The sequence below is a fragment of the Malania oleifera genome, chromosome 4 (assembly GCF_029873635.1).
Source record: "Malania oleifera isolate guangnan ecotype guangnan chromosome 4, ASM2987363v1, whole genome shotgun sequence".
In the NCBI taxonomy this organism is placed as follows: domain Eukaryota; kingdom Viridiplantae; phylum Streptophyta; class Magnoliopsida; order Santalales; family Ximeniaceae; genus Malania; species Malania oleifera.
The window spans coordinates 15,893,522-15,965,610 of NC_080420.1; the positions used below are offsets into that span (position 1 = coordinate 15,893,522).

The 72,089-nt window shown below is 36.1% G+C and overlaps 1 protein-coding gene across 7 annotated transcripts; it reads right to left on the reverse strand.

The window, feature by feature from the left end:
• Positions 1-16,323: 16,323 nt before the first annotated feature.
• Positions 16,324-60,510, reverse strand: LOC131153148 (putative PAP-specific phosphatase, mitochondrial). 7 transcript variants are annotated; one of them, XR_009136166.1, is made up of 11 exons: positions 60,207-60,492; positions 60,000-60,101; positions 59,572-59,674; positions 57,921-58,132; positions 57,736-57,795; positions 48,528-48,919; positions 47,682-47,760; positions 47,546-47,596; positions 23,174-23,329; positions 18,242-18,427; positions 16,324-16,675 (listed from the first exon to the last, which is right to left on the reverse strand). XR_009136166.1 is itself a non-coding variant. In XM_058105247.1 (10 exons), exons 1-9 carry the CDS (start codon positions 60,387-60,389, stop codon positions 23,180-23,182), a joined length of 1,332 nt encoding a protein of 443 aa, XP_057961230.1. In that variant the 5' UTR covers positions 60,390-60,510; the 3' UTR covers positions 16,324-16,675; positions 23,174-23,179. The 7 variants fall into 7 exon arrangements, 5 of the variants coding, with proteins under 5 accessions (XP_057961230.1, XP_057961228.1, XP_057961225.1 ...); XR_009136167.1 differs by lacking the exon at positions 16,324-16,675 and adding an exon at positions 16,847-17,290; XM_058105247.1 differs by lacking the exon at positions 18,242-18,427 and having other exon boundaries at positions 60,207-60,510.
• Between the last annotated feature and the right edge of the window lie 11,579 nt (positions 60,511-72,089).

Here is a 72,089-nt window from a genome sequence, read left to right on the forward strand (position 1 = left end):
CCTCCCTTTGTAAACGACGCTGCAAAGCCACAACCGCTGCCGACGTCATCAAGCTCCGGATTCGACCCAACTTCCCCGTACACTGCTCCAAGAGCCAAGTCGATCACTCACATCCCCCAACTCTACAGACAAGGCTGCATCTTTGGTTGTCATTCCAGAAACTTCCAAGAGTATCACCGAAAACCCTTTCTGCTAAGGAGAGAGGGATCTAGCATCACAGTGAAAAGAAGGAACCTTCACCTTCTTTAAATTAATACCCATACAAGCCCCACCATTTTTTAATGGACCTAAGCTCTGACAAGCTACCTGAAGCTAGGCTCCAAGGGCACAACCGAGGCTTTGAGACTTGATTAAATTTTTTTTTTTTTTATTGTGCTTCAATTTTTGACTATTGTCCTTGCATCTTTTTTTTTTTTTTACATGACCACCACGTGCAAGATATAGATAGCTCTCTTTGACCGCTTCGAATCAATTTTCATCTCTTAGATTCTGTTAAATTGTTATTTGCTCTACATCGGTCAGTATTATCCATTTTTTATGGCGTCTTTAACTGATGTTGTTCGCCCTATAGAGATTGTTTTGAATGGCTCCAACTACAATGCATGGGCCCAAAAAATGTTCGTTTTTTTAATTTGTCTAAGATTATGGCGTTTTGTCACTGGAACAAAACAAAACCCACGAAAATTGACACAGAATCAACAGAGGAGTTTGATGAGGCTCTTGATGAATGGGAAAGTACTCACTGTAAGATCCTTTCCTGGTTTATTAATACATCCGTTCCTACTATTCAGAGTCTACTTCCTAAATTTCGTAATGCCAAACTTGCTTGGGATTTTTTGGCCAAACGATACAACTGTGGTAGTGATGCTGCTCTTGAGTTTCAGTTGGAAACTAGGCTTTCCCAGATGCGTCAGGAACCTGGACAATCAATTGCCGAGTTTCATGCTCAAGTTAGTGGCATTTTGGATCAGCTTTCTCAAGCTGACCTTGCTTTTTCTAATGAGCAGTCGATTAAACTTTTTGCTACATATCGGGATCGTCATCAGTTTATATACTTTATAATACATATACAGGATGAATTTAAGAAAACTCGAGCTTCTTTGTTACATCAATGTCCTCTTCCTACACTTGAGGTTGCTCTTGTGAAGCTCATTTCTGAGGAGACACGCCAACAAAATCATTAGGTTCATTTTACCGATATGGTTTTAACTACTGCTCCGTCTCGTTCCTCTACTCTGTCTACTCCTACAGCAACTGCTACATTTTCTAAACTGCGTCGTTTCAATGGCTAGTGCCACTATTGTAAGGAAGACGGTCACCGTATTTTTGATTGTCCTAAGAAGAAGACAAAGGATACTAGGGATTCTCTCAAGGTTAAGGCCTTTTACTCTTCCAAGCCTGTTGCTGCTGTGTCCACCAGCTCCTTAATTTCTGAACCATCTTCTGCACCTCCTTTGTCATCTCTTTCTGCAGCTGACCTTAAGGCAATTATCACCCAGGTTCAATCCCGCACTTTTACTTCCTTATCAGTCTTCACAGGAACCTCTACACCTTGGTTTATTGATTCTACTTGTTGCAATCATATGACCTCTAATTCCTCTTTAGTGACACATAAGCAGTCTTTAAATTATGTTCCCTTAATTTATACTACTGATGGTTCACATATGACTGTTAGTCATCTTGGTCATATTTCTACTCCTACTTTTTCTATACCAGATACATATGTTGTGCCTAACTTGTCTCTCAATCTCCTTTCTGTTGGTCAACTTGTTGAATGTGGTTTGATCTTAGCCTTTTCTCACAAAGGTTGTGATGTGCAGGATCTGAATACGGACTAGCTTGTTGGGACCGGGCATAAAGTTGGTCGCCTTTTCGAGCTCACATCTCTGTATTTGCCTCGTTCGTGTTCTCCTCCATCTCTTTCTACTGCAGTGTCTTCCAATGTTTGGCATTCTCGTCTTGGTCATACCTCATTGTCTCATGTTCAGTATTTAGCTTCTAGTGGTTGCTTAGGAAATGTTAAATTTGAACATTTTGATCATATGCCTTGTCAACTTGGGAAACATAAAGTTTTACCTTTTAATGAAAGTAATTCTTTGTCTTTTGCACCTTTTGATTTGGTTCATTCTGATATGTGGGGACCTGCTCCTGTCCTTACTAAGGCGGGTCTCGTTACTTTGTCATTTTTATCGATGATTACTCTCGGTATACATGGATTTATCTTTTGCATGATCGCACTGGGTTAATTAATGATTTTCATGACTTTAAGCAAATGATTAAAACTTAGTTTGTTCGCACCATTAAAGTCTTTAGATACGATAATGCCCTAGAATATACTTCTACCCCTTTCATTGAAGAACTTCGAGATTCCAACACCTTATCCCATCAATCGTGTCTATCCACATCCCAACAGAATGGTCGTGCCGAACGTAAGCATCGTCACATTCTTGACACTGTTCGCTCTCAACTCTTCTCTGGGTCCCTTCGAGAATCCTTTTGGGGTGAAGCTGCTCTTACCGTTATTTACACTATTAATAGGGTTCCAACCCCTACTTTTTCCAATAAATCTCCATATGAGGCTCTCTAAGGAAAGGTCCCTGATTATTCTCTTCTCAAAGTATTTGGTTGTACTTGCTTTGTTTTGCCTCCCCCTCATAAACATACGAAACTTGAACCTCGCTCTCATCTTTGTTGCTTTCTTGGTTATGGCATTGAACACAAGGGTTATCGGTGCTACGACCCCATAGCCAAGCGTCTTCGAGTCTCTCGGCATGTTCAGTTTTGGGAACACAAAATGTTCGCTAGCATCTCTCCATTTTCTTCCGATTGTCCCTCATACTCTCCCATTTTCACTGATCCTGCCATAGATCCCTCCCCCGCTTTCTCTTCTAATGTAGGTCATGACAGCTCATCAGGTGATCCCTCCACGTCTGCCACTCCCGAACCTGGACCGTCTGATGATCCTGTCGTCGCTTCCACTCCACCTGAGTCTACTAATTTGGATCTCTGTCATTCTAGTTGGGTAAGGGCACCTCCTACCTATCTTAGTGATCATCACTATTTTTCTACTATTGACTCCCTTCACAAGCCTCACAGTTATCGCGAAGCTTGTTCTGTTCCTGTTTGGCAGCAAGCTATGTCTGAAGAACTGGACGCACTTCTCAAAACTCATACTTGGGACCTGGTTGACCTGCCTCCTAGTAAGACTGTCGTTGGGAACAAATGGGTGTATAAACAGAAAACAAACTCTGACAGTTCTGAAGTAAGAAATAAAGCTCGTTTAGTGGCAAAGGGCTTTACTCGGGAATATGGCATTGATTATGAGAAGACATTTGCCCCTGTTGCTCATATTACCTCAATTCGCTTCCTTTTGGTTGTTGCCTCTACCCGACAATGGCCTTTATTTCAAATGGATGTCAAGAATGCCTTCTTACATGGTGATTTGGCTGAGGAGGTATATATGCAACCCCCTCCTGGGTATCCTCATTCTCCTGCTCAGGTTTGTCGTCTCCACCATGCTTTATATGCGCTTAAGCAAGCTCCCCGTGCTTGGTTTTCCAAGTTTAGCTCCATTGTTGCACAGCTTGGGTTTGCTTCTAGCCCCTATGATTCCTCCCTTTTTACCCGTCGCACTACTATTGGCATCATTCTTCTACTACTTTATGTTGACGATATGTGTCACACCCCAAACCTTGAAATGGGACCCGAGGGTGAAAATGTAACCTAACATATCCTTGTATCATATAAATCATCCACAGATACAATACAAAGGATGAGGATTCGACCCCGTGGGGTTCCCAAGCACCCTAAACATATCCAAACCCAATCACATACACAACAGAAAAGGTCATTCTATATATATACATATGCAATATCATACCAGAGTCTATACCAGAGCAAAGTCAGGCTCTATCATATAACGTACAGCTGGGTGCCCAACACATTCCAAAATGGCAACCCATCAAACAACAGTCCTACCACTTACCCAAGTGCTAACCGTAGTACACCGGCCACTACGCTCCCTACACCAGAACGCTAGTTCTGGTTACTCGAAGGACCTGTAAAAAAATGTACATACAATAGGGTGTGACGACACCAGATTGTATTGCTTGTTTTGTGAAAATACTGGAATTGGTTTTTGATTGTCCTGGGGGTCCAAAATATAACCTAACCTGCCCCTGTATCATACGAATCATCCACAGATACAGTACAAAGGATGAGGATCCGACCTCGTGGGGTTCCCAGGCACCCTAAACATATCCAAACCCAATCATATACGCAGAAGAAAAGGTCATTCTATATATATACATATGTAGTACCATACCAGAGTTTATGCTAGAGCAAAGTAAGGCTCTATCATACAACGTACAACTGGGTGCCCAACACATCACAAAATGGCAACCCATCAAAACACGGTCCTAGCACTTACCCAAGCGCTAACCGTAGTACATCGGCCACTACGCCCCCTACATCAGGACGCTAGTTTCGGTTACTCGAAGGACCTGTAAAAAAATGTACGTACAATAGGGGTGAGACACCTCTCAGTAAGGAAGAACACAGATTATATCGGTGTGTGGCTTTTGAGTGTTATCATGACATACTAACATGCATAGTTCAATAGTTAAAACAATCAAAAACCAATTCCAGTATTTTCAAAAAACAAGCAATATAATCTGGTGTCATCACACCCTTTGGCTCGAAGCTGGACTATCTGGTGGTATTTCACAACCTTTGGTAAAAACTGGCAATCTGGTGATATTTCACACCCTTAGGCCAACGCCGGCAGTCTGGTGATATTTCACACCCTTCGACAAACATCGGTACCCCTGATAACTTGGCATACCATCAGCGTTGAACCGGTGTAGATATGGTGTTCGCACACCCTTCGACTTGAAATCTGGCCAATCTAGTGGTATAGCACACTCTTCGATAAAAGATGAATTTTCAAACCTGGAACAATTCAGAACCCCATTCCTATTTCACCAAGATACAACATATGCATGCTCATATAACCAAACAACCCACACCTATTTGGTAATCTCAAATCACGGTTTTTCAAACACATACAGTTTAAACAAGTCAAGGCACGGTCATCCCTATAACACAATATAAATCAACATATACGTTTGGTTCCCAATAAAACCAGGGATGCAGCCCGTCGCCCCCTTTTTCCCAAAACTGTAATCATGAAAAACCCATAGTTTTCCCCATTAGATCCCCCCCCCCCAAATGAGTAGCCAAAACACACACAGGATCGTGAACCACAGTTCTACGGAGTCCTATTTCAAAAATAACCGATATAAACACAATTCCCCTTACCTTTTAAACGAATAGCCAATCTTGAACTCTGAGGTTCCTAAACAGCGAACCGAGTTCCAAAACCTACAATGAACAGTACAGAATATACTCACAATACTGTTCCTTACAAAACTACCGAATCAGAATTGAAAACTGAGCCTTACCTCGATTTTAAGCCGAAACCCAAAAATCTCTTAAACGAGATTCCAATTCGTAGAACTTGTAAAGAATCCTTCCACGATCCTCGTGGTAACTTCAGATTCACAATTCTAACGACGAACGGCAAATAAATCTAGAAAGATAGAGAGTAGGGAGAGTTCTAAAGAGAGAGAGAGAGAGAGAGATATTTGAAGTTTTCTTAGTTAAGAAGTAAAGAAATTCCTATTTATAGCCCCTTTGACCTGGGCACATTCGCCAACAAGATGATGTCCTTGTTGACGAGGCTCTATAGTCCTCTCATCGATGAGACAGAGGATTCGTCGACGAATCCTGATATCACCGGTTCCCGAAACTCCTCGACTTCTCCTCGTCAACGAGCCTTTAAACTTCGTCAATGAGAGATGCATGGCCTTCATCGACAAACTTTGGCTTCATCGATGAAGCCTATTTAAATACCAATTTTACCCCTCTCTTAATTATTTAAACCTATCTATCACGGTTTGGGTTCTTACAATATGATCTTTATTGGTGATGATACTTCTGGTATTCATGAGCTTAAGCAATTTTTGTGTCAACAATTTGAGATGAAAGACCTCGGTTCTCTTCACTACTTCCTTGGCTTAGAAGTGTCCCCTACCTCTTATGGCTACTCCTTGACCCAAGCCAAATATGCCTCTGATCTTCTCACACGTGCTGGTCTCACCGATTGTAAGATAACTAATAGTCCGCTAGAGCCCAACATCAAACTCCATCCTACTGATGGGGAGCTCATTCCCTATGTCACTCATTATCGACAGCTTGTTGGGAGCTTGATTTATCTCACTGTCACTAGACCAAACATTGCCTATGCAGTGCACCTTGTTAGCCAGTTTATGTCGGCTCCTCGTTCCGTTCACTATGCAGTTGTTTTTTGCATCTTACGATATGTAAAGGGCAACTTATTTCATGACCTTTTTTTTTTCCTCTCACTCATCCTTGACGTTACAAGTTTATTCAGATGCTGATTGGGAAGGGGACCCTACTGATCGTCGGGGTACCATTGGTTTTCTTTTTTTACTTGGTGACTCTCTTATCTCTTGGCAGAGCAAAAGGCAAACTGTTGTTACTTGCTCTAGCACTGAGGCTGAGTATCGGGCCCTCGCTGATACTACTTCTGAGCTTATTTGGCTTCATTGGCTTCTCCAAGATATGGGTGTTCCTCAGCCCTCGAGCACTCCGCTTTATTGTGACAATCATAGTGTTGTCCAAATCGCTCACAACGATGTCTTTCATGAACGCACCAAACATATCAAGATCGAATGTCATTTTGTGTGTCATCATCTTCAGAATGGGACACTTCGCCTCTTGTCAATTCCTTCAGCTAATCAGTTGGTTGATATCTTCACGAAAGCTCATCCACCTGGTCATCATCGTTCTTTAGTCTGCAAGCTCTAGATGACATCTTCGATACCATCTTGAATTTGAGGGGGGTGGTTAGCATATCTCTCATATATATCTCCCTAAAATACCCTTGTAGTATGCCTCCTTCCCCTATAAAAGGATGGCCTTGTACAATTTTATGTGTACAAAAAAGGATTATTAAAGTTTTTATTAATTTTAACAGCTAGAATAGGTAATTTGTGTAAATAGCTAGCCTTCCCATCAGAGGTATTGTATAGAAGTTCACCTTTCTTTAGGGGGAGAAAAAAACAATTAAATCAAATGAAATTAAAAACAACACAAAATACACTGTAGGACTTATGTGGAAGAAAATGTTTCACTATAAATCAAATAAGGATGACATAACCCTACCTTACTCATGTGGAAGAAAAAAATTGTTCAAATCCCATAAATATTAAGATGGCCAACTAGGGAAGAAAAACTTGGTGATTCTAGAGTCGAAAGCAGTCAAGATGGATTTGGTGAGGTTGAGTTATGATTCATATTGAGGGGGGTTATCCACTCGAAATTTGTTACAAATGGGAGGGCTCATGGGCTCGTAGGATTGATTCACGCCTAACTATACAGTATATCACATTTGAGTCAAGGTGTAATATAATTTTATTATCATATGAGAGTATTTTGGGGTTTTTATACGAGGTTATATATATCTTGTAGCCAAGGATTGAAGCCCTAAGACAATTTTATTTGATGATAGTGAAAATTGAGCAGAGACTCCGTGAACATAAGCATATTGTGGAACTACGTAAATTTATGTTCTTCTTCTTTATATTAATTTCTTATTTTTCGTATTTGCTATATGTGTGCGTGCACGCATAACCTTAGGGTTTGATTTCTCAACAGGTGATCTTTATTTAACAAAAATCACAAATTGAGTGACCTTAGAGAGAATGGAGTCTAGTATGTTAGTGTGGGTAATATATAACCTAATGTATTTCACTCGTGGCCACCAAAACCAATATTTTGATTTAGATATTTGATATAAGTTGTTTTTGCATGCTTGGAAGCGAGAATTTTCTTCATCAGATTTAAATTCGCATAGATTATTGATAAATTTTAATACAATTTTGTATTATATTTTAGTAGACATGCAAGGAATAACTATTTTTAAGTTTCGTACTATTGAAATGTTTATTCGTTTCCCATTTCATATCAGACAAAAAAAAAAAATTCTAAATGTTTGGGAATAAAGATTTTAGATTTTCAATTTGGATTTTTTTTTGTGGGCTTAAATTAAATATAATGCAAAAATTTTATTGAATTCCATCCAAATCTACACTAATTCCAAATTTAAGACACAAATTTTATTTTTATTTTTTTTTTAACAAAATCTCAAATTTATTGATAGTCCTCACTTATGGCGGAGGTTAACCATGGTTACAAGCAGGACACATAGGATTTACAAATAAATTAACAAAATCATCTTATGGCATCAAAACCAAAACTTAAAAAAAAAAAAAAAACATCCAGTACCATTATCCAATTAAAACAATCTAAACACGTCTATATGTAATCAAAAACAAACATAAACAAAATACCAGTAAAATGATGTCAATTACCTGCAAACATAAATCAAATGAAAACCAAATGATGACAATTAAAGACGAAGGCTTAGAATATTCGGCAGCACATCACTTACAAAATATTTTCTCATGTTGCCTCTCTCGCCTTGACGAGCCAAGAAATTCGCCACCTTATTACCTTCTCAAAATTCATACGCCCAAACACTACTTTATTGTATTTTGTCCTATTCCTTTATTGAAATAATTACTCTGCATTGAAATCAAATGTCTATATTAAACATCAAGTTAGGTTCGAGATCAGATTCATCCAAAGATTAAGATTAGTATAAGATAGTCTTGAAATTGATTTGTCTGGAGGCCAATGAGTGGTTGCAGAATGTGGAAAAGTGAAATAGAGTTTCGTGCTGATTGGCAGAGCAGAAGATAAATGTAGAAATAAGGAAACTAAGGCGATAAGCAATCTCACTTAACAATTAAATCAATGATGAAGCTGTTAATCAAAATTTGCAAGTCAACATTAAAACTATATATGCATTTTCATTCTAGAAAACTTAGTTTCTTTGTCTGGAGTAGGTAGCTAGGATTAGAGCTCCTCCACATATAATAGCTTGCTAGCTAGCTTGCTACCATTACAGCATCACAAGGTCAATGAAAAGAGTTCTCTTTTCTTGCACAACAACAGTTAAAAGTACAACTTTTCCACTTAATTAATTATCCATGGGTCAATTTCCCCATTATATTATATGTGAATGGAACATATAACTTAGATTAGTTGACGATTTAATCAACCCGTAAGGTTGATTTCGCGATCGAATGGTACCGACCCAAATGCTTAGGTCTTGTTTAGAATTTGAGAAATATAAAGAAAATGATTGAAAAGGAAAAACTATATTCAGAAATCAATATTTTTTATGTCGAATTATCAAAGAAAGTGAAAAAATAAATAAATAAGTATAATAAATTAGCTAGAATCTTACACATTACTGCTCTTAAAAATTTTATTGATATTAGAACAAAATTTTTTTATTTTTGAAAACTTGAGGGAAATCCGTAGAATTTTTAAATTTCAGGAAAAATCCTTAACTTTTTGTCAAGTCGGTAAGTGTTTTTTTCACGCAAAAAGATTATATCTAAACTTCGTAACTTTTTTTTTTTTTTTATAAAACAAAATGGGCAAAACTCAATAACACCTCAATGAAATTGATTTGAAAATAGAAAATATTAAGTAAATTATTTTCTAAATAATATTATTTAATTTAACAATTATGCATGCACATAAAACTAAATAAAAAATTATTAGTAACTCATTGACACACTGTGCCTGGGTGAAGAGGAAGCAAACAAGTATTCAAAATTGAAAATCATGTGGCAGGAAAAGCGTCTTTCTCATCAACCCTTCAACTAACAAACAAAAAATATGGTCAACTATTATTTTAATTATCCACTAGGATTTCAAGGCCCCATTTTTGTTATTATTAATATTATTATTTTTATAATTACATATATTTTACAAGCCCTGCTGTGCTTGCTTGTGTGCTCCTCCTACCTTTCTAAATTAGTAAATTTTGTTGCCACGTTGAGTAATCCCCTTTATAATTAATTATTTTTGAGAAAAGCAAACAATGCTGATCGAATATAATTTTATAAAGCTAGATAATTTAAATTAATGAGACGATGATCCACCACTAATGTCCCCATGCTCGGTATCGCGGGAACAGTTCGTACCCTAATATTAAAATTTTAATGCATGATTATCCCAAAAACATTAATAATTTATTATTACCGGGACGATTAATTAACACTGCTGATCGATACTGCATGCTATATAATTAAGATTAATATTTGATTAATGATGGAATGAATGACTGGCGTGAAAGGGGTAATTAATTAATCACGCGTAAAAAAATTAGGGTTTGCTTGTGCATGGGTTTACCCAAATGAGCAGAGGTTACGTGTTGGTGGATGCATGGCAGCAGATTTGGTAGATTATCCGATCGTTGTTAATTTCTGTTTGATAGCTCCAACAAACGTTGAAGTCCCCCGCCAAATATATAAATACAATTTAATTTTAAAAATTAGATAAATTAAAGTAAAAGAAAGTAATTTAATTAGCACTAAAAGTGTCATGCGACGAGTCGTTCAAACCCGTATGAAATTTAATTTTTCATAAGATTAAATTTGTATTTAAGTGAATATTCATTGGGGGAGAGGTGCTTTATTAGGCCTCGGAAATAGTCAAATAATTCACAATTTGACCCTCTCCATCTCCGTTATTATCAAATAATTCGTTCAAGCAAAGTAATTTGCACAGGGCTCACTTTTGCATATCCCATGTGAGATTTGCACTTTATGACCAACCTTAGGTTTTCAAATCTCAAGGATAAGAATAAGAATATAAATCCATATAACAACTTGTTTGAAATTTGGAAAAAGAAAACGGAAAATAGCAAAAATTTTATTTTATTTTATTTTTATATTCAATTATCATATTGGAATATTTTCATTCTTAATGTTAATTGATATAGAGAGAAAAAATATAGTAAAAAATAAATTTTCTTCTTATTTTCCTTTGCTTTCCTTTTTTTAAGTAAAATTCTTAATTCAAACTTACCTTAGAAAAGTTTTGTACATGAAATCTACTATTTTTTCTAAAATATAATAATAATAATAATAATAATAATAATAATAATAATGACATCTAAGATTTTTTAGACTGTTTATTAGGATAGTGAATTTACATTTCTATCCTTCTTCACTTAAATATCAAGATATTATCTCATAATGAAAAGTTGAAACTCGTAAATTAAAAAATTGAGAGCAATGAGATTTTTTCTTTTTTCTTTTTTTTTAAAAAAAAAAAAGACACCTCCCAAACTTTATTAGAAAACTCCTCACTTATGACGGAGAAATACCGTGATTCCAATCTTGAGACTTTGGGACATTAAAAACAAACACTAACACCCTAAAACAACCTTAACCAATATAATCAAAACCAATAAACTAATGACTAGCGACCAATCAAAAATTAAAATATTTAATAATAATACCCCAAATATTTAAGTAATTTTGCTTAAATATTTCACATTTATTTATTAGTGTGGTACGTCCGTACTTGATGGGGTCACCCTGAGGTAATATATACATATGAAATCCCCTAGGTCTTATCACAAGTCAAAGAACTCCTAGAACCTTCCTCTAATTAAAAATAAAAAATAAAAAATAAAAAAGCATGTGTTGTTTAATTAAATGCTTTTACTTGGATCCAACGGACGGCATGCGTTTGGGGAAGGCACGTGGAAGGATTTCAATGGATGGATGGATGGATGGATGGATGTTTTCCGGTAAGGCAATCAACTGGTGGGGAAGAGCCTGAGAACTGGATACGTGGCGACAGGAGACGGGCCTGAAACCCAAAGGGCCCCCACTGTTGTTTTCTTCCAGCTCACTAATTAAGTAAATTTATAATCATGCATGATTTGGCCAATCAGATTTCAACACTTCGACGATTGAAAGCATACGGTGTGGACTACCCAAATAAAGAGTGACAGGGAGACTAAAAATCTTCTCCATTACAAATTTAGACACTGTTTGGCAGTATAGATTTTGAAATTTGAAATTTGAAATTTAAATTTTCTATAAATATAAAATTTTAATATAATATATTTTATTCAAATTTAAATATGAATTTCATGCTCCAAACTTTGAGCGAGGAAATTTCATTATAAAAAGATTAAAATTGTCCAACTCAAATCAAAATTTACATGCGCAAGAAGAGAATTACCAAAACTTGAAATTGATAAAGAAGTAGAATAAGTTTATTACAATTCAAAAAGAAAGAAACAACGGAGGCGATGAGAGATTGTTTAATCTAAAAATTTTGTCAAGTTTAGACTATAATTTTTCCTTAAGAATTGAAACAAAATTTTTTAGTCAAAAAGACTCCAAAACTTGCTTGCCCAAAGTATTACTAAATGTTATTTAAAATTAATTAAGTAGTAATTATGTTTTTGGTACAAAGTTTGTCATTTATGCCATTGTTAATCTAGTGACAAGCTCAAGACATAAATTCCTTCACCCATCATTTAGTCAAGAGAAGATGGTTGTAGAAATATCTTCATTCTATGGATGTCCTTAAATTGATCTTCCAAAATTCTAGTCTTTGCAACGCGAGGAGCTTTTGAATGACTTGTTGCCATGAGTTATTCTTTACTACGAGAAAATTTTCGAAAAAGAAAACTAAAATTAGTTGCAGAAAGGTTAAGAGACTATGTTTCTGTAATATCGAATAAGGTTTAAGAGATGCATCTTTACAAAGTAAAGTTGGAAACATCTATTTGGGAGAAGATGAAATCTTGCCTCAATGAAAAATTTGTTCCCCTTAGATTTATCCCAAAGACAAGAAGTGTGTAACTAACTACATCCAAGTTCTACAAAGTAATAAAACTCAATGATGTTGAGCAATAATAGAACTCAATGATGCTAAGCAGGTAAAGAACAACTTCTCATAAGATATATCAATGTGTAGAGTTTATAATTTGAGATCGAGTTTGGGTACAATTTCTTGTGTAGGTCTAAACCGCCCACAAGTAGTTCGGGGGGCTTGGTTCGGTAAGGGTTCATTTGAACTCATTTATTATCTAAATGAGCAAATCCCAAATCCAATTTTTAGGCTTGATTTGTAAACGAATCAAATATGAGCACAACCAAACTCGACTTGTCAGCGGCTCGATAACTAGCTTGAATAGGCTTACTTATTAAGCTTGTTAAGGAATTCGATAATAAATTCGTTAATAGGTTTGTTAAGGTGGTCCATGTTGGGCTTTTGGAGAGCCTAGTTGCGTTAAATTTGGATGACGACCCGACCTTTCTTTAATGAGAAATTTCTATCCTAACGCTTAGTCTATGGAGCGAAGGATTGGGCCGTAAGGAACCCTGTGCGCAACATATAAAATAATTGGGTCCGTTTTGTAGCCCATTCGGAAACCTGTGCGCAGCATATAAAATGATTGTTTTTGGATGATTATGGTAAGCGGTCACACTTCGCGAGAAAGCAAGAGAGAGAGAGAGCATTGTACCGCCACACTCTCTGTATTTTTCTTCCTGATAATAGTGAAATCCCTACAACTGCGTGAACGTAGGCAAAATTGTCGATCCACGTAAATACTGTCTTGTGCGTGTGATTGATTTTTCTTTGGCATGTATTCTTTTTTTATTTTGTTTCTCACGGGTTTAGAGAATTTGTTGTTAATTCCCAACAGTCCAATCCCAAGAATCCAATACTAGCCCAATCACCTAAGGAGAAAGGCACAAATTTTGGCTCAAATAAAATAGGTGGATGAAACTATTATTATTAGGTAATTTATAAGTTTTCTGCTCAAGCCTGAGCATGAGCTCAAACCCAAGTCTGCAAATGAGCCGAGATCAAGCTCGAGCCTGAGCCAATAATTTTAATCTCGAGCCAAGCTTGAACCCAACTTTCTGAACTCGAACTGAGTCAAGCCCAAGCCGAGCCTGAGCTTGTTGAAGCTCGACTCAACCCGATTCGTTTGCAGTCCTATTCTTGTTGAATTATGCTTACTCATTACCCTTGAAGGAAAAAAGCAAAGTTGTTCAAATAGGGAGCAAAGAAATATATCAATGTTTGAGCTCTCTAACCCTCTTGAGGCCAAGACTTATCACGGTTGTCAATCCTAAAACTAAATGTCAACTTAGAGGTTCTCTACCAAAAGAGCAAACAAGTTAGCTCTTACAACTTGGTTGGCAAACATAACAACCATTCACCCAATTGCTGGCTGGTCACTTTACCAACAAATGTCTAAAGTAAAAGGTCAACCTATTTGAGGATCATGAGAACATCAACTTCAATAATGACTCCAATCAACCTATATTTGATAATGAAGAAGGCTCGGAACATGAGAGATCAAACCCGGGGAAGGTGAGAGCTTGGTAATTCAAAGAGCATCGATTTTGGCTTCACTTCAACATATTAATCATTCACTACAAATCTCATATCAAGTGTGCACCATTGTCATTCATGGTGGAAGTTAGTGAATATTGTTTCCCAAGAGATGGTTACAAAGCCTTTTGAAATTGTTTGTTTTTAAGAATGGTGTGAGGTAAGGTTTCTAAAAGATATCTTCTCTCATTTTCCACGAATAAAAATTATAGAGATGAAATTGGTGGAGTCATCCCCTCTGAATGTGGTGCAATACACTCCTAGAATGACCTTGGCAATATGATAAACATCTTAATTATTCATGATGCTCAGAGGAATTCCTATATATGCCTTTAAACTATGTGAAGTGCAAATTGTACTCTCACAAAGTATGCTGGAATCAATCACTCCCAAATCTTTCAAAGAGGAGGCAAATTATCTTCTTAGAAGTGATGTGATTAGAAGTAGCGTGATCCACAAAACCTAAACTTTCAATATTACCGGCTTCTCAAGCACAAACATATCATAGTTGGCAGCCTACAAACAGATCAGAATTGATCCCAGTTCCAATTTTTCTTTTAAAAATTAACTTTCAGTTCTAATTCAAATGCCACCAGAAAACAAAATGAGAAATCAAAATAACCATTATGTTCATTTTTTCATTCTGGTTTTAGTTTACACACACACTTGGAGGTTGAATGAGAGGGGGAAGGGGCCTTTTATACGAAAGCCTCCCACCCCACAATCCCATCACGTTAGGCGCATTTTGTTAAGAAGTCTTGACTATATAAGAATGAAATAGATTTCGATCTTGCGAAACACTTTTTATAACATAAAATCATAAGGGGTTACGAATCCCTATCCTCCCTCAGCTTTAGGGGTTATGACCAGAAAAAGCCTCTTCAACTATACTTGATATCAAACTATAAACTCAGTCATAAAATCTGCAATTTTCAAGGAGACAGATTCAGCTTTGGTCCTTTAGACCTTGGCCTAATTAAAGAAATCAAAATTTAAAATATTAAAAAAAAAAAAAAAAAGTTCGATTAATCCGCTCCAGCCAATTAAAAGAGCTGACGTTTTAAATTTTTTAAAACTAGTAAAGAAAATTAAGCCGAATAAATGAATTATCAGTTGTTTTCTGTATAATTATCAATTATCGGTTCAAAATTGGTTCAGACTGAAAAGCCAATTGGTATATTTCCATGTTCAATTAGAGTCAGAGCCAAGCCTATGTGAAAATAGGTGCAAATAATCCACTGGGGGCATCAAATATTGCTACTCAAGCTTCAAATAAAATCGGGAAGTTAAAACCTGTCCTACAGTCATCTAGGTGCATTTGTTTTAGCGACTAGGTTAGGCTGTGCACCCTTAGCGTATGGTGCAATGTAATTACACAAGTGCAGGATGGGCACACCAGCAATAGCCATGCAATCTCGATAACCCAAAAAAATTAATCACAAAAACAAAAGGTATTTGATTGCCCTTTGTTTTATAGTGACATTATTCTTTTCATTAAGGGCCAGTTAGACTCGCCCGGTTTGAATCAAGGATTTTGATTAGGGGGAAAAAAAAAACAACAAAAAAAAAATAAGACACTCGTTTTCCGTTATATTTTCCTCCTATAGCACATACTAATAAAAATGAAATTTTGTTTTAAAATAATTAAAAATTAAGAAAAATCAAATGTAAATGATTCGTAAAATCATATTTTTATTCATTGATTTGGCATATAACCAAACATGAAAAAGTGAATTCCTTCATATTTTCCTTTCCTTTTCTTAAGATTTTTCAAGTTCCAATAAGAGTATTTTGATCTTTTAAATGATTAGTCAAGTTTCATAAACTGCGATCCCAACAGGCAAGGAAAACTCTTCACAATCTAATATGATACTGTTTAGTCCAATCTAATCCGGAAAGCCCTTACCCTTAAGTAACTATCATTTTCTTATAATACAAATTGCAGGATTTCTGAATGTGGTTTCATATTTTAGCTGAATGAGCATAGTATTCTAGGCTGAAAACAGACAACTGTTTTCCATAAACAAATGGACCCATTTCAAAGTAATTGAACAGAAAATGACACTACACAGACCAACAATGGCTGAATGGCACTTCGAGAATTGTGAAGATAGTCAAATAAAAAGAACACGAGGGGGAAGAAGCACCTACCGTCAGAAAAATGGAATCAATAGTCTCCAGAATCTTGCTATGCAGTTTGCCATTTGTTACATGAACACAACCCCAAGGATATACGACCCTGCATTCAGCTTGATCTCCAGCAAAGATCAAATTGATGATTCCCTTTCCAGTCAGTAACCTGATTCAATGGAACTAGTCTCTTGAGCCTGATGATTTACATAATTACTGCAAATAATGAAAATTTTCCAAATATAATATATACATATCACTGATGAAGGTGCACTATAAAAACAACAACAAATCAAACCCGAGTCCCACTTGGTGGGGACTGATGAAAGTGCACTGAATATACTAAATAGAAACGGCATCTTTTATTCTCATTGACATAATGAACAAAAGGGAGAAAAGTGGGAATTCAAATTTATCTGTTTTTTCCATGTCTCACAAATTAAGCACAATGCACAACACACACATCTCCTACAGCATATCGTATAGTATGAAGGGGGTTGATGTATATAAATTTAACATTTGACTAAATCATGCCATGTATGGAAACAGATACAAATGTATGCATGCTCTTTTTTCAAATTTTGGATACCCTTGGCGCGATTGATGCTCCTCTGACACGATAAAGAGACTAGTTCGTGCCATGGCCCAAGGAGGGCATGGCATGCCAAAGAGTTCCAAGCAGATATCTGAAAACTGAAAAGTCGCCTGATAAAACTCGCCTTGTGAATCTGTACTCATCGCCCACACTATTGCACATATCTAACCAGCCAAAAATCACCATGATCTGGCCACAAGAAACAAATTGCAGTTCACAACACATGCACGCATGGACTTGACTTGCAAAATCATGACATAGAAGTTGGGAACTCTTCGGCAAAAAAAAAAAGTGAAGAATTTCTTGGTGTTTGCCAGTTGCAAGGCCAGCACTCCTAATTGTTTCAGAAGGCTTTATAAGGAGAGAGATGATACAAAAATTGAAGATTATATAATCAAATATCCATAGAAAGCAAGCCTTGCTGAACAAATCAGATTCACTTGCACGAACAAATACTTGGGTATACTGACTGTACCGTTTAGCTTTGGAGCCAGGATCCCTTACTAAGAAGACGACCCCAATATAGGAAAGATAACAATGACTAAGATTAAAAAATAATTAGTTAGGCTACATTTGGAACTCATAAAATATTAGGAAAAGAAAAGGAAAATATCAAAGAATCTACATTTTCATGTTTGGTTATCATGGAAAATGAGAAAGAAAATAAAAAATACACCAAATCTATAAACAAAAATTTGATTTTACACATTATTAATATTTATTTTTTTCTAATTTTTAGTCATATTAAAACAACCTTTCATTTTTGATAATATTTTATATAGAAGGAAAATGCAAGGGAAAATAGGTTTCCACATTTTCCTTTCCTTTCCTTTACCCAAACAACATCATTGATCCAAATGGACCATTAAGGAAATGTAAATTTGATTGCGAAAGTCAAAAGCTCCCATCACTCTAATATCTAATGAGACTTGTTAATGGGACTCCCAAGCTCAAAAAAAAAAGGCAATCCTCTACAGGACTTTTAGGTGCCCCATAGAAACCTTGAGGAGTCTAATAGATCCAGTCTTCAGAAAAACATATGGCTCTTTCACTCAGTTCTGTGGTCATCTCTCATTTCCTCCAACAAGCCACCATCAAGGGCTGTTATATACCTAATGCAATACTAAAGTTGGTGCTTACCAGCCCAGGCTGTCCACCAATCATGTTTCTCTATGAATTCTCTCTTCTTCTAACCTCTGATGCTTTCCACACCTCATTTTTAATTTAGTGCAGAAAGCTCGTCGGCATCCACACCCCAGGATACAACAGCCCTTTGATTGACGTGCACTCGCCGATCGAGAGATATGAGTAGTTTCAACCAATAACCTAGACATACAAATTGTAGAAAATACAGTGAACAGAAAGTATTCGAGAACACAAACTGTAGCAAATGCATATCGGAGAAAAAGGCAATGATCAGAACATAGTGATCAGAAAAATAATATGGTCAAAATCAAATAACAGTCATTCAAAAAACACAAAGAATCTCGATCCTATTTTTCAGTGGTCAAGTGAAATAAAAAACATGCAGAAAACTAAAGATCGAGACACAACAAAAAATAAAGAGACGGAAGTACATTTATAAAATTAGCTGCAAAATTAAAGAAATCAAATGCTAACTCCATTTAAGAATATCAACGGACAAGGAAAAAATCAAAATAGTAAAAAGTGAGTAGAAACTGTGCCCAAGCAGGGGAGGTCTCCCAAGATACGCTATGCACATGTGCGTCATGTTCAATTTAACATTTTCAGATCAAGGAGCGGAACCTCGTCCTGTGTGCACATGGGAAAGTCTTATGCTTACTTGTTGACAAACCCGAAGAAGAGTTCTCACATAAAAGGAGCTTTTAGCTCTTCTAAATAATTAATGTTGAACAAGTCATATAAAGGCTTTTGAACTACTTTAAGAAAACACCAACACCCACCACTTGTGTGTTCCATGGCTTTCAGCTATAATTAGCTAGGGTTCTTAATGGTTATATAGGAGGAAAAATGAAAATTAGGGTTGGTCAATAAGAATGAGGCTATGGTTATTTTGCTTGTAACATTGTTTTTGGGAGATCATGATAGGCCAAAGTGTTTGATAGTTATTGGGAAATTGAAGAGGGAAACAATGAATAGAGGGTCTGTTTAGTATCACTGTTAAAAATTATGAAAACGAAAAATGAAAAACAAAAACTAAAAAATGAAAACTGACAACTGGCAACCTTTTTTCTTAACATTTATAAAATTAAAACAAATTAAAAACTTAATTAAACAAATGCCCATTTTTGTCCTTGAATCAAGTAACAATTTAAAAATATTATTAAAATAATAAAAATCAAAAAAATACAAAATAAAAATGATATGACATTAAAACTATTATAATTATTTTATTTAATTGTTCTATTTTCAAAATTATTGTGCATGACAATTGACAAATACTAGTGTAAAAGATTTTATTATTATTTTAAAACTTCTTTTGAAATGTTATGGATATTTTTATTTTAATTATATTTAAATTCATAAAATCATTTTATTCTTATTTTAATTTAAAAGTATGCATAGAATGAATAATTTGATCCAAAAAAGTTAATTCTAGATACTGAAATGTCTAGCAACAATTTTCCAAAATAATTGAAAATCACAAAATCTGATTTTTAATTTTTCATAAACAAATAACAGAAATAGAAAATTGTCAATTTAACAAACATATTTTCATGATTTATTTCTTCACTATATAAAAATAGAAACAAAAAATAAAAAACATAAAATGATACCAAACAGGCCCCAAGTTGTTCATGTTTTTTTTTTTTTTTTTTTTTTTTATTAATAACATGTGTTATGGAGAGAGGCAAGGGGAACATGGGTTCTTTGAAATTGTCTATAGAATGTTGAATTATTAAACAAAACTATATTGAAAAAAATTCAATTTGAATAAAAAGATAGGTGAAAGAGGGATGGAAGTAAAACATAAGTGAATTGAGGGCAAGGAGAACATGGACTCTTTAAACTTGGCACAAGAAACACTTGTTATTAAGTTATGGAAAATCATTTTTATTTTTCATTTTCATTTTTCAAAAAATAACAATCAAAACAAAACAGGCTTTACATCCCTCATTCTTTTGAAATGTTATGGAATTTTTTATTTTAATTATATTTAAATTCATAAAATCATTTTATTCTTATTTTAATTTAAAAGTATGCATAGAATGAATAATTTGATCCAAAAAAGTTAATTCTAGATACTGAAATGTCTAGCAACAAGTTTCCAAAATAATTGAAAATCACAATCTGATTTTTAATTTTTCATAAATAGATAATAGAAATAGAAAATTGTCAATTTAACAAACATATTTTCATGATTTATTTCTTCACTATATAAAAATAGAAACAAAAAACAAAAAACATAAAATGATACCAAACAGGCCCCAAGTTGTTCATGCTTTTTTTTTTTTTTGTTTTTATTAATAACATGTGTTATGGAGAGAGGCAAGGGGAACATGGGCTCTTTGAAATTGTCTATAGAATGTTGAATTATTAAACAAAACTATATTGAAAAAAAATTCAATTTGAATAAAAAGATAGGTGAAAGAGGGATGGAAGTAAAACATAAGTGAATGAGGGCAAGGAGAATATGGACTCTTTAAACTTGGCACAAGAAACACTTGTCATTAAGTTATGGAAAGTCATTTTTATTTTTCATTTTCATTTTTCAAAAAATAACAAAATCAAAACAAAACAGGCTTTACATCCCTCAAGGTTTTTTGAAATACAACTAAATCCTCAATCTAAAAAAAATCAATGTATTAAAAATATAACAGAACAACAAATCAACAACCCAGAATATTTATGAATTGACTAATTGAACCTGGCCACATGATGACACCAACAAAAAATTGCTGCCTAATGTTGCAGCTAGTGCAGCCAAATTGCAAATTGTATACATGTGCACACACACACACACACACACATATATGTGTTTGTATATACGTATATATATATATATATATATATATATATATACATACAAATATACATGTATGTATATGTATATATGTATGTATCCTTCTTATGTGTAGCTTGATTATGTGACTTGATTGCAGAGCCGTCAAAATATGTGGGCATCCTTGCATATAGCCTAATGGTGTAGCTTGTCTATAGTAGTTTCGTGGGCGCCACAAGTCAAATGAGGTAGCTTTTCTTTCTTTCTTTTTTCAGCTCTTGGCTTTCTGCTTTTTACTCTCTTGGTACAAAAGAGGCATAGATTTCTGGCAATGGGTTACCAATTGCCTCTTGAGTCTAATTTTTTATCCCTTTGTTTGCAGATATGCATAACACAAGGGTCTTTTCGGTTCTCTATGTATTGGGATAAAGGAGATGGGTTGCTCACTTTCAGCTGGTGAAGCGGAATCATATCTCTCTCTCTCTCATACAGAGACACATAATTAGGGTAATATTCAAATCGAGTTGGATAAGCATAATAAAATACTCAAACTCCACTTGACTCGAAAATATTAAGCTTGAAATTCGACTCAAACTCAATCAATCTCAAAATTGTTAAACTCAAACTCGATTCAACTACAAGTTCTTAAAACTCGAACTTGACTCAATTATAAATTAACACTAAATACATGTATAAATATATATAATGTACATACAATATTAATATATTAAATATATTTATAAAATATATATTATGACTTATATAATATAAATATAATAAAATTAAAAATCTCGATTAAAATTAAAAATCAACTCGAATACTATTACTAATCTTACTCTACTCGTTAAAATAGCCAAATTAGGCATGTATTACAAAAATCTTACGTATATAAAAATGAAATATATTTGCTTTGTATGACACACCTTACCTTTTTGTGGCATAAAATCGTAAGGTCCCCATAAACTCTAACAGATGATACCTCATGCCTAAAGGTAGGAGAGTCCACCTTGTAAAAATCAAATCCCATTGCTAACGAGTCATGAAGGAAAAAAAAAACCCTCTTTAACTTGGGCGTTAACTTCATAACCAAAATATAAATTCAGTCATAAAATTTGCACTTTTTGAGGAGACTGATTCAGCTTTTATCCTTTAGACCTTGGTCTAATTAAAGAAAACAAATTTGAAAAAAGAAAAATGGTTCAATTGGACTTCAGCCAATTAAAAAGAGCTGACGTCTTAAACTTTTAAAAATTAATAAAAAAAAATTAAACAAACCAATGAAGTATCAGTTGTTTTTAATTATGGATTATCCATTCAAAATTGGTACTGAGAGTGAAAAACAAATTAGTACAGTTCCATGTTAAATAAGGGTCATAAATAAGTCTATGAGATAATATGTGTAAATGATCCGTAGGTATCTAATATTGTTCACTCTCGAACTTCAAATAAAATCAATAAGTTAAAACCATAGTCCACAGTCCTCCAGGGTGCATTTGTTTTAGGTTGGGCAAGACACCCTTGGCCAATGGTGCAACACAACCACACAAGTGTGGGACCAGACATACTAGCAATAGCTAGGAAACCTCAATAATCCATAATAATAATAATAATAATGTTGGATTGTCCTTTGTTGTGGCATTCTTCTTTTTATTAAGAATATTTTGGTCTTTTAAATGAGTAGTCTAGTTTTATAAGTTATGATCCAAACATGCAATTGGAGAACCATTGTTGTCAATCTAATCCAATACTATATAGTCCAATCTAATCCTTAAAGCCCCAGCCACACTAACAAAATTACCCTAAAGTAACCATTATTTTCCGATGATACAAACTGCGTGATGCTGGGCTGACAATAGAGAACATGAACAGTTTCCCATAAACGAAAGGGCACATTTCAAAGTAAATGAACAGAAAATGACACTACAAAACAAATATGGAAACTTATCGTTGTGTTTGGGATCATGGATTTCGGACTTGATTTTGGATTTGGGTGGATTTGAAAACTTTCCCATACAATTTTATATTACATTTTATCCAAATCCAAAACAATTCCAAATCCAAAAGCTCTCCAAACATAGGATAAGAGAATTTTGAAAATAATTACATAAAATTTTTATATAAAAAGAAACACAAGGAGCAAGAGTCACCTGCCATCAAACAACTGAGGAACTGGAACTAATAATCTCCAGAATCTTGCTATGCAGGTTGCCATTTGTCACAAGAACACCACCTGAAGGATAAATGACTCTGCGTTCAGCTTGATCTCCAGCAAGGTCAAGTAGACTCCCTTTCCAGTCGGTAACCTGATTCAATGGAACTAATCTCTTGACCCAGATGATTTACATAATTACAGGAAATAATTATTTGGAATATATACATAATCAATGATGAAGGTGCATTACAAAAATAACAGCAACAAATCAAGCTTCAAGTCCCACTAGGTGGGGACAGATGAAAGTGCATTGATTCTAATATCCTAAATAGAAGCAGCTCTACTCTCATTGACAAAATGAACAAAAGGAAGAAAAGTTGGAATTCTAATTTGTCCAATTTTTCTGTGTCTCACAAATTAAGCACAACACACAAGCTCACATCATAGTATGAAGAGGATGATGTATATGATTTTTTTTTTTTTTTTTTCTCGGTGGATAATGAATATAATCTTAACATTAAAATAAATCATGCAATGTATATAATTTTCTTTTTTTTTGCTTACTGAATGATTTATATAATCTTAACATTTAAATAAATCATGCAATGTATGGAAACAGTCACAAATGTATCCATGATTTTTTATTCTACTTTCTCCTATGCATGTCACACAACACGTTGGATACACCTTGGCTCGATTGATGCTCCTATGACATGGTAAAAAGACTAGTTCATGCCATGGCCCAAGGAGGGCTATATCATGCCAAAGAATTCCAAGCAGACACAAAGGGGTCTAAAAGTTGGAAAATCATTGCCTGATGTACCTTGCCATGTGAATCTGGACTCATCGCCCACACTACTGCACGTATCTAACCAGCTAAAAATCAATGTAATCTAACCACAAGAAACAAATTGCAGATCATGACACATGCATGCGGACCCCAAGCGCAAAATCATGACATAGAAGTCCAGAACTCTTTGGCAAAAAAGTAAAAGAGTTCCTTGGTGTTTGCCAGCTGCAAAGCGGGCACTCGCAATTGTTTCAGAATGCTTCGTACGGAGAGGGATGATGCAACAATTGAAGATTATATAATCAAATACCAATAGAAAACAAGTGTTGCTGAACAAATCAGATTCAAACAAATCCCCAGGTGTACAAAGTTACAGACTGTAGGGCACTCTTTAGCTTTGGAGGCAGGATCCCTTGCTAAGAAGAAGAGCCCTCTAAACCTAAAGAAAGATAGCAATGACTAAGATTGATAACAATTAGTCAAGGAAACGTAAATGGCAGCAAATGTCAGAAGATCACATCACTCTGACATCTAACCAGACTTGTTAATGGGACTCCCAAGCTCAAACAAAAGGCAATCCCCTACGGAAGTTTTAGGTGCCTTGTAGAAACCTCAAGGAGTCTAATTGATCCAGCCTTCATAAAAACAAATGGCTCTCTCATTCACTTCGGTGTCATCTCTCATTTCCTCCAGCAAGCCACCATCAAGGGCTCTCTTGTATGGCTAATGCAATACCAAGGTCGGTGCTCACCAGCTCAGGCCGTGCCACCAATTATGTTTCTCTGAGAATTCTCTATTCTAACCCTGATGCTGTCCACACCTCATTTTTAAGTTGAGTTGATGGCAATAATTAAAAAATAATTTTCAAGTTGTGATCCTGTTATGCCTATTAAAAAACCAACTCAGCCCACGTGATTTGTAGATATCAGTTGTAGTTTAGATCATCCAACACAAATTGGGATATAGACTTGCCACTAGTAATAGACATGGTTAATGCTACCTCAATAATGTTCAAACTTTAATTTATAAAGTGCTTCGATCATCATGTGTGAACATTCAAACTAAAAGTAATCATCTTTATGATCAATGCTGTCTTTTATAATTGTGCACACATTGAGGAAAAAATGTTCTGAATTCATATGAGTTTTCAAAGTTATAAAGAAACTTTAAAGGATCTAAGGCATGTCAAGATTTATGATTATGGATCGAGTGTATATCAGGACCTTTCAACTTCATAATGCTCCTTTTTGTTTCTTTACCTTTCTTTGAATTTCCATCCATCATCTAGAAAGACTGCATTTGCCAATTTCTTAGTGACAATAGTCTGGTTATGATATTGAACTAGAAGCCACAATAATATAATGGTTATTTGAACTCCATTAATAGAGGGAGCTTGAGCACCAAACAATTTCATCCACTTTTTTGACCCATTGTTGGGATACAATGTGGTTCCCCATTTGTCACAGGTCGAAAATTTACACCCAGTGACGAGCCATGTGGAACTAGCTAAAGCACTCTTATTTAACTAGTCCGCCAAAGATTACCATGGTTTACTAAAACAATATATTCACAGCAATTGAACGTAAAGTAAGCGAACAAAGTAAGCAATTCATGAAAACAAATGGCAAGCAAGCATAAACATTGAAGCAACTCAATTCATTAACAACACCTCCATAAGTAACATGTGTTTAGCAAGGGAGGCAAGTAAGTTAAACACGGTTAACAAATGCTAGTGAATTTTACAAGAGTAATGAACAATCACCCTCCCCAAAAGAGCTTTATAAGCTATTTTAGCTCTAGCAGTAGGAAACATCAAATTGTCCTAGGAGTCAAAACTTCCCTTTTACAATAACTCTTACAACTACTCAAAGCATAAAACGTATACTAGTACTTACATGATGGTAACCCATCCCATTAGGGGTGGCAAAACAGTTCAAAACCCAACGAGTGACCCGTGACCCGCCCGTCTAAACTGGGTTAGGGTTTAATACAAGTCAACCTATTTATAATCGAATCAACCCATACCCTACCTGTTTATTAAACGAATTAGTTGGGTTTAAGTCGGGTGCCTTGCGCCTTTGACTACTATGCTCCAAGTACCCCCTGCGCCTCAGTGTGCCTTGCGCCTCTAACTACTATGCTTCCAACAATTCATCAAGTTGTTTTCTTAACTCGACTAACTCTGGAGGCACCATCCAATATGCTTTAGCAAGCGGCTTTACTCCTAGGAACAACTCGATCGCATGCTCCACACCTAGTGGTAAAGGCAAGTGGTGAGGTAGCTTGTTTGGCATCACTCTTTATACTCATACAACATAGCTTGGATGGCAGTACTCACCTGCACTTGACCTATTTCTTCATCTACCACCAGCATGGCAAGATGTGTTTGTTCACCCCACCTGAATCCTTTCTTAAGTTGCATGGTAGAAAGGAACTTCTCATCATCTCCTTTTTTTGCAATGGCTTGCCCCATGCAAGGGTGGTCTCCATCAGACAAAAGGAATTAACAAAATATTTCAGCACCGCCTTAGTCTCCTTCAAGAATTCCCTTACAAGAATCACTTGGAAATCATCCAATGGCATAGCTATGAACTTCGCATGTCCTGCCCAGTCATAGTAACTTGCTTGGCCACTCTCAAAGTAGGCTAAGTTGTGGAGTTCACATACATCCTAAATCATTCTTTAAGAAAAATTATAGGTAGCCCGATATGGCAGCATCAACCATAGCATAGGTGCTCTTCCCATTAATCTGCAAGTCTACAAACAATAACCTTTTAACTTTGGTAACTTTCGTCTCTTTTGTCTGCTTCTCCAACACATTGACTAACTCCACTGCACCCATTCTTGGGGTTTCCTCCTCATCCTCATCATCTTACAATGCCCCCTCTGCAATGAGAGCTTGTAAGACACTAATTGATTATTTGTAAGGGCACTCAACAACTCTGTGAGGGTCTTGACATAAGAAGCATGTCATCTTACCATTACCATTGGGTGTGGAATGATCAAGATGATAAAACTTCTTTTGAAGTTGATGCCTTGGTGTCGGCTCCCTAACTTTTGGGTTTGCCCTTCTTGAAATACTTTCAATTGTTTCCACCCACGCCATTCTCTTAAGATATTGTGGAACTCTCTCCAACATAGTCAAGTGTTTTGTGGTAAGCTGTGTAGTAGGCAAGTCTTGAACTCTTTGTTGACAAAGTTCGGTGTTTTGTCCTTGCCTACGATTTCTTTCAACCCCTCTAAAAAATAAAACAACTAATCTTTCTTCAACAAGTCCCAGATATCCAAACATCAAAGCAAAAAATTGTTTCACATACCCCTTGATTGAAATATTATGCCTCAGATCACTTAGTTTATGTCAAGCATTGTACTCAACATTCTCAGGAAAGAACTAGTCCTTGAGCTCTCTCTCTCTCTCTAAGTCTACCCAACAATCAACTACACAATGTCTATTCTCAATTTCATCGTACTTAATAAGCCACAGTGGCTTAGCATCACCAACCAAGTACATTGTTGTAGTGGTTACTTTCACTTGTTCTAAGTCGGTCCTCATTGCACGAAAGCACTGCTCCATGTCAAATAAGTTCTCCAACTCAGCATCACGGGCACACCCAAACATTCTAGGTTCTTACAGCTTGGTTCCTCTATACTCCATAGCATTGGAGTTTCCTATAGCAAGAACCATCAAGTTCATTTTGACAGTCAGCTCTACAATTTGAGTCTGCAAAGTTTCTATCGTATGGTGGAAGTCCTCTGACATCTCCACATAGAACTTTGTTGATTTTCTTGTGATCCCTCCAAAGCATCAACACGTCCAGCAAGTTTGACCATCTCCATGGTCACATTGTTTGTTGTATCAACCTGCGTCTCTAGCGCTTCAATTCTCTTAATATTGGTTGGCATGGTCTTTTACCAATGCTTTACACAATCCTAAAATGAAATCAACTGAATTCATGTAGCAATTTACTAAGCTTTGATACCAACTACCACGGGTCGAATATCTCACACCTTGTGAAGGGTCATGCAGCATAAGCTAAAGCTCTCTTATTTAACTAGTCAGCCAAAAATTACCGCAGTTTACCACAAGATTACATTCACAAGAGTTGAATGTAAAGTAAGCAAAAGCAGTAAGCGATTCATGAAAACAAATGGCATGCAAGCAATAAGCATCAAAGCAACACAATTCATTAACACCTCCTCCATAAGCAACATAAGCAAGGGAAGCAAGTAGGCTGCACATGGTAAACAAATGCTAGTGAGTTTTACAAGACTAATGAATACTCACCCTCCCCTAAAGAGATTTATATGTTATGTTAGCTCTAACACTAAGAAACATCAATTGTTCAAGTCATACTCTCTTTTTACACTACGTTTTACAACTACTTGAAGCATAAAATCATACTAGTATTTACTTGATGGTAACCCATGTCATGCACACAAGACAAACAATCACAAGTGTTGAGATTTTGATTAAAATGAATGACCTAGCTCGAAGATAGGTTTGTCCCTCTATTTATAATACAAATTAAATACATTTTAATGGCAATAATACCCTTACTAACTCTTACTAATTAACATACAAACACACTTAATAATAATACTAAAAGACAAAAATAACCTCTAAAACTCTTCCCCCCCCCCCCCCCCCAAAAACCTGGAGCATAAATTTCATACGCTTCTAGCTTGTCACAAAAAAATTTAACACAAGCAGCCCCTAATGCTTTGGTAAACAAATCAGTAAGTTGCATATCAAACTTTACATAAGCAGTAGTAATGAGCTTCCGCACAAGTTTCTCTTAAAAAAAGTGGCAATCAACTCCAATGTGCTTCGTCTGCTTATGAAAGAACGAGTTGGAGGCAATATGAAGAGCAGCTTGATTGTCACACATCAACTTCATAGGCTGAAAATGCGAAATACACAATTTTTTCAACATGTTCTTCAACCAAACAAGTTCACAAGTAGTGTGAGCCACAACTCTATATTTTGATTCAACACTTGACCTAGCCACCATAGTTTGTTTCTTACTCTTCCAAGAATACAAATTACCACCAACTAATATACAATACTCGGTTGTGGATCTCCGGTCGAAAAGCGACCTAGCCCAATCTACATCTATATATCCATGGGTATAAGTGTGACCCTAATCACGATTTAAGAGACCTCTCTCGAGTGCACCTTTGAGATATCTCAAGATGCAAATTACTGTGTCCCAATGACTTGTCCTTGGAGAATCTAGAAATTGACTCACACACTTTTTGCAAAAGATATATCCAGCCGAGTGACTATGAGATTATTCAACTTTCCAACAAGTCTCTGATATTGTCCAGGATTAGGGAGCAAATCACCCATATCCGGCACTAACTTGTTGTTAGGATCCATGGGTGTATCTATCGGTTTAGATCCCAACAATCTAGTTTCATCCAACAGATCAAGAACATTCTTCCTTTGTGACAAAACACCTCCAGTACAAGATCTAGATACTTCATTACCCAAGAAGTATTTCAACAGTCCCAAATCTTTGGTTTGAAATTTAGTCTATATAAAATCTGAACGCCTTTATCATCATCCACTGTAATAACAATATCATCCACAAGAAGGATCCTAACCAATGAAGTATGACGATAAAACACAAAATGATCCACTGCACGCCATCGAAGACCAAACTCAAGTGCTACACCACCGAAACAACCAAACCATGCTTTGAGAGATTGGTTTAAACCATAGAAAGCCTTCTAGAGCCAACACACTAAGCCTCACTCCCCTTGAGCAACAAACCCCAGTGGTTGCTCCACATAAACTTCCTGCTCAAGGTCACAATGCAAAAAGGCATTCTTCACATCTAGTTGATGCAGAGAACAATGACAAGTCATAGCCAAGGAGATGAACAGACGTACTGATGTAAGTTTGGGAACCAAAGAAAAAGTATCAAAATAATCCAAACCATATACCTAAGTATATCCCTTAGCAACAAGACAGGCCTTTAGACGAGCCACAAAACTATCAAGGTTGACTTCATAGTGTAAACCCAGCGACAACCAACCATAGACTTATTAGGAGGAAGAGGTACCAAATCCCAAGTGTCATTGTCATGTAAAGCATTCATCTCTTCAACCATAGATTTCCTCCACCTAAAGTAGGCTAAGGCTTTCGAAACAGATTTAGGAAGAGAAGTAAATGATAGAGCAATATGTCAATAACAAAATAATAATAGGAGGCTGATAAGAAATCATAACAAACATAGTTGGAAATGGGATGTTGAGTACATGTGCATTTACCTTTCTGAACAACAATGGGAGGATCATCATCACAGAAAGCATGATCATTAGACAAGGAAACCAAAGGCGTGGTAGTAGAAGCTAGAGGGGACTCTCTTCCTTGGCGCCGCCACCGCGAATACACCTACAAATTAGGATGATCAAGACAATGAGAAGGACTCGAACTACATGGAGACTTAGATGGATGGTTGGGCAAGAACAACAAAGTAGAATCTGGAAGATTAGGCAAAGGAAGAGACTCACTGAGCTCAGAAGCGCTCAGGGACTGGGTACAGTGGTGTAGACTCAAAGAAGGTAACGTCGGCAAAAACAAAAAAGCAATGTAGCACAGGACTATAACAAAGATATCCCTTGTAAGTATATGAGTAGCTCAGAAAGAAACACTTTATAGCATGAGGATCCAACTTATCCACCCCAAGAGTTAGTTGATGAACAAAGGACACACACCTAAATATACGAGGGAGAGAGAATAAAGGTGAATTGAGAAAGAGAATGGAGTAGGGAATTTTACCACCAAGAACAGAAGAAGACATCCTGTTGATTAGATAATAAGAAGTATAGCATCACTCCAAAACACTTTAGGTACATGCATTTGATACAGTAAGGTGTGAGTGATTTCAAGAATGCCTATTTTTCCTCTCTGCAACCCCATTTTGTTGAGGAGTGTGGGCACGGGATGATTAATGGACAATACCAAATTGAGTCATATAAGTAGTGAACTATGCACTGAAATGCTCTTTAGCATTATCACTTCGAAGTATTCTAACTAGAAAACCAAAATGATTCTTTATTTCATAACAAAAGGCAAAAAATCCATGAAATAATTCGGAAGGAGGTTAAAAAGTATCAGAAATCCAACTTGGGCATAACTCTACTAAGACCCCAAAAATCATAATGAACTAACATAAAAGGACTTGCAACCCATTTATTGACTCAGGATGTGAAAGGGACACGATGGTGGTGCTTTCCCAACTAACAAGACTCACAATCAAGACTAGACACAGAACTCAAACTAGGAACAAGACATTTTAACTTTTCCAGTGAAGGATGACCAAGGCAACAATGAATTTGGAAAGGTGTGACGGCAGCGGTGGAGGCAGTAGGAGATAGCGGCTCAAAGTGGTAAGAGTCTTCCAGCTTCACGCCCTCCACCAACCGTCTTCCTTGTCTTCAAATCTTGAATAAACATAGCAGCTCAAAGTGATAAGATTCCCCCAGCTTCACACCCTCCGCCAATCATCTTCCTTGTCTTCAAATCCTGAATAACCACAGAATTAGGGAAGAATGTCACTGAACAATTCATGGATTTAGTAATCTTGCTAACAAAAATAAGATTGAAATGAAATTTGGGAATATACAACTAGAGGAAGAGAAATAGAAGAAGTGGGATTTATAGTCCCAATTCCCTTGACTGCAATGATGGATCCATCAGCAAGAGAACACAAGGTAAATTTGCAGGATATTGAAGAGTGGAGAAAAAGCTAGGTATACTTGTGATATGATCATTGGCAGCGAAGTCTATGACCCAAGGAGTAGGACGAGAAGTACTGGATGACAGGCATGCTGTGGGATTACCTATTTGGGCAAGAGATGCAATGGGAAAAGAAGCTTGTTGTGAGGCTTGATACTTCTAGAACTTGGAATACTCTTCCTCTAATATGGATATAGTACTTTGCCCCACCACTCAGCCTCAAAGGTGAGGAGTCGATGGTGGCTGCAAGAGCTGCCCCTAAAGGTGTGAAGTCAATGGTGATTGCATTGGCAGCACATGAAGGTGTACCATGGAGATCCCAACACTGCTCAATAGATCCATCCACAAGCACACTTGAGAGGAGTACATCTACTTCATTCATCTCTACCACCACAAGCACTCGAACCACCTCGATAACTATTGCAGATGTTTGGTAAAGAACTAAAATCACCTTGTGTAGCAAAGGCTGTCCTCTCAAAGTCAGATGCAACAGCAGGAGAATGCATGCTAAAGGAAACAAGAAGAACACAAGAATAAACATTGGCAAATAATGGCAAATCGACACTACTAAGTATCTGGGACCGGATTACCTCAAACTTGGGTCTCAAGCCCGCTAGAACACAAAAGACTATCATCTGCTCCCTCTGCTTCTGCATCTCACGGTTGCACGACGTTAAACTCCTCATGAATACGCTTCATCTCTCCAAAATAATCTACAATACTCCTATCTCCTTGTTGTAACTAAAAGTACTCATGGGATAAATCATACATACATGTAATGTTACTAGATTATAGAAGCTTGGCATAATCCCAAATCTCCTTGCACATATCTAGATGAATACACATCAGCACAATCTGTGGCTCCATTGAATTCCATAAGAGAGAAACAATCAAAGCATCTTCTTGAACCTATGCTTCTTTTCTCTTTTCATCAGAAGGATCATATTGAAGCCAGTGGTCAGATTTTCCTAGTCTTGCCAAATAAACCCGAACAACTTTAGACCATTGAACATAGTTCTTTCCATCCACCTTTTAAGTCGTTATCTGTGGCAACAATGTAGGAAACAAATTGTTGGGATTCATAGACTCCATCCCAACACTCACAAACCAGCAACCACACCAATGTCAAACAAGAAGAACAATCAAAACTAATCAAGACAATCACAAACTATGTAAAACACCAACACAACCACCGACAAGGTGAACGACTCACCAATTGATATAGCACTACCAGAACCTCACAATTGGATCGAACACTACGACTGCTCATAGAAACTCACAAAAAAGCCTCCACAAAGCCTGAAAAAAGATTAATGGAGTACTGAAAGTGCATGGTCGAAAAAGGTCGGATTTTTTTAGCGAAAAACAGGCCCAACAACTTGATAATACTGTCTAGAGAAAGAATTAGAACATGCTAGAGGAAAATAAAAAATAAAATAAAAAGGCGAACAAAAACTCACTCACGCGCTAACGTGTAGGGTCGGCACTACTGGCAATTGGCCAAGGCATGGTGGCACATGGGAGCTTTTCTGATGATGAAGTTTTGTGGGGTTAAGACTTCAGAGGGTTCTGTGTTTGGGCATATGGTTGGTTTTGTGAAATAATGAGGGTGGAGGTGGATGAGTGGATCTGAGAAGGACAGCGGCGGGAATGGCTTTTCTGGCGACGACTAGGAAGAATAGGGTTTAGGTTGGATCACGCACTGATACCATGTCGACATTATGATTAAAATGAATGACCTAACTTGAAGATAGGCCTCTCCCTCTATTTATAATACAAATTAAATACATTCTAATACCCTTACTAACTCTCACTAATTAACATACTAACACACTTAACAATAATAATACTAAAAGACATAAATAACCTTTAACAACAAACAAGTGTAATGCCTTGAACAAGCTCGACTAGTGACACCATCACATGCCTTCCTCTTTCCCATATTCTAGAATTGCTCTAAGAATGGAAAGAAGATTTTGGAAGCTTTTCAAATTCCCGTAGCTGGTAAATCGAAGATATAGAATCGACTAACAAGAGCAGTACAAAGAATTAAAAGTTAATGGCTCTATTTAAAAAATGGTTTAGATAATTCTTGTTTATTATAATATTTATTTTGCATTTGAGGTTGTTTCACTCTTTGGAGCTGTTATAAATGATCTTGTCTAATAAACCTCATGTTTGTTTTGGTTATTTCAAGGTTTCCTTCTTCTATTAGGTTTCCACAAAAGCATATTGTTTTTATTTTATTTTCCTTTTTTTCTCTTTTTCAGCTACAAATTTACTTCTCAAGTCAAACTAAAAAAAAAATTATTAATTGATATTATAACCCACAAATTATCTTAAGAAGTATTTATATTTCCTCAACATCATTTCTTTATTTTGACTATTTTTTTGACAATTTTTTATATCTTTTCTCTATACTCTTTCTATGCTGACCACTAGATTTAATAGCATAAGTTATAAATCGCCTTTTGTAAGCATTAGCCAAACATCCTAACCACTTAGTAATTAAAGATGTTTGGTGATTGGTAAAATAAATAAGCATACTATAACAGCCTTGGCACAACCCCACTAAAGTATTATTGTCCATTTTGGAATATTAAAGTTCATGGTTTTGCCCTAGAAAAGTGCTCACAATGTTGAAGCCTACCCCATCCTTATATGGCCAAATCTCCCAAAATACACGCCTAAAGTGGGATTGTGACAAGCCCTCTCTTCTGATCTCTGATGCCCTATCAGCGTGGCTTACACCTCAACAAGGGATTCACTCACATGGCATTAACCCAAGATGACTCTAATATAACACGAAAAGGTTTCAGCCCAACTCCAACAAGGTATTAACTAGTTTGGCCATTGAATCTTCATAGTTCTGCCCCATAAAAGGCTCCCCACCAGGTTGAAGCCTACTCCATCCTTATCTAGCCACTTGCCACGATCTCCATAGTACATTCTTAATATGGGATTATGACACAATGATAACCATGTGCACAAAAGTTGAGGATAAAGAACGAAAAGGCCTCAAATTCCCAAGCAAACCTAGGTGAGTAGTGCAGCATATTGATATATTTATGCCTTCATAGGGGCATAACTTTGCATGTGAGATCTAATATGTTGGCCTAACAAGGCTTAATCTCGTTTTGATAATGACAAACCAAGGCATCTAATTGTGCTAACAAGTGTATTTACAAGTATTATAGTTTAAAAGCACAATGAAAGATGATTATTGAAGAAGCCATGAAGAACACAAACAAATCAAAGACGGCTATTGAAGAAAAGCTTGGATGAAGATCAAGCTTAAGGACATGAAGACCTAGTTAGTTTATAGTGCGTATTGTAAACTAGGTTTTATATAACTTCTTCTCAATTGGTCTTTGTCTTGAAGCTCTTAGGATAACTACGTGGACTTAGATACCTATTTTCAATTCTTGGAAAATATTTTTACAAAGTCCATTCAAAAGGATAAAAATCAGTTTTGGAATCAAAAAGATGAAGGAATATTAAATTTCAACATGTTCGGGCGCCTGAGGCAAGTGCTCAGTCGACCGAAGGCAAAAGTCTAAACAAACTGGTCTAGCATCAAAGAGTTCGGACAACCGAACCAATGATTCAATCGACCGAATGGCAACTGGCATTATATAGTTCCAGATAGTGTTGGTTCAGGTGACCGAGCTTCAGGTTCAGTAGACCGAACGTGTTCGGGCGACCGAATGTAGAGTTCAGTTGACCGAAAGGCTACTGCCTATTTTGAAATTCAGATTTTAATTGGTTCGGGCGACCGAACTCCCAGTTCGGTAGACCGAAGCACACAATAAGTTTCCACAAACGGCCTAAAATCCTTCCAATTTTCAAAGATAATGTTACCAAAACTTGCACAAACGGTCATAATTCAAACCTAGCTATTTATAGCTAACCCTAATCGTGTTAAGGTAACGAAAATAAAGAGAGAACACATTGATTCATATTGAAAATCGTTGTTGTGCTCCGTTCTTGCTGAAAATATTTTTCTGGTTTATTCCTTCAAGTTCTAAGCTTTCAAAAACCCAAAAAACCGAGCATATCTCCTTGAGCTTCATAGCAAATATCCTTTGAGAATATTATAGTGCTTTATTGTGTACTAATCCAATCTGTTGAGAGAGTTCTCCTTTGTACAAAAATCAGTTCTTGATTTCCTTGTGTAAACTGACAGTTCTGGTTGTGAATCGTTGAAACAAAGGAAGGATTGTTTTCGCTTGAGAGGTAACTCCACCTAAGGAGAGAGGCGACTCTACCTAGTGAAGGAGTGGGGTTCTCCGCCCAAGCAAAGGAAAGAGGTAACTCCACCTACATAAAGGAGAGAGGCGACTCCACCTATTGAAGAAGGGTTTGTAAAAGGCATCTCCACCTACTAAAAGAGAGAGGTTTCTCCGCCTATTGAAGGAGGGATAGTAAAATCCTCATAGCGGGTTGCTTGAGGCAAGGACGTAGGCACGGTTGCCGAACCTTGTACAAATATGGTGTTCTCCTCTACCCTAACTCGTCCTTTTTTAAAGCATATTCATATTACACTGCTGTGGATGTTGTTAATATTGTCTAGTTAAGGATTTCATATTGATATTGATCTGCGGTGAATATTATTAATATTGTATAGTTAAGCATATTTATTTCAATATATATATCGACTGTGAATGCTAAGAATCCTCTTACTTTTATTGTGTTAAGTGGATTAATTGCTGGAATCATTGCAGCAACTCAGCTGTAGTTGAGCATATCTTTATTGATCAAAATCTGCTGTAGTTGAAGTGTTGAACATAAGTTTTGTTTGAAATTTGCTATGAACACTACTGTTTGTGAGGAGATAAATTATGTATTAAAATCTCAGCTTAAACTCTTTCGTATTTAGGAATATCTATATTGGTATAGTTGTTTCTTGAGAACACTTCTATGATTATTAAGAAGTTGGAGTACTTGGGAAAATCACAACATTTAAAATTGGTTAAGCCTCCACGCATAAAATTTTAAATACTCAATTCACCCCCCCCCCCCTCGGGATCATACCTCAACTTTCAATTGGAATCAGAGCTTAGGTTGCAATAAATCCTAATAAGTAGTTGCACAAAGATCTAAATAGAAAACCTAGGTGTGTCTCTATTTGGTGAAGGTCAATCCTCCTCAAGGCCTCCAATATTTTGCAGTGTTAACTGTTAACTACACCTTTTGGAAACTAAAGATGAGAATTTTTCTACAAGCCATGGATTGGAGGGCTTAAAGAGTTGTTGTTCAAGGAAATTACGTGCCTGCTAATTTCACTGAAAGTAAAGAAGTCCCTAAGGAAGAAAGTGAAATGAATGAAGCCATCATGAAGCTTATGCAAATAAATTCAAGTGCCATGAATGCACTTTATTGTTGCGTTAGATGCGAACGAGTTTAATAAGATAATGGGCTGCAAGAGTGCCAAAGAAATTTGGGAGAAGTTAGAAATAACTTATGAAGGAACCGTAGACGTTAGGGATAGTAGAATTGATATGCTCACTAGTGAGTATGAAGCTTTTAGAATGAACCCAAATGAATCCATATCTAGTATGTACACTAGGTTCACTCATATTATAAATTCCCTGAATGCTCTAGGAAAGAATTACCCTACCTATGAGATGATTAGGAAAACTCTTAAAGCACTCCCATCTATTTGGGAACCTAAGGTTACAGCCATAGCTGAGGGTAGAAATTTGAAGGCAATGACTCTAGACGAGCTTATAAGGTCACTTATCACGTATGAGATGGCTATTAACGAAAGAGCTAGTGAAAACCCTAAAGCCAAGAAATCCATCGCCCTTAAAGCTTCTAAGGAAAGCTTTAGTAATGAAGATGAAGAGGAGATGGATGTAAATGACATAGTCTTTATAACCAAGAAACTTGGAAAATTCCTTAATAAAAAATTTACAAGAAAATTCCGGGACTCCAAGATGGATAAAGAAGAGTCAAAAAGAAGAGAGTCTAAATTAGAACCGCCTACTTGCTACAACTGCAAGGAGATTGGACATGATAAACCAAAGTGTCCATTACTCAAAAAAAGAAGAAAAAGGCCATGAAGGTCACTACCTAGGACGATTCAAGCTCCGGTAGTTCAGGAAGTGAATCAAGCGACCCAGAGGTTGCTAACTTTTGCCTTATGGCATGGGACAACGATGAAGTACAGAGTTCCTCTTCGAACTCATTTAATGATACATGTAATGAATCTTGTGATGATTCATATGATGAATCAAATGAGGAAAGCATGTCATCTTATGAAGAACTACAAAGAGAATTATTTAAGATTCATAAGATTCTAGTGAAGATGACCAAACGATACACTTCATTGAAAAACGAGAATAAAGCCTTAGTGAAAGATTTAGAATCTCAAACTATTGTTGAAAAGGAAAAGGGCAAAAATTAAGAGGTTAGACAATAAGACTGAAAAAGTGACTAAAGAGCTAGAAGACCTAAGATCCCAAACTACTATTGAAAATGAGAAGGATCTGAAAATAACTAGCTTAGAAAATAAGGTTAATGACTATGCTAAGGTAATATATAACTTTACGAGTGGTAAAGATAACTTTAATAAGCTAGTAGGTTCACAAAAGATGACCTTAGACAAAGAAGGCATCGGATTCATTGGCAAAGAGAACAAGAAAAAGAACAATCTCTATATGGGATACTTCGCAAAAGAGTCAAAATTCTATGCTAGCACTTTGTCAAATGCTTATATTCACACTATGTGCTTCCTATGTAAAAAGAAGGGTCATATTAAATTTGATTGCCCGTTTAAAAGGAAAAGTGTGAAAACCAAATAGGTCCGGAGAGTCAAGGAAACATCTAATACTAACCCCTTACGACCCAAGGAAGAATGGTTACCAAAACAAACTACACAATCCTTAAAATAGACCTTCCTTAAATCTTAGGATTAGTCATCCCTTTAGGATTAAGATGATTCAATTATACCTAAATGATAAGGGTTAGTGATGCTTTAATAGTGTATAGAGCTTGAGATGTCCAATTCTAGTATATATATCTACTTTCCTAAAGACCTGAGAGAGCTAAGTCAATATGAGGAATTCAAACGAAAAATCTAATACATCCTCTTAACTGCGTTGAGTGGTAAATGCATGAAAGTATTGGCTATAGCTCAAGGGATAAGAGAGCATACTAGTTTCAGACTAAAAAGGAATTTGTCCTCACAAAAATCCAAAAGACATCATCACTCCAAAATACTCATTGTTTAAATGGTTAGAATTTGCTTATCATGCTTAATCCACAAGCATGAAAATATTAGGCTTATTTTTTATGAAATTCTATACTCCCTACTCCGCTCTCGACTTCTTATTTAACACTTGGTAAATCTCTACATAGGACAACTACTGGCTCTTCCCCTCAAATCATAAATAATTATTCTGCACCTTGGAACCTAGAAAATGTTTTGTGCAAATCAAAAATGGAATGAGTTGAGATAATTGGAAGTAAGTTCCTAATCCTATTGATCATATAAGTATTGGAACTAAGTGATTATGAAAATGGGATTGTTGGCCTCAACAAATCTACAATGGTTGCACAAGGATTCAATTAAGCTAAATTGGAAAACCATTCACACCTTAGCCAATAATAATATTGTTCTTGTTTGGCAAAATGGAGATCTTACATGGAAGTTTGCAAAATGAATGATTTTAGAGCAAAAAGGAGAAAAAATGGAGCAAATCAAGTTTATTATATGTTAGGAAAGGTGTTTAAAGAGATTTAGATCATTACCCTAAGTATTCCAAGCTAAAACAAAGAAATTGGAAAATCTCAAGACATTCGGGTGACCGAAGGGTGAAGGTCAGTCGACCGAACCTGTACTAAGCTGGTCGCTGAGAGTTTTTAGTGCTTCAGGCGACTAAAAGTACAACAGAGAGTCAACTGAATGCTTCAAGCGACTGAACAACTTATCCAATCGACCGAACCTGTACAGCCTCTATTAATTGAGTGTGCCAGATATTCACGCGACCGAACAGCAAGAATTTAAAATCTTAAACTCACAAAAAACCCTAACTTTCTGCCTCTTTAGTCCCCCGAACCACACTCCTCTCTCACCCAAGGTGCGAAACTCTCTCTTCAACCTCTCCAAGTTCAAATATTCCATCTAGATCACTCCTTTAGTCTTTAAATCTTGATCATCATCAAAAGTATTTAAAGAAAATCCACAGGTACAAACAAAACTAAAGGGATTAGACATTAGTTGTTTCCTCCTCGTGCCAAGAAACTCTATAACAAATATCTTTAGAATCAAGAGCCAATCTTTGGGGATTATTGAGTTATCGTTCATAGAACAATACTTTCCAAATATCTGTCGTCTCTTCACAAATATTGGTTGGGGAAAATTTCTGTTATATCAACCCAAGGGTCTATTTCCAAGCCTTGTGCGTCTTTTCTATGCCAATCTTGTTCAAGATGAGAGATTTTTACTATACTCATATTCTTGCAAAAACCTTCCGCTTTACTGATCAACCATTAGCCGAAATTTTTAAAATAGAGCGTGGAGAGTTTGAATGCCTAAGGTAGGAACCTCATGGATAATGGAACATGATTTTACTCTAGAAGAATTTTTACCACTTGTATTAAAGGAAGCTAGTAACTTCTTTGATCATCCTCCACTTTACAAGCAACTCTCTCTTGAAGCTAAAATCATCCATTTAATCCTAACGTACAATATTCTCCCTCATAGAGGATCTAGAGACCATGTGTCGTACCTCAACTACTTTATCCTCTGGTGTATTTATACTAGTAAGCGTCTTGATCTTCCTTCCCTAATTAATAAGTGGATGCTTGCCAAAGAGAGCTCTAAACAGGTAATCATGTCGTATGGAGGTGCTCTAAAGAGTCTAAACAGGGTCTTTAAGTCTCTTAACCTAAATCGCAACTCTTCTCTCTTTATTCCATGCAAATCCAATGATTTCTTCTCGTCTACTACGGTGAAACAAATGGGTTACATATTAGCTGGTATACATGGGTGGAATCCAAAACACCGTCTACCTCTGTTAGAAAATGTGCCTATGGAGGAGAATAGGGAATATGCCCATATGGATGATCCACAACGTGAAGAGCAAAATGATCTTGAGAGTGCTACACATGCACCTCCTGATTGGCATCAGGAGCTTCGTCGGCATTTTGATCTCAGGCTCGACACAATACAGCAGGACATCCATGCTAATTTTCAATCTTTTAACCAAAGACTTGAACGGCTTGAGAACAAACTGGATAATGCTTCCTCTTCTAAAGGGAAAGCACCCATGGAAGCAAGCTAAAGTGAAGAAGAGGACAAAGATGATGATGATGAGAATGAGAGCTCTTCCAGTGGAGATGCAGCTGATGAGGGAACGCTTATCTTTAGGGGGAGAGATTTTTGTAACTTATTGTACTTTGATTGTACTTGTTTTGTAATTAAAAAAAATAAAAATAAAAAATAAAAAACAGCTTGGTTGTGTATGATTCTCGATATTAATGTATATATGTTCTATTTGCAACCATTATGAGTTCTATATTGGATATGATGACTGTGTATGCATGTTGACTGCTAAATGTTGATTGTGACTTTCTGCTAATGATCATATCTTTGTGAACTGCATGTTGGTTGCTAGCAAACATTTGTTTGCTATTGCCGTGTATTTGCATGGTTGTACTACAATGCAAATTTTTTTGTTGAAATTCTTTTTGCTGATGTCCAAAGGAGGAGAATAATAACAAAATAAAATTTTTTATAAAATACCTTTTTGAAGATCGGGGAGAATAATAGCAAAATGCAATTTTTCATAAGATACCTTTTTGCATTTCAAGTAAAAAGGGGGAGAATTTTTTTTAAGAGAATTTAATCACAATTGAGCTTAAACGAATGTTTATACATTGATTATTTTTTATGTTTATGCATATTGTGAGGGGGGAGGCTTATCAAGGCTACCTCATTTTGCTCCTTGTTGATCATTATCAAAAAGGGAGAGATTGTTGGCCTAATAAGGCTTGATCTCATTCTGATAATGACAAACCAAGGCATCTAGTTGTGCTATCAAGTGTATTTACAGGTATTACAGTTCAAAAGCACAATGAAAGATGATTAATGAAGAAGCCATGAAGAACACAAGCAAATCAAAGACGGCTATTGAAGAAAAGCTTGGATGAAGATCAAGCTTAAGGATATGAAGACCTAGTTAGTTTATAATGTGCATTGTAAACTAGGCTTTATGTAAGTACTTCTCAATTGGTCTTTGTCTTGAAGCTCTTAGGATAATTACGTGGACATAGATACCTGTTTTCAATTCTTGGAAAATATTTTTAAAAAGTCCAAATGATATTTCAAAAGCATAAAAATCAGTTTTGGAATCAAAAAGATAAAGGAATATTGAATTTCAACATGTTCGGGCGCCTGAGGCAAGTGCTCAGTCGACCGAAGGCAAAAGTCTAAACAAACTGGTCTAGCATCAGAGAGTTCGGGCAACTGAACCAATGATTCAATCGACCGAATTGCTACTGGCATTATATAGTTCCAGATAGTGTTGGTTCAGGTGACCGAACTTCAGGTTCAGTAGACCGAACGTGTTCGGGCGACCGAATGTAGAGTTCAGTTGACCGAAAGGCTACTGCCTATTTTGAAATTTAGATTTTAATTGGTTCGGGCGACTGAACTCCCAGTTCGGTAGACCGAAGCACACAATAAGTTTCCGCAAACGGCCTAAAATCCTTCCAATTTTCAAAGATAATGTTACCAAAACTGGCATAAACGGTCATAATTCAAACCTAGCTATTTATAGCTAACCCTAATCGAGTTAGGGTAACAAAAATAAAGAGAGAAAACATTGATTCATATTGAAAATTGTTACTGTGCGCCATTCTTGCTGAAAATATTTTTCTAGTTTATTCCTTCAAGTCCTAAGCTATTAAAAACCCAAAAAACCGAGCATATCTCCTTGAGCTTCATAGCAAATATCCTTTGAGAATATTATAGTGCTTTATTGCGTACTAATCCACTCTGTTGAGAGAGTTCTCCTTTGTACAAAAATCAGTTCTTGATTTCCCTGTGTAAACTGACGGTTCTGGTTGTGAATCGTTGAAACAGAGGAAGGATTGTTTTCTCTTGAGAGGTAACTCCACCTAAGGAGAGAGGCGACTCTACCTAGTGAAGGAGTGGGGTTCTCCGCCCAAGCAAAGGAGAGAGGTAGCTTCACCTATGTAAAGGAGAAAGGTAGCTCCACCTATGTAAAGGAGAGAGGCGACTCCATCTATTGAAGGAGGGTTTGTAAAAGGCATCTCCACCTACTAAAAGACAGAGGTTTCTTCGCCTATTAAAGGAGGGATAGTAAAATCCTCATTGCGGGTTGCTTGAGGCATGGACGTAGGCACGGTTGCCGAACCTTGTAAAAAATCAGGTGTCACTCTTTCCCTTATCTCTTTTATTTTCAAAGCATACTTATCTTGAAATATATCTGCTGTGAATGTTGTGAATAGTTTACTTCGATCTGTGAATGCTGTGAGGGATTTGAACATCCTTATTGATTAACATTTGAAGTAGCAACTGAGATTGTATTGATCTAATATTGTGGGAATGTTATTGTAATTGGTATACATCTACTGGGAATGATATTGTAATTAATTTATCACTTATTCAAGTTATAATATAAAATATCTCTGGATTGAGCATATTGTGAGTGATATTGATTTGTTGTAAATATTGTTACTAGTGAGTAGTTGATCACTTGTTAAAATCAGTAAATAAAATACCTCAGAGTTAAAGATAACTACATTGATTGATTTAATTGTTGGAAATACTGTTGAAGTACTTGTAAAGATTATAATACAAAAAATTGAATAAGCTTCCGCGCATAAAATTTATAATACCCAATTCACCTCCCTCTTGGGATTACACCTTAACTTTCTTAATATGCAACCAGATACATAATTTCCATGAAAAAAGATAATTTAATATGCTCAAGGTTATCAGTAACATCAACCAAAGCTAATATGTCAATTTGTTTGACTTAGATGAGCAGATGAGCACTATCCTCAATCCAACCCCTCCCTCCCCACCCAACCCCCCACCCCCAAAAAAAAAAAAAACACATTCAAAAATCGTTAGAAACCATGCTTTAGTACTGCAAGCTGATCAATGGAACAAAGTTACTGGAATCATAGAACTTTCAAACGACTTGGCCATGAATAAGATGGACATCAATTACAACATTCTTGGTGGGGGAATGCAAGATGGGGTTTGCATGTTTTCCATAATAATAAAAATATATCCAAGTGATATTTTGAAGACAAAAAAATATTGCTTCACACAATGTCATTTCATTAACAAAATATAAATAATCAAACGAATTTACTTTTTTTATAATAAAAGAAAATATATAGAGGATGAGAATGTACAATTGAAATGAGGATACTAAATCATCAAAAAATATATATATAATAAATATTAAAAAAAACTCAAAAAATAAAAAAAAAATCGAAGCATAACAAAAAAATAAAAATAAAAAATTGCAATAATCACCCAAGAAATCTCCTCTTCAAACCCTTCCCACCATAGTTCACCAAACACTTCAATTTAGCTAATTCCCTCTGACCCTTCTTCACCTTGGATTTGCCACCATCAAGCCTAACTTCATTACTTCCTTGATCACATATCCTAAAGTACAAGTTAGCCAACAACCTCTGAGTATCAATATCTTTCTCAGAAATTATCTTGAATAAGAGTAGGATGAATTCCATCCTTAACCTTTTTATCATCTTTGTGAACCTCATCTTCAAAATAGATCAATACCTTATAAACCATCTAAGGAGGCAACAAGTAAAGTAGATACCCATGACAATCAATAGAAGAACTGGAGAAACGTCCACATTGTTCCCGAATATGGTCCAAAAGTAGACCTTTTTTACATTCAACTCACTACTCCCTATGTTGTCTTCATCCGACACAGCTCCCCATCTCTTACTTTCCTTACTCAACTTAGCCCTCTCAACCATTGGCTCTTCCACCATACTTAAATCACCTTCGGAATCCCTCTTTATAGTTTTATATGATTTCTCAATAGATAATTCTCGCTTTTCTTCATTAAACTTCCTCCCTTCAAGAATCATCTGCATGTTCTTTAGACGAGCATACACCTTAGGACTCCTCAAATTTTCTACATAGACTCTCCTTCTAGCTTGATCCCCCCAAAGCAAGGATGAACTCTTGATTTTCCAACTCACAAGAAATAAAATTCTTTCGAGTAAAACTCCCCCCCCCCCCCCCCCCCAACATTCCTTAAGCTCCCCCTAATGCCATTTTCCTCCAACCAAGGAGAAACATCAAACCTATCAGGCATTCAGGCCTTTCCCCTCTTTCCGGCTTCAATGCTTCACTTGGATTAGAGCATCCCTCATCATGACCACTTAAGCTTTTATTCAAAGAAGAGCACAAAGACGGAACACCTTGTACTTTATCCAAGGAATGAAGTTGTTCAACATGTTGCTGCTTAGAAGGACAATGAACCCTTGTATAATCCTAAATCATATGCAAGGTGATTCCCTTATGTTAAGGAGGCTATAGAGACTCTTGGACTTCCCTAGATAAGTTCCCCATCTGCTCTTCTTAGGCCTTCCGAGATGAGTGGCCCATCCACTGTCCTGTATAAACATACTGCCCAAGCCCACTTTTAAATTAAAAGTTTACTTTTGAACCTCTTTAACGAAAAATCCCAACAAAGAGTTTGATACACTTTTATTATTTTCGAAAAGTCGGCCCAAATCAATTATAATAGACAATAAGCAAGGCCTAGCCCACTCTCATTTCGTCAACCCATCTTCCACGCTAGAAACCCTAGTTGCCTCTATTTTTTTCCTCCAGTCATCCACCCGAGAAACCCTAACCACCTCTACTTTGGACTGCTTAACCAACACCATCACCTTCAACTCCATTGATTGTGCTTGAGACACTACATCTTGCGACCTTCCCCCACAGCGAGCACAAACCTTTTCCTACAAATTCGTCAAGATCAAACTACCTTCACCATCGCCTACAATTTCAGCAACAACCGACTCCAAAAGCAATTTCTATAGGGCTTCTTACTATCTGCTCCATTCAAGCCTAATCAACATGAACTCCCCCAAGTAATAAAAGCTTCCCCAAATCGAGACCACCCTTCCCCTTTCAGCCCTTCAAGAACAAAAATGGAGTACTTACCCCTCCATCCATGTCCTAGTTCCATGAAATTCCCTGCCCTAGTTATGTGAATCGCCATCTAGTAATCGACATAACCAGCCCTAAACCTTCAAAATCCCTTCCCCAACTTACCAGTGAGAGGCAAGAATCCCTGAGAAAACCATAAGGCAGCTCGTGCAGAGAGATGAACCCACCAATTGCACTTTTGGTTCTTCTCAAGACTGAACAAAGCTCGACCTTCCCTACCTTATCCAACCTCAAATCGAAGGACTTTCCCTTGATCTGAATGGAGAGAACCCCCACCATTATGCCATACTAGAAACATGAAAACATTCAAACAAGAAAATTGCGATGGAAGGGCAAAATCGCAAGAGAGAGAAACATCGCTCTATGCGGGCTAGACTTACAACTATACACATACACACATCAAATGAATTTACTTTAAATATATAAATCTAAATTCAAAAAAAAAAAAAATGGAACATAAGAACCTTGAACTTCAAATGAATCTCAGATAGGGAGAATCCTCATTTCCCATGGGAAAATGTGAAGGAATAAGGATAGTTTTCCTTCACGGGGATGAGAACGTAGAAAGGTGGAACCTACCCTACTCCAACCCATTACCATCCCTAAATTATTAATTGAAAATGAGTTGATTATGAAAAAATTCTAAATTATGAAAACCATTGATGACAATTGTGAGATGTCTCAAGTTGTTTTGAAATTATCATAATAAAAATATTTGAGAAGCATCTATCATTTTTCAATTCTGATAAAATAAAAAAAGAGGCATCCCGACTTTGAAGGGTAGGTGAGGATCGTCATAATGTATGCAACCTTACCCCTGTGTTTTACGCAAAGACATTGCTTCCTTAAACTCAAGCCCGTGACCAACCAATCACACAAAGGAGCAACCTTATTGTTGATCCAAGGCCCGCCCTCAATTCTTATAGTAAAAACATTTAACATATATCCTGTATATTTTTATTTTGTAATGATTGCAACCAAAATATTTTTACTTCAAAATTATTTTTGTCTTTTTGGTTTTAATTACTCAGTTTTGTAGTTAAATATTTTAAAGTAGTGCATAATTATAATTAATGTTTTTTTTTTTTTAAAATAATATTACAAACAAAAACACTTGATACACAAGAGATTGCCCCCCTTTGGTCAAAAGTCACATCTTAGCCACCCCCACTAACAATAAGTACAAGGAGATAATTTTGCATGTGAATTTCAAAACGTAAATGATTAAGTGGAAGATATATGGTTCCCATGCCTGCACAAGATTATCCACAACACCAACCGAAGCTTACTCTCAATTTGTTAAGCAAGGTGAGTGCTATTCCTCAACTTGAACATCATTACATCAGTATCAATGCAGGTAAAGTCACTAGTATAGTTATTGTTGCCAGTTTAATAAAGTAAAAGTTAATTTTTATAACATGATAAAATATAGAAACTATTTAAAATTACCCTCATGTAGAAAAATTATTGAAGAAATAAATCACTACGCAACCTTCTCAATACAAAATTAATGCAATCATTAATTTTATTCACAATTACAGAAACAACTATGTTCCTCACGTGTGCTAGTCTGCTACCAACACTAGTTTTACAAAAAGCATCAAAAAAGACTATGGAGAAAGCATACCTTTCCCCCTGCTTCATACACACATATCATTCCAACAGCATGATCCCAAGCCTATGTTGCAAATGAATTGGACCATCAAGTCATGCTACAGAAAATTTGCCACTTGGTGACTGCTATACATATACAAGTGTCATACCTTGATAATTGTTTGAATTTTTGCTTGAAGGATGAATACAGATGCCCTTCCTGAAGCCACCATTAAGTACTTGCACAAACTGCATATATGAGGAAATTGTAACAGACAAGTTGTATAAAAAAATATTAATCATGAAAAAGAAGCAATAATTTTTGGACTGATATAAGCAAATGCTGATTGGCACGAAAAGTTAATAAAACACTATGCAGCACACTATTGAAAGCACTATCAGATTGGAAGAATCACTAGAGATGTGAACTTGCTGAACACAATGACAGGTCCCCAAAAGAATGGCTTGTATCATAGATGGAACAAAAAAGGGCTATTGGCATGTGTGCTCAGCATTTTAGGAAATGTACAATGACAAAGCTCAATGCTATGGGTGACTCCAAAAATTGATAGAAAAAGAGATTTAAGATGGCAAAGAGAAGCTCAAAACAGAGAGTTCGGCATGGAGAGGAGATGCCAATTTGAGATGTGCTGGTCCTAAAATAAAAATTGGAAGGGCTTAAAAGCCTCTGCTAATTTACCAATGATGCTTAAGGAAGGCACATGGATTTGAGAATAATTAGAACGCAGGCCATAGTTCTGGTTCCCATAATTTTCAGAATTGAAAACATATGGGTAATCCCAAATGTGTGTGCAAGAAAGAGAGAGAATTATTCTACCTCAAGAAGGGCAAAAAAATTACTAATGGGATGAGTAACTGATGATGAATAAACTAGTAAAAACTTTCTAAAATTTACAATTTAACTAAGTTTTAATCCTATGTCACTAGCAACCAAAATTTTGTCTGGAAGCAAATAAAGATGGGAATTTACTATGGTTAATGGATTAGGAATGAACCTTCCACAACATGTAGGCAAAAGAAGAATTTCTCTCTCCCCAATAATATCAGCATTAGTTGTTGAGTTGAATACTGCTGACAATGGCAACAACTCCCACACCTGACTATCTGGAATGCAAAAACGGGCCTGATGAACTAAGCGACAGCCATCAACAAAGCATCTGGTCCAAGAATCATGCACTCTGCTTGTTGCATCTACCATATATGATAACTTCCTCATCCATGTTCCACAACCAACATGAGCAATCATAATGATCCCTGGTGATCCAGATGGAATGGCCTCACATTTGAGGACGTCAGTGACAGATTTGTTAGAAAAATCTTGCTGAAAATTGGGGCAGCCCATTACACCTAACACAATTTCCCCTTCAATGATGAGAGCCAAACCCACCTGAATTTTTCAATAAAACAAAGGACGTCAAAAAAGACTATATAACTAAGTACATTCCAAAGATATAGAATCTAAGTTTATCTTTGAGAAATACTTGGAACATTTTTATGAGAGAGGATGATATTCATTCTCTTTTTGACCCAAAACAAGCAACCAAGTTTTTCTCATTCATTAACAGTTTCGATAGGACAGTCATACGTGAGACATAAATGACACTAACACAAAGAAATGAGAGTACCTTATATTCTGCACTTGTTACAGCTCATTGAAGCATAGCTAAGGAAATGAATAACCTTACATATAGATATAGTTAGGACTTAGGAGAGAACATGTGATGTAGGACAAGAAGCAAGACCATGGATAGATCCTTGTTGGAGAATAATTCAGAAGAATTGGGTCAAAGAATTCTTGAGTTTAATCAATGAGAAACATTGCTTTGCACATTTACCTCATTCTTTGATCCTAATTAGTGTGAATTAGATTCTATCCAAAAAAAATATATATATTGTGAATGACAACCCTTCCTTTCCAGCCATTAAAGAAAAGGTAATCTGGCAAGAGGAGGTGGTTAACGAAGCTACTATCACAATTGTAGAACCACTATTATAGGGGCCTGAGCCCCACTCAATTAAGGTAGTTGACAAAGCTACTATTGAGAATAAAGAACCACTGCATTGGCATCATGCCGAGTAAATTTACCAACTACAACTCAATGAGCTTTTCCATCATACAGTCTTGGGTCATTTCAAAGCTGACAAATTGCCTCAGTCTCCCTCAAGCATGGTTATTATCTGAGTTCATTATTTGGATTTTTAAAATTCATTGTCAGAATTCTTCCTAATTGAAAACGATGCACAGGGAAAATCAAGATTTATTTTACTTTCCAAGATTATATCTTTAAGATTCTAGGCTATTATCACACAGGAAAGTGGTAGCCTATATTTAGTTTTATCAGTTTAGTTTCCTTATCATCTGAGCATTGTAAGCCTATAAAAGGCCCCCATATTTTAGTTTTTAGGGAGATTAAAATTGAGAATTAAAGTCGTCAGACCTTCATCCTGCATCACAAGGTCAAGCCTGGAGTATGCTTGACACTTTCTGCAACTTTAATTAATCATGTAGAACAAGAATAGGTTTTGTACTCAGATAACAAATATTCAATTAGGGTCTAATAAGTATGTAGTACTGGAGATTTCAATTTATATAAAGATTACAACCGCGTGTACTTGTGTAGTTTGCAGTATTGGGTGGCTTAGAGCCAATCAATGTTTTAAAAGGCATAAGCGTAAGGCGAGGCGTTTTAACCCTCAAAAGGCGAGGCTTAAGCCTTAAGGCGTTGGGGCGTAAGCCTTTTGAGATTTTTTTTTTTTAAGATAAAAATTTGTTAAATAAATTATATATATTTAAAATAAAGTAAAAATTAAGAAAATCACAATTATAAATGTAAAAAATAAAAACTAGATGTACTTTGCAAAATACTTGTTGGCCATTCAAAAATTGCTAACTTGAATACATGACATAAATCATGACAAGAGATAGCTATATCATTACAAAGTTCAAACTATTTTCATGACTTCAGATACAAGTCCAGTTATTTTGGATAGGTTGAGGTTCAAGAGTTTTAGAAATAAACTCATATTATGACATTCCTTTTGTACAAACATGTAGTTAAAATTTTTTAACTTGAAAATCACACACCCAAAATTCTTAAGCTTCAACTAAAAAGGTGCAAAAGGCGTGCCTTTTGCAAAAATGCGTAAGCCTCAGCATGTAATGCATTAGCCTTTTTGGAATTTGGTATTTTAGATTGAGCCTCAACGCGTTTTAAGCATGCCTTGCCTTCGATTGAGCCTTTAAAACACTGAAGCCAATCGATAATCTAAGTATAAGCTATGAGCACTGAGCACACACTACGTGTCTGCTCCATGTCCTCTAAATTTAAAGGTTTTAAGGAGATAACAAGGGATCTGAGATCATGATGAGTTATAGTTAGTTCTTTAATCAATATAAATTGACTAATTACCAATTAGTTGATAATTTTATCTCATTCTAAACTAGTAGAATAAGGACATTTTAGGAAGCTGTTCCCTCTTGCCTTGGTAGCAGAGACGACATGGGTAGATAATGGCAGGGCATTTTGTAATATTCTCCAAAAAGACAGCCTCTATTATCTTTCCTCCAAGCAGTAGTTCAAGGTATAGCTGGCACTGTGCCAGATTTTCAGTGATAATTACATGTGATCGATTTTCCAAGATTTTGAGCATAGGCCGTAGGATAGCTTATGGAGGACCACAAATGGACAACTTTTTAGATGCTTAAATTGTGGCAATAGCTTAAGAAAGTAGGATTATTATTCTAGTTTGGAAACTTCTGGTTATTTTAAAAGTTCAGTTAATTTAGGGTTATTTTGTGCATTTTAAGTACTCTGGTTTATTTCACAATTATTTGTCTTAGTTGTAATGTTGGGTGTATAAGTACTTTCTTAGTGTATTGTTTTAGATACTAGACAGTCTTCACATTGGAATTTAGAATTTTGGATTCATTTTCCCTCATGCAGCCCTCTCCCTGTTCACCTTCTTCCTTCTTCTTCCTCCTCCCTTAGTCCCTTCTTTCTCTTCTCCACTTCCTCTTTTCCTGTGTGTTTCTGTTTCCGTTCTGCCCTGCATCATTTTCCGTTCTTCTTCTTCTTCTTCTCTCTCACCCCCTTAATTCTCTCTCTTGGTTTCTGTTGCTGCTATTGTCCTACATCAATACTTGTGTCCTTCATAGGGGTGAGGGATTACTAATTTTGGCTAGCTGGAAAAGGGTTTATCTGACCAAGTGAGGTAGATACATTGGGATTTTCTTTGGGCAGCACAGAAGATGGAAAATTAACCAAGTCAACGGAAATAAAGTGTGTGGTCCAGCTAAAGGTGTCCTAGGGCTGAGGCATTTAACCAAGTGTCACGGACCCCCAAATAAGACTCAATTAAGGGTCGCGCAGCACTCGTCAGAGGCTCTCCCCCAACAGAGTCAGCCGATAATTACACGTTCAAGCCTGCAAACATGAGCACCAAATAAGTCTCGAAAGCCACTCGTGACCATGAAAGTATTAATACAAACTACAATAGATCATGAAGGCAAGAGACATTCATACTCAATGATAAATAGGACTACTTATTTTATTTAATTAAGAGGACAACCATACAAGCCATAACACAAGTAATTTGATATCCATTATAAATCCCTAGAGAATACATGCAAAGCCATCTCTCCTCCACACTTAACCCACATCACATTGTCAACCCCTAACATCCTTCCCCTCTTATTTTATCGACATCCTCGTCGATTTGCTGTAAGGAGTCTTTAGTCTTCGGGTTCTATTGTTGCTGTCTTAAAGTTCATGAAAATCTTGAATCTTCTGTGTGGCATGCTTGAAGTTTTCTGTCTTCTCCCAACTATTGTTGTTGGCGACCTTTGTTGTTGATGACTTGTCTACAAGGATCTTCTCTACATCTTTGGTAGTCTTCATTCTTTGGTGAAGATGTATGCTCTGGGACTCTTTCCTCTGTACGACTCATCCACTGTGTGAGGTAACTGTAGTTGCTATCCTGTAACATGCTGAAAAGGATTTTTGATGGTTGTTGAGCTCTTCCGAGCATTGAAACAAAATTGAGCCACATCAAGTACTTGCACCCAATTCTTCAAATAGTCATTGACGAAATGGCACAAGTACTCTTCTAGTACCCCGTGGAATCTCTTCGTTTGTTCGTCTGCCTGTGGATCATAGCTTGAAGAGATGTCAAGCTGTGGCCAAAGGATTCTAAAAAGTTTTGTCCAAAAGTTGTTGGTGAATCTTTAGTCTCGATTGCTGACAATATCTTGGGGAACAACTTAATACTTCACAACATTCTTGAAGAATAGTCATGTCATCTCCTCTATCGAACACTATTTCGGTGTGGGTATAAACGTACCATATTTCAAACCCTATCTATAACCAAAAGTATAAACCCTGCATCTCAAAGGGTTTCATGATGTTCGAAAAAGCAAGTATCAGATCTCTCATTATAGCATCCTTCAAATCATCAAAGGCTCCCTAGCTCTTCTTTGTCCAGTTCCACCCTTGACCCTTCTTCAATAGTTTTGTCAAAGGAGCAGTTCTCCTCAAGTACACTGCTACGAACTTCCTGTAACAAATGGCAAGCCCAAAAAAGGATCTTCCATTTTTGAATTGCTCTCATTTTCTCCATATCCATCCTGATATGACCTTGCTCAATCACATGACCAATGAATTTGATGCTTCGCTGTGCAAAAAATCACTTCTCTTTCTACCCATCCAACACAACTTGGATGGTCGTAGGCACCAGCTCTTGGTCTACTTCTTCCTTTACCCCCATCGTGGCAAGATACCTTTGTTCACCCCTTCTCAATCCTTTCTTAAGTTACATGGCTGAAAGGAACTTCTCATCGTCTCCTTTCCTTGCAACGGTTTGCACCATGCAAGGGTGATCTCCCATCAAACACAAGGAACTAGCAAAATGCATCAGCACTGCCTTAGTTTCCCTCAAGAATTCCATTTTTTTTTTTCCTTTCTTGCATGGATCATCTGTAGCATTTACCCTGCCTACCCTTTGGCACTTGGTGTGCCAACCTGCCTACCTTTCCCGGGCGCTTGGCGTGGCACCCTACAACCCTTTTGGGTGCTTGGCATAAACCATTACCCCTTTCTCCTCAAGACTAACTTACCAGAGTGTGCAGCATTCACCCTGCCAACCCTTTAGCGCTTGGCGTGACACCCTGCCTACCCTTCCCGGGCACTTGGCATGGCACCCTCTACCTACTAACCTAAGCACTCAATGTGAACCATTACCCTTTCTCTGCGTTGTTAACTTACTAGAGCGTGCAGCGTTCACCCTACCTACCCTTTTGGCGCTTGTCATGACACCCTATCTACCCCTCCTGGGCGCTTGGCATAACACCCTGCCTACTCTCCTGGGCACTTAGCGTGAACCATTACTTTTTCTCTGCCATGTTAACTTACCAAAGCGTGCAGTGTTCATCCTGCCTACCTTTTCAGCGCTTGACGTGAACCATTACCCTTTCTCTGTAGTCTGGTGGAAGTCCTCCAACCACTCCACCATCAAATTGTCATGGTCATCACCCCTTGTCTGCACAGTTTTTCGTGAATTGGTAGGTCTTCACCCGATTTCCACCATGTGGGCCATCAAAAGTGAGCGAGAGAATTGGTTGTTAACCTATCACCATCTCAAAAGGATTTTATTAGTTGCAAAATATTTAGGTTTTGATACCTTAATTTGAGACCCCTTATTGGTATCGGTTATCGACCTTCGAGACATCTATGCCATCACGTCTAACTTAGCACTCATCATTTGCAAGTTGTTCTCAAGCTAGTTCGTTATGTTCCAAAGCTCACCCACCTATTTGAACTCCCCTTTCAGGGTGTTAGTGGATTCTTTGACATTCTCTGCAAGCAAACAAAAATTTCCAATTAACTCCAGTAGGGAGGCCTCAAGCTCTATTGACTTTCCCCCTTGGGATGTAAAGGATGGCATCATGCCCTTTATGTGTTTCAGCCTATTCTCAAAGGCTTCCCATTGCTCAATGCTCCTCTGAAAGACCTCAAGCTCTATTGGTCTTTTCTCCATGGATTTTATATGCGGAATGAATTTCTCAAGTTCCATAATTCTATTCTCAAGCTTAGATACACTATAGAGGTTTCCTCTGGTGTTTTCTCTAGCGGCCAAGCTTTGTTGGCACGCCTTTCTCTTTTGACAATTCCGTCACAAACCCTTGGAGTTCAAAGGACTTCGTCTCCAAGGTTTCGAGCTTTTTCACTCTTGCCTCAAGCGCTTCAACGCGCTCTGTCTTTACAGACTTTGAAGTTCTCATTTTACCACTCATAGTGCTCGCACACACTGTGCTCTGATACCAACTACCACGGACCCCCAAATAAGACTCAATTAATGGCTGCGCAACACTCGTTAGAGGTTCTCCCCCAACAGTGTCAGCTGATAATTACATGTTCAAGCCTGCAAACATGAGCACCAAATAAGTCTCGAAAGCCACTTGTGACCCTTAAAGTATTAATACAATCAATAATAGATCATGAAGGCAAGACACATTCATACTCAATGATAAATAGGACTACTTATTTTATTTAATTAAGAGAACAACCATACAAGCCATAACACGAGTAATTTGATATCCATTATAAATCACTAGAGAATACATGCAAAGCCAGCTATCCTTCCCATTTAACCCACATTACATTGTCACCCCCTAACACTGAGCTTAATTAAGCTCCAAGTTTTGTAGCTTTCGAGATTCAGAGTTGAAAATAAGGGATTATGGAAGAATGTAATTAAAAATTTTGGGTTGATATATGAGGGGTGACTTTCTAAATCTGTTATATGGAATTGATATATGGAAATGAATCACGAAAGGGGGATTGCAATTCTCAAAATTCATAGGATTTGAAGTTGGCAACATCAACCAAATAAGATTTTGGTTGGATGTGTAATGTGGGATTGAGATTTTGGACTTTGGAATATGCTTATCCAGCTTTGTTTAACATCATCACCAATAAATTTGAAAGGTTCACGATGAACTATTTAGAGGGGAAGAGGGAGCTATGTGCAACTTCAACATTAGAAGAGCAGCAAAGGAGTGGGAAATGATGCGGTGACTCTTATGGGGGAATCTCAAACTCAAGCAAATAGGTAAAGATATAATGAAACACAAGGGAGGCAAGAAATTCTTTTTTTTTTTTTCACTGTCAAATCCTTTTGCAGCTTCTTCAGTGAAAGATTAGACTCCAAATTCCCTTGGAAGGCTGTACAAAGAACAGGATTCCCAAGAAAGTTTGCTTCTTGGCTTGGGAAACAACTTGGGAGCTATGAGGGCTCATCTGGGCAGCAGTCCAAAGTTTAACAGGTAACGTCAAGTACTATTACTATAATTTCAGGGAGCTGGGAAGCTAGTAACACTAAAATCGGCACATCTGAAAAGGCATTTGTTAAAAGTAAGCATTAAGCATTGAATGCTGAACCCAGTGCTAAATCTGTGAACCAGAATTAGAAGTAAGTGAACAGCTGAACACTGAATAGTTTAAGTTCTTTAGTAAAAGACTGAATATGAAAATATTTTTTACTATTTTAATCCCTTAAACATTTTGATAGAACTTTAAAAAATAAATAGGCGGAAAAGGATTCATATAGCCGACCCCACTTAGTGGGACTAAGGCTTGGTTTTGTTGTTGTTGTTTAAAAATAAATAATAGAAAAATATAAAATTGTTCATCTATAAATAAATAAAAAATGCATCTAATTTTTTCATCTTCAAATAAACAAAAAAAAAAAAAGTACATTTTATGTATTGCAGGAAAAAAAAAACTGAAATATAGTGAAAATAAAACAGAAATTATAGAGAAAAATGATTTCCTAGATCATCAAGAAAAAATAAACAATAACATTGGAGGAACCTAAAATATCAAGCGAATGTTCAGCCCATCCCCAAGAAAATTTCAGCATTATAGTCAGAACATTGATCATCATCGTCATCGTCGTCTTCATCATCATCTTCTTCTTCTTCTTCAAACTCAGATTCCCAGAAACAATTACAGAAAAATTATGTAAAATTGACAAAATTACATGTCTAGCTGAACTGGTCCAGATCTAGAGTGAGGAGCTGAACTGGCATCTTTCGGGGTTTGGATCTCTAATGAGATTGACAGAGGTGTTTTTGTGTCTCCAAAAGTACCAGAAGCTTGGTTGTTAATGGCCGAATCATTTAAACTCTTCTACTAGTCTTCATTGAAGCAAAGCAACAACATTATACGACTTGGTCAGATCTGCTCTCCATCCTCGAGGGAGAAGGTTCACCTGACAGTGTCTTCGAGAGAGAACCAAAGGGAGATGAAGGAAGAGTGAGGAGAGATGGTCGTGCTGTCTTGGATGGTATTACGCATCATTCCTACTGCTGCCCTAATAAAAGGGAATAATAAGGAATTTAGATGTACAGCCAAACAACTGTCTCTTAATTTAAAACCCATTCAGTGAACTGATTCTGTTTACAGTCCATTCAGCAAAAACAAACACCCCCTAAGTGTGGAAAATGGCCCCTCTCTGCCTGTTCTGGTGCAGCTGGCAGGAGCACAATGAAAGGGTTTTTGGAGGGAAGGAATTCTCTATACAGAAATTAAAGATCCAATGATGTATACCCTTTTTGGCTGGAACTCTGGAAGTTTTACACCAATGCTCAGAGAATGTCTATAGGAGCTCTAGCATTACCTTCTAGTACATGCATTGACACCCCTTGGTACCCAACACTACACACATCACTCATATACGCACACACGCGCACACTTAAATTTTTCATACTCGAAAATGGCTGCTCTGTGCCTGTTCGGGTGCATCTGGCACATGCACAATGAAAGGGCTTTTGAGGGGAAGGAATTCTCCATACAGAAATTACAAAGTTACAATGATGTGTAACCTTTTTTGTTAGAACTCTGGAAATTTTACACCAAAGCTCAGAGAATGGATATACTTTTTGCTCTTTTGAGCTCTTGCCTTTTTGGACATGGGTTGGCACCCTTTGGTGCCCAACAAAGCACACTTCCTTTACTTATATACACATGAGCGCGCGCACACACACTTAAATTTGTCATTTTGAAGGCAAGCCAATAGTATCCACATTCTACAAACCAAACTGCACCTAACTTGGCAGTTATCTACACCACTAAAGGCCAAGCAACCTTCTCAACTCATGTCAACAAGCAAGTGAACTAGAGGGAGGTGAAATAATCAAGAACATACCACATATAAAGCCTCGCTACCTTTTAGAAACCCTCTTGTGCCATCGATTGGATCCAGTACCTAAATATTTTTGTGAAGTTAATAAATATAAACAAATTCTAAACCAAATATGAGGCTTAGTGAAAAAAAAAATACTTAAGTTTGAATTCATTAAGTTATGGGGACAACAGCTTACTTAGACCCACCCAGTACGTCGCCGGTTTAGATTCAAAAGAAAATGCACCCTTCCCTCCTCTGTCAATGGCATCCAATACATCAGAATGGGTGAATGATTCATCCTCAAAGCTTACTTTATTGCTTACCGCATGTACCACAAAATCAGCCAGATTATTAGAACGTAGGAATGCAGAGTCCTCTTCAGCGACAAGGGGAATAGAAGGAAACAGTTTATGAAGCTCTGTTGACACAAGGAAATCAAAGCAAAACAAGTAAGATTGCAGTTCCCTGTGGTTGGTTCTCTAGAAGAGATATTGTTTGGGCAAATTTGTTGCATTTGATGATGGCTAAACAAGTAACACTTTTTTTTTCTTTTCACTAACAAATTATTGGAGGAGCAATTTTTTAGGAATGATATGGGAAAAGTTTAGAGGTGCCCCTTGAATTGTAAAAGGATTTTAAGGGGCTAGGGTAGGAAATGGCCCACTTGTTAGAGAGATGGTCATTGGAGTGACTCTTCTTTTTGAACTTTTACCCTGAAAACCTCACTAATTCTAGTTAAACAAATAATACGAACAAGAATAGAAAGATTGATATAAGCTTGTGCAAGATGCAATGCAAGTGTTATTCCACCGCAGCAACACAATGAATTTTGCATAAATCCAACTGGGCCAAGGTTTAACAGTAGATGCTATCACAAAGACAATTAACTAAAAAATGTCAAAGATATTTGACAAGGATATAGCACAGCAATTTAGATTCTTAAAGGTGACATTTGGTGCTGTATTGTGGCAACAGTTTCACCTAATTGTAATCAGGCACTTTCAGGTTTAGATTAATCATTGTAGATGCTTGTCCATGTTCCTTTTCTAACTAAAGGAAACTTTCCTATGCTTGTAATGCTATTAGGGGCCACATAAAAAGATTTCATATTTACTGGTTAAGTGTCCATAAATCTTTTGTTCTACTTTAGCAAATGATTGTTCAATATCTACCTCTATAATTTTGATTCCAACAACTAAAAAATGTTTAGGATGAATTGCTTTAACAACCCTAAACATGAATCAGTTGCAACAGCCATTGCTAAAGTTCTAGTTGGAGCATATAACCACTCCAAAACTATTGAATTGGTATGAATAGTATTTATATCTTTTAATTAGTCATCCAGTTGAACTTTTTATCTACCTGTATTTCTCATGTGATTTTCTTTCTCCATTTATTTTTTGTGCCATTACAATAATAAGAAACAAGAAGATTCTAAACATATCAAATTGACAGTCATTTTAAGTGAGAAATTTAGCCAATTGGCTTCAGAAGCAAGATTCAGCCAAATTTTTTCACCTAGCTAGCAGCATAACCCATTCATTTTTCCTGAAAATTGTTTAAATATAAGCCAAATTTAGATAGCAGTGGTCTTATTTGCTTTCATCCAGCAGTATAGGGTAGTTGTATGCTCCAATTGAAATTTGAGGAATGACTTTGCAATTGGCCCCTCAATTTGGGCAGGTAAAAAGCAATCAACCCAATTGTTATAATGGGCGTGGATATTTCAAATTAAAAACCAAAGAAATGCTGTAAGGGAAGCAGTAAAGTTATCATCTACTATCCCAGATTTGATCAAGTGCAAGTACATTTAGCATAATAACATTTTGTAACTGCGGCTAATTAACTAAAAATTACCCAAACTGACTAGAGCCTGCACCCCGAAATCAGCAACTGTTACGGGAGTTTGGTCGTTCTTTTCAAGAACCCGTCCATCAGTAGAAAATAAGGACGATTTAACCTGACAATAGATAATGACCACGAAAATCAGAATAGCTAAATACCTCGAACAAAAGAGACAAATTTTGGTCTGTTTGATTGCTGAGAAAATGTGGGCGAAAATAAAATTTTGAATTTTCAACTAATGCCGTCTCGGCTTTCAAAAATTAAATTTATTAAAAAAAATTCTCAACAGAGCCAATTAGTGGTACTACGCTCAGTTGATTCCGCACGCCAACAACAACAACAGCGATTCAAGAATTTAATTTACCGTTTTTTTTTATTTTCTTCCGTCACATTTTCACATCAACCAAAACAAGCATATAGAAAAATTCAGCAGAAATTACATCGACGCAAAGGTGACAAGCTCTCTCGACAATGTCCACAGCTGCTTGGAGCTCTATGTGATACTTCGCATTCTGCTGCGAAAATGGGAGGCTGGAGCTCACCTGAAAGTCCAGCAGGAAGATAGAGAAACGTCACGGAAACCCTAGATCTCGGAAATGAAGAAAATGTTGGGCACGAGGATGAAGAATCGGGTGCAGAGACCTTACTGTGAAGGATCGTCTAGAATGGTTGCGAAGAGAGGGGGAGAGACTATGGTGGTAAGCAAATCGGACGATGGGAAATGGAGAGGCAGAGTGGAGGACGGCCACGGGGGTAATGATGGTTTTCTGGATAGGAGAAGCCGTGGCCGAGAAGCTTTGAAGTTTGAACGGCGGATATTGCAGGGTCATGGCGGAGCTCCGAGACGGAGCAGCTCACAGTCCGCAGTTCACAGTTTGCTGCAGGTTGCTCGCTGCTCAGTGCAAGCTTCTTTCGGGCTGTCGGAGTCGCAGCGATGAACTAACGGCGCGTGGCTTATGTTGAGAGAATCTTCCTCTCTCATATTGCCACGTGGATTTTTAGCATTTTTAAATTTAGAATTAAATTAGAGAAATATATTAACATTTTTAAACAACCAATCATATTTTTGTACTTTAAATAATTTTAAGTATTTTAAGAAATGTTTGAATTATTATTTTTGATTCAAAATAATTTATAATATAAAATAATTTCTAATCATATTAAAATACAATTCTCCTTTAATGATTGCCATTCTTTTCAATCAATAAAATTATTTCAAATAATTTAATACTATAGAAAAATAGCAGAAATTATTAAGTAAATTTCAGTTATTTCGACAAGCTATTGTCAGAAATTTTAATATTTAGAAACAGATTTTTGGATTAAATTATTCATTTTATTTATTTTTAAATTAAAATTAAACAATCATATATGAACTTAAATATAAATAAAATAAAAATATACATAAATTTCAAAAAAAAAACAAATTACAAAATACTTTTACTATTTGTCAGTTGTCATGTTTAAACAAATTTTTATTGTAAAGTAAAATTTGAAAGTAGAATAATTAAGTAAAAGAATTATAATAATTTTTTTATTATAATAATTTTTTAATGTGCATTGACTGTAATTTTATTATTTTAATCATATTTTTATAATATTTTGGTTTAAAGATGCAAATGAGAATTTTTTAATTATACTTTTAATTTATATTAGTTTTATAAATGTTAATCAAATAAGTTGTTGATTTCTAGTTTTTAATTTCTAATTCTGATTTTTGGTTTTTGTTTTTCTAATTTTCATTATTTTAATTTTTTGACAGCGATCACAAACAGCTCTTAAGATTTGTCTTAAGTATTTAAGACACGTACAAGACAAAATTTCCACCACATGTAGTGTAATATGACAATTTAACATGCACCTAGTTCGAATTTTGTACTTTTTAAGAATTAAGTGTAATATTAGACTTTAGCCTTTAGTTTTTTTTTTTTTTAATATTAAAACTCTAGGTTTTAATCTTTAGTAAGGAGAAGAGGTATGAGATAGGATAATGAGTGCTATATCTCATTGAATAAAAACCCAAACATGAATTTAATAAACTAAAAAAAACACACACACATACACAATAAAATCCAAACAGGACTCCAATAAAAAAAGAAAAACATACACATGCATAATATATAGACATGCTCATACACGCACTTATAATTATGTAATTAGTTACTTATGTGTCAATTTTTTATCACACATTATTCCTTAAACTTTAAATCCTACCAATTTAACTCCCTAAACTTGCGAAACAAAAAAAAAAAAGTTGTTATAAATATTATACTCAAATACCAATGACCATCAATTTCTTTAATTTCTAATTTGACTATGTCATATTATAATTATTTGTATACTTTCTATCCTTTTGAACGACTACTCATAATTTGTATGCTATATGAATTTCATCATCATATGCTAGAGTTTTCAATAGTTATTGGAGTAAAAATGAAAATTGAAGTTGTGATAACCTGAATAATAATGAGATTTAAATAATAAAGAGGAATGGAAATGGAAACAGTAACAGAAGAGGAAGTCGACGACATTACACTTTGGAAGGAATAACTGAAGAAAATTATCAAGGTATCGTCAACGAACACAGGGGATTCGTCGACGAGGGTATAAGAGGGCCTTGTCGATGAAGCCAAGATTCGTCAATGAGAAGATACCGAGAGAGGGTTTTGGGGGTCTGAAATTCGTCGACGAAGGTGCAGGTTCATCGACGAACTTTCTTCAGGACTCGTCGACGAGGTGACGTGTCTCGTTGACGAATATGATCCTATAAGTAGTAGAAATCCAGATTTAAACGTAAAAAATTAGGAAATATCTCTTTCTCTCTCTCCCTACGATTTCTCTCTCTTCTCTCTTCGATTTTGGGCCGGACTTCCACCAGTTTGACAATCTGAAGCCACCACGACGCTCCTAGGGAAGTTCCCTCCAAATTTGTCGGAGTGAATCGTTGGTGAAAGCAAGTTGGAATTCATCCTTGAGTTGAGGTAAGGTTTTTTATGCCGAATTTGGTCTTACCATAGTTACAGGAAATGCTATACACGTAAAAATACTGAAGTTTAGTATTAGGAGTTTTCATTTTCAGGGTAATGATTAGGAAATCCTACAGGTATGAGTCTAGGAATACATAGGGGCTTTTAGTTGCCAAGTAAGGAAATAAAATAAAACAGTTATTTTCCACGCAAATTACCATTATTTCTCAGCAAATTGATTTTCAGAAAAACATGTATTATATATTAATATTATTGAGTAAATGTATATTTGGAAAATACTGTTGTATACAGGAATTATGATTTTAGATGAAACGTATGATTTAATTCAGCATTGTGTGGCATGTGTATTATTTTTCATAAAAAGTATTATGTTACAGCAATTTTACGAATAAGCATTTTTTTCTGGAATTACGTAATAATGCAGTATATGATGATTTTGAAATACATGATAATTGATTTATTTTCAGAATGATATGTATGAAATGTTCGGTACGAGGCCGTATTTATGAAATGTTCGGCACAAGGCCGTATTTATGAAATGTTCGGCATGAGGCCGTATTTATGAAATTTTTGGCACAAGACCGTATTTATGAAATGTTCAGCACGAGGCCGTATTTATGAAATGTTCGGCACGAGGCCGTATTTATGAAATGTTCGGCATGAGGCCATAATTATGAAATGTTTGGCACGAGGCCGTATTTATGAAATTATGAAAAATGCTATAATATCATGTATTATATGTTATCAGAACCCGAATGTTAGTTTAGTTCAATTTCAGAAGCTCAGTACCGTAACAATATAGATCAAATATATATGTTCAAACTTGTACTAACCACCCCACGAGGGGGGTGGGAGATGGATAGTTGATGTGGCTTTCAGTGTAAAGTTGTAGACGTCCACCTGGAAGTCTATACCAGGGTGTGGCGGGCCCATCGTACTTATAGACATTTTTGACTCGGCAGTGGTCTGCCAGCCATTGTCAGGTCCCGCCTTCGGGTTGCATAACCCGTCATAGGGGGTAATATATGACATCAGCTAGCTATTCATCCTGAGTATGTTTTCAGTATTATCATATATAACAAACGATTTATGAATGATGTGAGTTACTAGAAAAATATGAAAGTATATGATGATCCAATATGTTAAGACGAATGTTTACAGATATATGAAATGTATTGTATATGTATAACTGCATTATATATTCATGTTGCCACACAGCTGCATTTAGTTTATTTTCCCTTACTAAGATGTGTCTCACCCCCGAACTTAATTAATTTTTCAGGATACCCTGAGAGACCGGCGGGTCGTGGCCGCCATTGAGTGAGTTGAGCTTCCCTACTAGAAGGGTAAGTTTTAATCTAGGATCAGGAAATTTTTGTTGTAAGATCCTAGGTCTATTTTGATGTTTTGGAGATTGTATTCAAATACTGTATTTTGGGAATGTAGTAGACTCTGGTATTATGTAATTAATCGTTTGATGGATGTAATTTATTTTTACTGCTACTTAGGCTTCCACTGTGATTGACAGGTGTCCCCGCTACTCATGGGTTCAGGTTGATGTTATTATTATTTATGTTTATTATGTGATAAGTTAAGCAAGACGTTACAAAAGTTGTCAAATGAGAATGAGGATTTGGTTATTTTGCTTGTAAAATGTTTGGAGATGCCATCATAAGCTAGAGTGTTCGATGGTTATTAGAAAATTGGAGAGGGAAGACGGCGATATAAAATGTTAGATGATAAGAAGGCTTGGCCTTTTTTATCTTTAAAATGTTGAATTATTAAACCAAAATATATTTGAAAAACTTAATTTGAATGAAAACATAGGTAGGGGCGTGCATAATTTGAAGAAAACCGAATTAACTAAAATAACCGACCAAATTTGGTCAGTTTGGTTCAGTTAATTTTTAATTCGGTTCAATTCAGTTTTATATTTTGGTAAAATTGGTTATTCGATTTTCAGTTTAGTTATTGAGAAATTACATTTTTTTAACCGATTTAACCGAATTATATTATTAATTAATAATTAAATATAATTTATAATTAGAGTTCAACATTCCACTACTCCACTCCACACTTCGCAGTCGGCACTCCACTGAGTCCACTCCACAATCGGCACTCCACTGAGTCCACTCCATAGATTCCATGTTTCCAAACTTCTCATTCCACACTTTGCCTTTAGGAATTAGGGTTTCCAAGTTCCCAAGTTCCCATTCAGCCAGCGACAATTTCCTAGCAATCCAGCGATGAGCGTTGAGCAAGCAGCGTCCATCACTTCATCGACTCTTCGAGAATCGAGATTTAAAGCCTCCAGAGTCTAGGCCCTCCACCCTCTAATGTTCAACCATCCTAATCCAGCTCTAGCGAGCCTCCACGCCAATCGTCGACAAACCAATCTCCACCCTTCGAGAGTTTGAGTTGCCTCGCCCTTGGCCCCTTTTCGTTGCCCTAGCCCTCACCGTGAGCCCGTGACCATCGCCCTAGCTCTCGTTGTGGTCATCGCGTGAGCACCTCTTAGACTTAGAGTCTCAAGTTGTTAAAAGTTGAATTTTGAAAATATACAATCATATTTTTCCCATAATTAATTGTAATTTGATTTGGTTAAATTCAATTAACCAAATTAACCAAGAATTCGATTCGGTTGGGTAAGGTTTGGGTAAGAAGGGTAGTTCGATTGGTTCGATTATGATAAATAGTTAATCGAATTTATTTGGTTAATTGACTGAATTGACCAAACTGGCTGATTGCACACCCCTAAATATAGGTGAGAATATAAGTGAATGAGGGTAAGGAAAGTGTGTGGGTTGACTAAATTTGGGACAAAATGAGCTTACATCCCTCAGGGTTTTAGGAATAAATTTGTCTAAATCCTCAAAAATTTTAAAAAATCAATGTTTTAAACATGGTCCAAACAACAAATTAGCGATTCAACTAACTTTTAGAAACCAATCTATTTGATTTGACTAAGGAATATCAAATCATGACGTTAGCAACAAATTATAGAGATTTATAGCAAAATTGACACTACAATCAATTGAACATAATTGCACGGTATCGTGTGTGTAGCTTGATTGTGTGACTTAATTATAAGGCTTTAATATGTGTGCATGTGTGTACACATATAGAAACACTAATAACTATGTCACATATGTGCATGTGAATAATATTATGTAAAACATTTTATAATTCTTTATAAAATTTATATATTTTTTAGGTTATCATAATTTAGGGCATGTTTGCTATCATTTTTATTTTCTCTTTTCTAATTTTATCTATGTACAATGAATAAACAAATTATGAAAATGTGTTTATTATGTTGTTAATTTTTGTTTCTATTATCAATTTTCAATTATTTGCAAAAAAATTAAAAATCAAATTTATAATTTTTAACTGTTTGACAACTAGCTGTTATGATATTTTAATATCTCGAATTATATTTTTTTGGTTTAAATCATTCATTTTATATAACATTTTTAAGTAAATTTAAAATAAATGATCATGTGAATTTAAGATATAAAGAAATAAAAACGTCCATAAAATTTCAATTTTTTGAATAGTTGTTGCCCTATGCCAAGTTTAGTTAATAAATCTTTCACTCACATAGCCTCCTTTGGGACCTTTGCCTCACCACCATATATTTGCCTCATGAGTAGAAATGTGATAATTAACAACAGTACGGGTTCCCAATTTTGCTTGTCATAGTGTAACATAACCTAAATTGGACCTCCCATCATCGAAATCTTTTACATAGTCTACATCTATATCCCTCCAGCTTAATTATGTCTTTAACTAAAATTGGATCCTTCTCTTACCAAACTTATGTCTAAGACCTTATTCCTCAAAGCTCCCTAGTGTTGATTGCTTGGATTTGTCATAAACTCACTTAGAGTATTAACTTCACATGCAAGTTTCAGATAGGAACAAACCATTGCATACTTCAAATATGCTAACATACATTATCGTGTACATCTCCCCCACGTCCTTTTTTACTATGAATATCGTGTTGAAAATCATATTAAACCTCTCTAATATGTTTTCTGTATCTTTTAAAAGATCCCCAACTTTATTTCTTAACCATCCCTTTGACGTTACATCCCAAAAAATTTCCTTGTAGCACCAAGATCCATTGTTTTAAATTCCCTACTTATTAGAGATTATAAGTGATTAATATCATTACTCATATTTAGAAACAATATGTATATCATCCATGTATAGTAGTAGGAAGACAAGTGAACCACTAATAGAACTTTAAAGCAAATGCAACAATCATACTTGGTGAAAAATACTCGATGAAGGTGGATCCAATAGTTATGATGTATGAATTAAAGAGTCTGTAACACTATCTTGGTGTCTACTCTCAAGCAATACACTGATTTCTAAAATAACAAACACGATTATCCTTTATAGGTTCCTTTAAACCTTTTTGATGATGAATCAAATAAATCTTCTCAATCCTTTAAGTCATCACAAAGACATGTTGTTTAGACATACAATTGCTTTTGACTACAAATCAAACTAAGTTTCCATTGTCAGTGAGACTTGAATTGAGGTATGTTAGAAAATTGGACAAAACACTTGATCATAGTTTATCTCTTCCATTTAAGAGTAACCCTTTACCACCAAAATGGCCTTGAACAATCTATTGCCCCTTTTTAGAGCATTTTTTTCTTCTTCGTAGCCATTTTGCACCCCATTATTCTCATTTCCTCATGAAAGTTCAATTAACTCCCTAGTCTAATTTATTTGGCCCTCCCTAGTTTGGGTCTTGTTAATTATATCCTAGAAGGAGTATGAATCTTTATTATTAGTGAGAATGGCAAAAAAGATCATATCTTTAAAAGGATATCTTTGTAGTGCTCAAGTGGTGCATTTGGGTCTCGACTACATACCTACATTGCTCTAATTTTATTATCAATGTTCTTGATGTTTAAGTGACTAAGCTTTTAATTGTTGGTCATGTTTTCTACCAAACTCTACCTGAAACCTTAGATCCTTCTTATCAACATTACTACATTCTTTGTCTTCTTTATCCTCCACCATGGAGATCTTATCAAACAACATGTCTTTGATAACCACTGCATTCTTATCCTTTAGATTCTACAATTTTTAGCCCTTTAACTCCTTTATAGTTAAGGGAAATGCACGTCCTCAATTTAGGATTGACTTTACATTGAAACTTACTAGGAATGCAAGCACATATTAGGCAACTAGAGATCCTTGCTCTAGATTCTTCTACATCCTAACCCATCTAAACTTCCTTGGCCACCTTATCATGTAGTTTCATAGAAGGTTGTATAATAATATAATTAATGGTGAGCTGGGTTTGCTCAAGTGATAAGGGTAAAGTTGAGGTTCGGTGACCTCAAGGTCTTAGGTTTCGATTCCCTACTTGCGGTTTGCCTAGTGAATTACCAGGGACGCATCAATGGTGGGTGGCAATACTTTCATTCCCTTAATTTGGTGTCGCTTGGGTGGATTCGAAGAGTTTGTCCAAGTTGGAGTTTCAAGTCATCAAAAATTTAATATATATATATATATATATATATATATATATATATATAACTAATGGTGAGCAATTGTTTGGCAAAATTGACAAATTACCAAACCAAGCACTTTAGGTCAATTTGGTTTGTTTTAAAAAAGTGTTAGTTCAACAATGGTTAAAAATTTTGATGAACCAACTACTTATGCGGTTTTGGAAAATGTGAAATTCAACCCAAGTGAAAAATGTCATAACCAAATATTCAAATGAAGCAAAAAACAAAAAAGGAGGAAAATGACATAAGCACTTTATTCTGGTCTTCAATCCATTTCCACTATGAGCAAAATAATTCAGAATCTAATTAGACTAATTTATATAGTGATTTAGATCTCTATCCTTAGGCATACAAAGAACTAGTATTAGTGTTTGCTTTAGTAGCAGCTCATTAGCTCATTGTTGTTGCTTTTTTCCATGGACAAACTCTCCATTTCCATTGTAGATCATTTGTCTTTTTCTCTCCCTTCATTTGAGGGTAACACAATTTTCCATATAGGACGAAATAGTGTTGAATATGGATTATTGTAATTCTAACTAACAATCTTTGTCCATCTTCTTTGATGTGTGTGTGTATATGTATGTGTATAGTGCATTAGAACCAACAAATTAGGTATTAATGCATATGCCACAAGCAAAAATTTCCCTTTCAATCATACCTACGAACCTAGTCTTTACCTTGGCCATCCTTTGCAGGACGTATATGCAAATCATAGAATGCCCTCAACACAAATTTGGTGAGCCTAATACCAATTGTTGAGAAAGTGTGCTTTAAAGTTATATTCATTCAGAGAACAAATTAAAAAGAAAATAAAAGAAAACAAGAAGAAAAAAATAATTTACATGGTTTGGGAGTTTACACCCAACAATGCTATGACCAACACATCATTGGGTCATTCCTATATTATATGGTCATAAATGATGCTCTTTTTTTGTCTTTTAAAATTAACTTCCTTTCAATTTTATATATCTTATATAAACTAATCAATTATTCTATACTAAATCTTACACTATTAATGAGATTTATGTTTTATAGTCACGGAAAAAAATATAGATAAAGAATACAACAATAACAACAAGATTTGAGTCCCATTAGGTGGGATCGGTTACATGAATTTTTTTCCATCAATTCACCCAATTGAAAGCATTTTTCGTTATTAAATTGAGGGTTATTAAATCATTCATCACTATCTTATTCAAAGTTATTTTAAGTCTATCTCTACCTCTTTTCATGTTAGAAATAATAAATGGTACACTCCTCCTCACAGGTATTCTACTAGGTATGTTGTCACGCCTCAAACTCGGCAAGGGTCTAGGGTGCGACTTTCAATAAATTTTTCGTAACGGAAGTAATAAAACCTTCAATACTCTCATACGAGAGTGCTAAATAACTTCATTACAAAACTATTACCAATATCAAATTTAACATCCTTAAAAATTACAAAATATAAAAATATAACTAATTTAATATTTAATCTAAATTACTCTTTCTAATCCCGTCCACGTGCTTGCTATGCTTGATTTTTGGTGCGTCCTGCATAACTATATGTAATGTGGAATAATAATTGGGGTAAAACGACGTTTAGTAAGTGAAAAAGATCATTATCAGTGTGTAACTAATATGAGCTTTACAGTATCAAAATTTATTTAATAATTAATATTTACAGTAACAAAAGAACGAGGAATAATTAATGATTAGGGAAGAATCATTTGATATCATGGAACCCAGTGAGATCACTCCTGCACGACTTTCTTCTTCCATTTCTCTTCCTCCATCTGTTAAGAAGTCATTACCTGTCATTACCTTCAAAAATCACTAACCTTGTAGAATATTCCTATATCCCTGATACAACACAAATTAAAGAGACCTCTCTTCCTCTTATAAGTCCATATAATATTTTCAGAAGAAGAAAATCTCTTGCACACCAAGTCCGTACCCTCCTTATATCCTAAAATAGACCTCAGCCCAAGGAGTATGTACAAACCACTGCTTTTGATAAATGTCTTATTCCTGCAACTACCAAAGAACCGTATGTTGATCTTGAGCTTGATCAAGATCTAATCCATCAATGGATCCGAGAAGGCTTTACTCATCTTCATTTTGGAGCAATCAGACTTCTCCTCACTTTTCATGGAAGAAAAGGACTTCCAGTTAAGACCAGGATCACTCTTCTTAACACAACTTATACTCAGTATAAGCATGCCGTCATTAGGACTTCTCTTACTACGATCCAAGCAGGAAGTGTTTGCCTTACCTTTTCCCCAAATTTCAATATTCCTTCAAGGGATAGAAATTTGAGAAACTGCATAAAGGTCCAGTTACAGATCACTGGTGCTCCTAAAGTTGCATCTACTTACATGGCTACCTTGCATCATCAATTAATTTACAGATTGCAAGATCATGCTATTGATCTTCCACTTCTAGGGCTGGGAGAGGACACTATTCTGATCACAGTAGAAAAAGAAAAAGATGTGCCCACTATTTTGAAAATCCCAAGACAGATACCTAAAGAAGAACTAAAGAAGCTCATTTCTCTAGAATGGATCACCATCTATGTGATTACGCACTTAAACTGCATAATTAGGTGATTTAATTCATGCATTGGAGCTTATATTTTTAATTAAATACCTAATTAATCTCAATATTTTAACACGGTCTCCTATTTATAATATTTGGATTTTATTGAACAATTTATGAATTTTTGGCATTTTTTATCATAGGAAAATTATCGGAAACTAAAATCGGCATTAGTTCGTAATTCATGCATAATTTTTCCATCCGAGCTCCGATCGAGACGATTCAAAATTCTAGAGAAAGATGAGAAGATTATCTACGACTTTTGTGTTTCTAGATTCAAGAGATATGAGCTCCAAGAGGATCAAAATTGGCCTCGTTTGCAGAGAAAAAAATGAGGAAAAGAAAAAAAAAATTTAAAGCTTTGATGTGACTCGGCCATGCAACCGGGTCTGGCTACCTCTCGGGTCTCGCTGGGTAGGGCAGTGGCCCTCTCTCCTTATAAATCTTCTTCTTCCTTCTCTTCTTAGGCCACACCCCCCTTTTCTTCTCCCTTACTCTCATCTTCTTCCTTCCCTTCCTCTTCCCCTTCTCTTTCCTTTCTCCTTTGTTCTTCATTCTCTCATACACAGTCCCAGCTCTCGAAGGTTCTCTTCTCTCTTTCTCCCTTTCTCTATAACTTTCTTAGCTTTCTCTTGCCCTTTTTGTCTCTCCTTTCTTCTTTCCCCCTATTCTCCTTCTCTCTCTCGGTTTCCTTTGCTGCCATCTCCAGTTGCCGCTGTTGTCTTCTTCTTCTTCTTCCTTCTCTGTCTTCTATTGTGCTCTCTGTCCACTCCTGTCGTGCTCTAAAAACCCGAAGCTCCTCCCTTGCATTCCTACTGTTGTGTTGAAGGAAGACCTAAAGCCTCTGCTTGCTACCTTGCGGCCGTAGCTACTGCTGCTCCTCATCTTCCTGGTTCTGCTGAAACCCAAGAGTCTCCCTTGTTCTTCCCAGTTACCTACCGCTGCTGCTCTTGCTGCCTCAGCTCCAGCCACCCGAGAAGCCAGCCTCCAGCTCTGTTGTGCTCTGTTTTGCCATGAAGACTTGCTGTTGGAGCTGTGACCAACCAACCCGAGGACCTGCTAAAGTCTTGCCTCTCTCTCTCTCTCTCTTTTCTTTTTTCCTTTACTTATATTTAAATGAATCTTGTTAGTTTTTTATTTTATTAAGGATTAATTGAAGTTGTAAACTTTGAATCTTGTTTGGGGTATCATTTTTATTCAAGCAAGTTTATTTAATTATTTGTTTGGGGTATTATTATTATTCAAGCAAGTTTATTTATTTATTTATTTTTCTCAATTAAAATTATTATTAGATTTAGTTATTGTTTCAGTTATTTAGTTAATTAATTAAAGTCTGGTTTGGTGTAATCTCCTAAAATACAAAGAAAAAATTATTTTTGTTTTAGAAATTAAAATTAGTTGTTTTCTTTAAAATTTAAATTTTGTTGAA

Excerpts from the sequence above, each read along its gene's own strand:
- LOC131153148 (XM_058105247.1), bottom strand. The coding sequence starts at position 60,389 with ATGACCCTGCAATATCCGCCGTTCAAACTTCAAAGCTTCTCGGCCACG. Across the intron at positions 59,675-59,999 it reads CTTGTCACCTTTGCGTCGAT|GTTAAATCGTCCTTATTTTC; the intron begins GTAATTTCTGCT and ends ATCTATTGTCAG. Across the intron at positions 47,597-47,681 it reads AAATTCAAACAATTATCAAG|GCTTGGGATCATGCTGTTGG; the intron begins GTATGACACTTG and ends TTTGCAACATAG.